Consider the following 62628-nt stretch of genomic DNA (forward strand, 5'->3'; position numbering starts at 1 on the left):
AATACCAAGAGTGTGCAAACTGCCATCAAAGCAAAGGGTGGCGACTATGAAGAATCTAAAATATATTTTGATTTGTTTAACCTTCCCGTTGTCTCGGCGGGTCAGAGTGACCCCGGGCAGCGTTACGAGTTGATTCCCCGTGTCTGTGTGACTCAGAGCCAGAGAGCCAGAGCGAGACAGAGAGCCAGATCGAGACAGAGGGGACGCGGCGGCAGCCGCCCGAGCCCAAAGGAAGACGTTGCTGTCAAAAAACGGCAAAATCAAATGGTCCTCCGTGGCCTATCGCGGCCCGGACCGGCCCCGCGCCATCCGCCGCCCCGGCCCCGTCGTGACGCCGGGCCCCACGGCCTACGCCGCATCGCAAGCGCTCGACATCGCGTCCACCTTCCGGCTGTTTGTCACACCGGCGATAGAAAGGATAATTGTGGACATGACAAATCTGCAGGGGGTGAGAAAATACGGCGACAGCTGGCGACCCATGGACTCCACCAACCTGCGCGCCTACGTAGGGCTGCTGATCCTAGCCGGCGTCTACAGGTCCCGAGGCGAGGCCGCGGCCAGCCTGTGGGACGCCGAGAGCGGCAGGACTGTGTTCCATGCCGCTCAAGGTGTTTCACAAGTATTCGAGGCTGCTGCGATTCGACGACCGCCAGTCGAGACCCGCGAGACTCGCCACCGACAGACTGGCGGCCATAAGAGAGGTATGGGACCTGTGGGAGGAGCGGCTGCCGGCCCTCTACAACCCGGGGCCCGACGTGACGGCGGACGAACAACTGGTCCCATTCAGAGGTACCGTCTATGTATCTGTGTATGTACGTGTAGCATAGAGAGGTAGCAGTAATAGCATGGCCAGTAGTAGCAATCGGCAGTAGTAGCAATCGGCAGTAGTAGCATCGGCAGTAGCGGCGACGGCGGCTGCGTGTAACATAAACCTAGTGCGCCCCGATGGTGAGCCAGTAACGATGATGCATCTCCTCTCCCCTCTCCCCACCGAAAGGACGCTGTCCTTTCCGACAGTACATTCCCAGCAAGCCGGCCAAATACGCCATCAAGTCGTGGGTGGCCTGCGACGCCAAGTCCAGCTACGCTTGGAAGATGCAAGTCTACACCGGCAAGGCGGCCGGCGGAGGCCCCGAGAAGAACCAGGGCGCGCGCATCGTCCTCGATCTAACCGAGGGACTGCCGGGCGGTCACAACGTCACGTGTGACAATTTATTCACCTCCTACGAACTCGGGCAGCGGCTCCTCGAGAGGAACCTCACCATGGTCGGCACGGTGCGAAAGAACAAGCCCGAGCTTCCTCCCGCGTTGCTCCAGTCAAAGGGCAGACAGGTCTCGTCCTCCAGGTTTGCCTTCACGCCCACCGCCACTCTAGTGTCCTACCTGGCAAAGAGAAATAAGAACATGCTACTTCTGAGCATGCTGCACACGGAGCCCGACGTTAGCGATCGCCGCGACCGGAAGCCGGCCCTCATCCTAGACTACAACTGCAACAAGGGCGGCGTGGACAACCTAGACAAGGTGGTCGGGACCTACAGCTACAGACGGATGACCGCCCACTGGCCCCTGGTCATCTTCCACAACATCCTCGACGTGTCCTCCTACAACGCCTTTGTCATATGGCGAGAGATCAAGCCCGACTGGATGCCTGGGAAGCGGAACAAGAGGAGGGTGTTCCTGGAGCAGCTCGGAAAGGCACTCTTTAGGCCTTGATCCAAAGAATGCAGCGTCTCCCCCGCAGCCAAGCCGCGTCCGCACTTGTCAAAGTCCTACAGAGTGCCACCGCCGAGGCTCGTCCGCAAGCCCGGGAGCAAGCCGCTGGCCCGGCCGACGCCCCAGCCGCCCCGCCGGGGGCGAGTAAGAGAAAGACGTGTCAGCTCTGCCCACCCAAGAAGGACGCCAAGACACACACCGCGTGCTGCAGGTGTAAGAAATACATCTGCAAAGGCTGTTCACACGCATAATGTCACACTTGTGCCCACTGGGCCTTTAGCCAAGACGGGACAGGGTGACCCGGGGGAACACTGTGTGGTAGGCATAATAGGAGGACAACGGGAGGTTTAACACTTTTTTTGGTTACTACATGATTCCATATATGTTATTTCATAGTTTTGATGTCCACCCTATTATTCTACAATGTGGAAAATAGTAAAAATAAAGAAAAACCCTTGAATGAGTAGGTGTGGACCTATTGCGTCAGACAACAACATTGACGAATACGCTGATTCGGTGAGCGAGTTCATTAGAACGTGCGTTGAAGATGTCGTTCCCATAGCAACGATTAAAACATTCCCAAACCAGAAACCGTGGATTGATGGCAGCATTCGCGTGAAACTGAAAGCCCAAACCACTGCTTTTAATCAGGGCAAGGTGACCGGAAACATGACCGAATACAAACAGTGTAACTATTCCCTCCGCAAGGCAATCAAACAAGCTAAGCGTCAGTATAGAGACAAAGTAGAATCTCAATTCAACGGCTCAGACACAAGAGGCATGTGGCAGGGTCTACAGTCAATCACGGATTACAAAAAGAAAACCAGCCCAGTCACGGACCAGGATGTCTTGCTCCCAGGCAGACTAAATAACTTTTTTGCCCGCTTTGAGGACAATACAGTGCCACTGACACGGCCCGCAACTAAAACATGCGGACTCTCCTTCACTGCAGCCGACGTGAGGAAAACATTTAAACGTGTCAACCCTCGCAAGGCTGCAGGCCCAGACGGCATCCCCAGCCGCGCCCTCAGAGCATGCGCAGACCAGCTGGCTGGTGTGTTTACAGACATATTCAATCAATCCCTATCCCAGTCTGTTGTTCCCACATGCTTCAAGAGGGCCACCATTGTTCCTGTTCCCAAGAAAGCTAAGGTAACTGAGCTAAACGACTACCGCCCCGTAGCACTCACTTCCGTCATCATGAAGTGCTTTGAGAGACTAGTCAAGGACCATTTCACCTCCACCCTACCTGACACCCTAGACCCCACTCCAATTTGCTTACCGCCCAAATAGGTCCACAGACGATGCAATCTCAACCACACTGCACACTGCCCTAACCCATCTGGACAAGAGGAATACCTATATGAGAATGCTGTTCATCGACTACAGCTCGGCATTTAACACCATAGTGCCCTCCAAGCTCGTCATCAAGCTCGAGACCCTGGGTCTCGACCCCGCCCTGTGCAACTGGGTACTGGACTTCCTGACGGGCCGCCCCCAGGTGGTGAGGGTAGGCAACAACATTTCCACCCCGCTGATCCTCAACACTGGGGCCCCACAAGGGTGCGTTCTGAGTCCTCTCCTGTACTCCCTGTTCACCCACGACTGCGTGGCCACGCACGCCTCCAACTCAATCATCAAGTTTGCGGACGACACAACAGTGGTAGGCTTGATTACCAACAACGACGAGATGGCCTACAGGGAGGAGGTGAGGGCCCTCGGAGTGTGGTGTCAGGAAAATAACCTCACACTCAACGTCAACAAAACTAAGGAGATGATTGTGGACTTCAGGAAACAGCAGAGGGAACACCCCCCTATCCACATTGATGGAACAGTAGTGGAGAGGGTAGTAAGTTTTAAGACACACTGAATTGGTCCACCCACACAGACAGCATCGTGAAGAAGGCGCAGCAGCGCCTCTTCAACCTCAGGAGGCTGAAGAAATTCGGCTTGTCACCAAAAGCACTCACAAACTTCTACAGATGCACAATCGAGAGCATCCTGTCGGGCTGTCGGCCTGGTACGGCAACTGCTCCGCCCACAACCGTAAGGCTCTCCAGAGGGTAGTGAGGTCTGCACAACGCATCACCGGGGGCAAACTACCTGCCCTCCAGGACACCTACACCACCCTATGTCACAGGAAGGCCATAAAGATCATCAAGGACAACAACCACCCGAGCCACTGCCTGTTCACCCCGCTATCATCCAGAAGGCGAGGTCAGTACAGGTGCATCAAAGCTGGGACTGAGAGACTGAAAAACAGCTTCTATCTCAAGGCCATCAGACTGTTAAACAGCCACCACTAACATTGAGTGGCTGCTGCCAACACACTGACTCAACTCCAGCCACTTTAATAATGGGAATTGATGGGAAATTATGTAAAATATATCACTAGCCGCTTTAAACAATGCTACCTAATATAATGTTTACATACCCTACATTATTCATCTCATATGTATACGTATGTACTGTACTCTATATCATCTACTGCATCTTTATGTAATACATGTATCACTAGCCACTTTAACTATGCCACTTTGTTTACATACTCATCTCATATGTATATACTGCACTCAATACCATCTACTGTATCTTGCCTATGCCGCTCTGTACCATCACTCACTCATATATCTTTATGTACATATTCTTTATCCCCTTACACTTGTGTGTATAAGGTAGTCGTTTTGGAATTGTTAGCTAGATTACTTGTTGGTTATTACTGCATTGTCGGAACTAGAAGCACAAGCATTTCGCTACACTCGCATTAACATCTGCTAACCATGTGTATGTGACAAATAACATTTGATTTGATTTGATTTGTGTACAAACTTTATCCTAAAAAAAAATATAGAAAACAAATCTGTGGGGGGGGGGGGGGTACTGATATGGGAGAGCTAGTTGGACTCATGCTTACGAATACTTTTTCCATTGAGTATTTGCATAGGTATTGAGGATATTTAGGTGTAATACTGTGATCCTACTGTGCTCCCAATATTGTGTTGCCTGTGATATGTAGGCCTACTGCTTATGATTAATGATGACATTGACCCTTGATTGGCCTGATTTATTCTACAATGATCTACTGGGCTTGTTGTCCATGGCCCTTGATTGAAGGTGATTTGATAAAGGGGGAGTGTTAATTACCTCTAATATGTAAAGTTATAAAATGTTATTACTAAGTATTTAACAACATCCAATGTCGCTCATTCTAACAAGATTATAGCAAAATTATTTAGGCTATTACCATCAGATAAAGTATTTATCAAAATTTGGAACATGTAATGTTCCGATTCAATCTGCTTTTGAATTATTTTCTAAATGTGATATTTTAGATAGTACCACCATTTATTTAGCTATGATAAATGTAGTAAATTCTAAAACCCACTATCCTGTTCTTAGGCACAACACTTTTATTATCGTCTATAACACGTTTATTATACCCTATAATTTACTGTCTTGATACAAATTAAATACTATGCTGCTTTTAGGGCATGCATGTTTTGATATTTCAATATCTCAACTCATGACCACATTGACGTCGTGTACAGCGCAACCATTTTGGTATTTATTCTAATAAACATGCTATATTGACCAATGGTAGCTCTACTGAGATCCTCATCGGCCAATCCGTAGACGACGCTTTGACTCGCCAAATAAGGAGAGACAACTCCATAAAAGGAAACATTGTATCTCTTTATAAGGAGGAAAGTAGTTCTTGGGTTGTAATATTAGTCCACTATCTGATACATTATTTCAAACGGCATCAGGTTTGTGTGCAAATGCACGGCTAAAATACTGCGTGATATTCGATTAAATATTTGCAGCGTTTGTGCATTGAAGGCGGATACCGATGACACTTAAAGCGTTTAAGGTGTGAACTACATGACATGGCGGAGTAATAACTAATGCGCTCTAAGCTTTTTCCTCTTAGAGAAATTGCTCGGAGTTTTGGAAATTGAGAAGGTTGAGCCAAGCTGGACCGGGCTGAAGAGTCCTAGGGGCAGCATCACTTTTTAAAGTTTACGCTGGTGGTTTCAAACAGACGCCAATTTCGCAATGTCCTCATTTTCTCTGCTTGTTTACCTTTTGGGTGGTTGGGTTGCATGAGCTGTGCCGTAATTTTACTAACACACGCGCTCCAGCAGTCGGCTGGCGATTTCAGAGACCGGGTCCTCTAAATAGAATGTTACCAAGCCAGGTTGGATCAGCACCATCTGGAAACGGATCAGCGTCTGTCAGTGGTAACACAGGTCACGGTTCTGTGGTTATTGGGAGTGGAATTCGCCCCGTGTTGGTCAGAGCAGTGCAGACGACAACTGGGGTCAGCGACAGCACCGGTGCGGTTGGGATGTTGGGGGGCAACGGTCCAGAAGTGGGTCCAAGAGGTGGGGCAAGACCAGTGAGCGGGACGGGACTGACGACTCTACAGACCGCCGGCCAGGGAGGCATCGGAAGTCTGAATACGGGAGTTGGGGTTCACGGAGGGAGCCGGTACGACCCAGACAAAAAGTGTGCGCCCATGGGGTGCAGTGGGTCAGACGCTGATTCGGACTCGGGGGATGATGACGACATGATGGGATCAATCAGAGACAACAGAAGAGGTGTAAAGCGGGAGAGACTGGAGATGGAGGCTGCGGTGACAGGGCAGGGGACTGGGGTACCACCGGGGGCTTATGGTTTAGTCCCCGGAGGTGTTGCTGGCGCAAAACCGGGGAAGAAGACACGTGGACGTGTAAAGATAAAAATGGAATTTATCGACAACAAGTTGAGACGATACACAACTTTTAGTAAGAGGAAGACAGGCATAATGAAGAAGGTGAGTAATCACAGTGAAATTTCCAGCTGTTGCATCTCATCACACGTGACAATTGATGTGAATTTTAAATGTTAAATTTGGATTTCAATGTTGTAAAAAAAGTTAATTGTTCTTCATCCTCCCCTGATTCAGAATATAAAATATTAATTGTCATGGCATGCTTGGTTCCATAGCTTTGACGAGAGAACCGATTTATCTAATATGAAACTAATTTTACCTTGTTGAACTGAACCATATCTACAGGCTCTCTAAAAAGTCTAGTAAACAATACTTTCCTGTGGATATTTTATCTCATTTCAAGCAGCTGAAGGACAAACCACACCTTCAACCGGTAGAGTAAGTTAAAATGCAATATTATTAAACATTCTGGCTTGTAAGGAACATTTTCACCACAGGAGGTTGGTGGAAGAGGTCAACCGACAAATCGGAATGGCCGATTTAATTAGGGCCGATGTTATGAAAACTTGAAAATCGGAAATCTGTATTTTTGGGCGCTGATTTAATTATTATTTATTTTTTTAATAAAAAAAAAACGTTATTTTTTAAATATTTTTTATATATACCTTTTTATTTAACTAGGCAAGTCAGTTAAGAACACATTCTTATTTTCCATGACGGCCTAGGAACGGGGGATCCAATCTTGCAACCTTACAGTTAACTAGTCCAACGCAATAACGACCTGCCTCTCTCTCGTTGCACTCCAAAAGGAGACTGACTGCCTGTTATGCGGCAGGGTAGCCTAGTGGTTAGAGCGTTGGACTAGTAACCGAAAGGTTGCAAGTTATATCCCCGAGCTGACAAGGTAAAAATCTGTCGTTCTGCCCCTGAACAGGCAGTTAACCCACTGTTCCTAGGCCGTCATTGAAAATAAGAATTTGTTCTTAACTGACTTGCCTAGTTAAATAAAGGTAAAATAAATATGCGAATGCAGTAAGCCAAGGTAAGTTGCTAGCTAGCATTAATCTTATCTTATAAAAAACAATCGATCATAATCACTAGTTAACTACACATGGTTGATGATATTACTAGATATTATCTAGCGTGTCCTGCATTGCATAGAATCTGACTGAGCATACAAGTATCTGACTGAGTGGTGGTAGGCAGAAGCAGGCGCGTAAACATTCATTCAAACAGCACTTTTGTGCATTTTGCCAGCAGCTCTTTGTTGTGCTTCAAGCATTGCGCTGTTTATGACTTCAAGCCTATCAACTCCCGAGATGAGGCTGGTGTGAAGTGAAGTGAAATGGCTAGTTAGCGCGCGCTAATAGTGTTTCAAACGTCACTCGCTCTGAGCCTTCTAGTAGTTGGTCCCCTTGCTCTGCATGGGTAACGCTGCTTCGATGGTGGCTGTTGTCGTTGTGTTGCTGGTTCGAGCCCAGGGAGGAGCGAGGAGAGGGACGGAAGCTATACTGTTACACTGGCAATACTAAAGTGCCTATAAGAACATCTAATAGTCAAAGGTTAATGAAATACAAATGGTACAGAGGGAAATAGTCCTATAATAACTACAACCTAAAACTTCTTACCTGGGAATATTGAAGACTCATTTTAAAAGGAACCATCAGCTTTCATATGTTCTCATGTTCTGAGCAAGGAACTGAAACGTTAGCTTTCTTACATGGCACATATTGCACTTTTACTTTCTTCTCCAACACTTTGTTTTTGCATTATTTAAACCAAATTGAACATGTTTCATTATTTACTTGAGGCTAAATTGATTTTATTGATGTATTATACAGTGCCTTGCGAAAGTATTCGGCCCCCTTGAACATTGCGACGTTTTGCCACATTTCAGGCTTCAAACATATAAAGATATAAAACTGTATTTTTTTGTGAAGAATCAACAACAAGTGGGACACAATCATGAAGTGGAACGACATTTATTGGATATTTCAAACTTTTTTAACAAATCAAAAACTGAAAAATTGGGCGTGCAAAATTATTCAGCCCCCTTAAGTTAATACTTTGTAGCGCCACCTTTTGCTGCGATTACAGCTGTAAGTCGCTTGGGGTATGTCTCTATCAGTTTTGCACATCGAGAGACTGACATTTTTTCCCATTCCTCCTTGCAAAACAGCTCGAACTCAGTGAGGTTGGATGGAGAGCATTTGTGAACAGCAGTTTTCAGTTCTTTCCACAGATTCTCGATTGGATTCAGGTCTGGACTTTGACTTGGCCATTCTAACACCTGGATATGTTTAATTTTGAACCATTCCATTGTAGATTTTGCTTTATGTTTTGGATCATTGTCTTGTTGGAAGACACATCTCCGTCCCAGTCTCAGGTCTTTTGCAGACTCCATCAGGTTTTCTTCCAGAATGGTCCTGTATTTGGCTCCATCCATCTTCCCATCAATTTTAACCATCTTCCCTGTCCCTGCTGAAGAAAAGCAGGCCCAAATCATGATGCTGCCACCACCATGTTTGACAGTGGGGATGGTGTGTTCAGCTGTGTTGCTTTTACGCCAAACATAACGTTTTGCATTGTTGCCAAAAAGTTCAATTTTGGTTTCATCTGACCAGAGCACCTTCTTCCACATGTTTGGTGTGTCTCCCAGGTGGCTTGTGGCAAACTTTAAACAACACTTTTTATGGATAACTTTAAGAAATGGCTTTCTTCTTGCCACTCTTCCATAAAGGCCAGATTTGTGCAATATACGACTGATTGTTGTCCTATGGACAGAGTCTCCCACCTCAGCTGTAGATCTCTGCAGTTCATCCAGAGTGATCATGGGCCTCTTGGCTGCATCTCTGATCAGTCTTCTCCTTGTATGAGCTGAAAGTTTAGAGGGACGGCCAGGTCTTGGTAGATTTGCAGTGGTCTGATACTCCTTCCATTTCAATATTATCGCTTGCACAGTGCTCCTTGGGATGTTTAAAGCTTGGGAAATCTTTTTGTATCCAAATCCGGCTTTAAACTTCTTCACAACAGTATCTCGGACCTGCCTGGTGTGTTCCTTGTTCTTCATGATGCTCTCTGCGCTTTTAACGGACCTCTGAGACTATCACAGTGCAGGTGCATTTATACGGAGACTTGATTACACACAGGTGGATTGTATTTATCATCATTAGTCATTTAGGTCAACATTGGATCATTCAGAGATCCTCACTGAACTTCTGGAGAGAGTTTGCTGCACTGAAAGTAAAGGGGCTGAATAATTTTGCACTCCCAATTTTTAAGTTTTTGATTTGATAAAAAAGTTTGAAATATCCAATAAATGTCGTTCCACTTCATGATTGTGTCCCACTTGTTGTTGATTCTTCACAAAAAAATACAGTTTTATATCTTTATATGTTTGAAGCCTGAAATGTGGCAAAAGGTCGCAAAGTTCAAGGGGGCCGAATACTTTCGCAAGGCACTGTATTAAGTTAAAATAAGTGTTCATTCAGTATTGTTGAAATGGTCATTATTACAAATACATTTAAAAAAATCGTCTGATTAATCGGTATCGGCTTTTTGGGTCATCCAATAATCGGTATCGGTGTTGAAAAATCATAATCGGTCGACCTCTAGTTGGTGGCACCTTAATTGGGGAGGATAGCTTGTGGTAATGGCTGGAGTGGAATGGTATCAAATACATGGTTTCCATTCTATTTGCTCCGTTACAGACATTATTATGTGCCGTCCTCCCCTCAGCAGCCTCTACTGATTTTAAACGATTTTGCAGACATTAGTTTTAAGCTGTGTGTATACTAGGCTTGGGCGGTATCCAGATTGTCATGTCAACCATGTGCCATCCTGGGATATTCTGTAATACCGGCACTGAACACAAGGGGCACAATAAGTACATATAAAATCCCATAGCACTCTCTGACAAACTGTTTGCAGGGCAGACATCCCAGCTCATAAAGTGACTTATAAATGCTACTGACAGTTTGCTGCACACACACAACAAATATTAGACCGCAAGTCTCTTGATCCAGTTGGGGGGATTCTCTGCTGTTACCAAGAAGAGCTTGATTGCAAGAAGCTAACCACTTAGCTAGCTAGATAACTAATTACTAAGTTAGCAAACCAAATGCACAACTGTAGAGCATTTAGCAGGGTTATCAAGTTATAGCAGCAATCTACCTCACCAAGCAAAGTGAGAAGAATAAGAGCACCACATTGAAGCTGCCCAGCAACACCCGTTGAGGTGGTGTTGTCAATATGTTTGACAGTCTCCTGGAGGGGAAGGAGTCTCCAATAAATGGCGAATCAGTCTGCCGATTATGGAGGGCCCCATCAAGTGGATCCTCCTGGATGATGTATTTTGGGCGAGAGTGGTAAGCAGCCTGAAAATCCTGAAACCTATAGCAGTAGCCATTGCGCGGATTGAGGTAGACAATGCCACCCCGTCTGATGTCCAGACTCTGCTTGCAGATGTAAGAGAAGAAATCTGTACTTCCCTGCCCCTTTCACTGTTGCTCCAAGAAGAGGAATCTGCAGCTCTGAAATGCATCAAGAAGCGTGAAGACTTCTGTCTGAAGCCCATACATGCCGCAGCGTACATGTTGGACCCCAAGTATGCTGGCAAGAGAATCCTGTCTGGTGCAGAGATCAACAAGGCCTATGGTGTCATCAATACTGTGTCTTGCCACCTTGGCCTGGATGCGGTCAAGGTTCTTGACAGTCTGGAGTACACTTCCAAGCAAAGGCTTTGGGATGGAGATGCAATATGGCAGTCATGCCAACATATCTCATCAGCCACCTGGTGGAAGGGACTTTGTGGATCGGAGGCTCTTTCCCCTGTTGCCTCCATCATCCTCCAAATCCCACCAACATCAGCCGCCTCAGAGCGCAACTGGTCCTTGTTTGGGAACACACACACCAAAGCACGCAACAGGCTGACCAATACAAGGGTTGAAAAATTGGTGGCTATCCGGGCAAATTCGAGCCATCCACAACAAGGTTGGAAAGTGACAGTGAAGGTGAGGCCTCAGTCTGATGTTCAAGAGGTGAACAATTAAGGAGGTCCAGGGAGAAGACATGTAAGCCTGAGAGGAAGACAAGCAAAGCTTTAGATTCTAGACTATCATTTTACAGATGTATGTTGAAAATGTTATTGTGAGATGCGATGGATCATTCAATATTCCCTTTTGTTGTTCAGTGAAATCATCCCATGTGATGAGTCAACTAATTTAATTAAAGTTAAATTCGCAATTAAATTGTTTTATTTCTATTGGAAGGATTAAATAATTTGCAATTATGTCCACTAAGGTAAAAGGTTTATGTTTCTGTCTTCATATGATATTGTAAATATATCCAATGCAAAAAACATTTACATTTGAAATGGTATTAATATTAATTTGCATTCTGTTTCTGTTAATTCCCACGGAAAGTTTCCACCTCTGACTATTCCCCAAAATGTGCAACCCTAGTCAAGAGGTATGAATACTTTCAGGAAGCCCCTGTATATTACGCTTCTTTCCCTGATGGGGCTGTATGTGCACAGAAGCGAAAGTTTTGATCACATCGAATTGGGGGAGTGGTTAACCCTTTTACCTCAGATTTGTGATGTTAGTATAAGAGTTTTAGTCAACATAGTGACACAATCAATTGCTTAATGTATTTGGTTTTGTAGTGTTGAGTTGATCAAACGTGCTGGAACTTAGAACGCAGCTATAAAAAACTAAATCTCAAATGGTACTGGATAATTCTGGGGGAGGTCTCTCTATAAAAGTCGTTGGCCACACATCAATACGGAGTTGACCGTCAAACTATCACTTAAATAGCAGCCAACTGTTGTCACTGTTAATATCCTGTGGCGGTTCGGGATTCATTGAAGTTGACTAACAGCACATTTTTCTTCCCTTTTCCATGATGGCAGCCTCCCGAAATCAACGTCCGCCATTCCAAAATATAGATGGAAGCCTTCTACAAATGTTCAGCTAACCAACCATGTATAGGTTATTCCAAGTTTCAGTGTGGCCTTTGAATAATTTTAGTTTAAACAGCGCTTCACCCCAAATGTTTGCCCACTGTACTATTGATTTCTGCGTAATATCGATGGAAGTGATTTAACAAAAGTGTTGTTACACTTACCACATTGGTGACCCACTTGATTCAAAATGCAACACTTCTAAATGTAGCTTGCTGTCTTATACGAATTGTCCCCTAACTAGTGATGTACAAAAATACTTTGAAGTACTTTAAATTATGTCTGCGTGTTGTAGTGTTCCCTTGGCTATCCGTAAATAAATAAAAAATAATAAGATTGTGCTGTCTGATTTAGCATATTATAAGCAATTTGAAATGATTTATGCTTTTTGATACTTAAGTATATTTTTGCAATTACATATACTTTTGATACTTAAGTAGTATTTTTCTGGGTGACTTTCACTTTTGCTTGAGTCATTTTCTATGAAGGTATCTTTGGGTAATTGGGCACTTTTTCCACCACTGCCAGATTCCGTGTTGTTTTTGAGCTGTGTTAGTTTTAACCCCCCCAAGCAATATGATTACTATTATTGCACGTGTAGGTTGTTGTCAACAGGAAGCAGCGACCGCATCAATGTATATTCTTAAGTTAAAAATGAACTTTCAACATTTAATTTACAATGATATTGTACTTAATCAGGTAAAAACTGCTGAATGAGCTCAAAAACATGTTGTGATTTTATTTTGATTTACCTGAAATCACCCAAACTGGTTTTCCCTGCCTAATATGACATCTAGCTGGCAAATATTTCGCTCTGAATTCCATACTGTAACTAGATCAGTGTGTGGTGCACAACAGTGAGTGAGTTACTCACAAGGCTCCGGTCTCTCATCGTTGTGTGCTTGTAAACAAACGTGACTAGGGACTATCTCTAAGCCTCATAATGTGACTGTTGAAATAAACAACGTGATCTGCTTTATATCCTAACGTATTGCAGAAGTTGACTGCAGGTATTTAATTTAAAAGTAGCTACAAATATTCAAATGTATTTAAAAAAACTTCAAAACCACCCCTTGGCTATTTCCAAGTATTCCGGTATACCATCCAAGCCTAGTGTGTGTGTGTGTGTGTGTGTGTGTGTTACAGCCTGATTAATCAGACTAGATGTTGCATTGCTTGATATGTATGGGGCATCATCAAGTCCTGTGAGTCTGTAAAACTCCTGAGTGGCGCAGCAGTCTAAGGCGCTGCATCTTAGTGCAAGAGGCGTCACTGCAGTCCCTGGTTTGAATCCAGACTGCATCACATCCGGCTGTGATTGGGAGTCCCATAGGGTGGCACACAATTGGCCCAGCATCGTCCGGTTTTGGGCGGGGTAGGCCGTCATTGTAAATAATAATTTGTTCTTACATGACTCACGTAGTTCAAGGTAAAAAAAAAAAAACTAGATTTAGCTGCGTGCCATTTAAAAAATGTAATAAAATATTCAAGAGCGGATGGTTAGGGGACTGGAACATAAATACAAATAATTTGTAGGCTGCAAATTGACCCCAAGAAGCCCAAACGGATATAATTGAATCATTTCAAACTTTGCTTCTATGTGTATACGTTCACATCTCTCTATTATGCATGAAAATACTTTGGAATAGATTTCAAAAATTATAATCACTTGGCGCTTGTTTTTAGTCTTATGTCCAACAATTAAAAATATATATTTTGGGGGGGTGCCGACGCTGCCAGTTGGGGAGCCCTGACCTATAGGCTACACTGACCAAGAATGTCATCATGAGGTAGATTTCAACTTCCCTGTACAATATCCTTCCCTTGTGTCACTTTGACTTATACATTATTTAACCCATGGAAGACCCAATTCAACCCAAAATCCAACAGAATTTGCCATAATCTGATGTATTAAGACTCGCAGACATAATGTGTAAAGAACCAAGTGGGACATGCCATCTCTGTCCTGGCACTGAGTGACTGGAAGTCACAACATTCATGTCTGGATTTGTCTTTTAAATAGACTAGAGCAACTGACATTCCTATTTCTAACCACAACGTCACCTCCACTATACATCTGTGTCCGGTAGGCATAGTTGCAGTAACACATTTTCAAAGAGCAGTTTGTGCTCAGTATGTTTGAATGTTTCTCATTCAACCTTTTAAAGTAGCTATTTCTATTTATTATGGATCCCCATTAGCTTAAAAGGGTGTGAACCAAAGCAGCAGTTACACTTCCTGGGGTCCACCAAAATTAAGGCAGTGCTGCCCTGTTCTGAGCCAATTGCAATTTTCCTAAGTCTTTTTTGTGGCACATGACCACACAACTGAACAGTAGTCAAGGTGCGACAAAACTGGGTCCAGGAAGACCTGCCTTGTTGATAGTGTTAAGGCAGAGCATGGCTTTATTATAGACATACTTCTCTCCATCTTAGCTGCATTAATACGTTTACAGTTTACAATTTCCACATTTATTTATTTAAAGTTTTAGTTGAGGTTTAGGGTTTAGTGAGTGTTTTTGTTCCAATTACAATGCTTTTGGTTTTAGAAATATTTAGGGCTAACTTATTCCTTGCTACCCACTCTGAAACTAACTGCAACTATTTGTTGAGTGTTGCTGTCATTTCATTCGCTGTAGTAGCTGGCGTGTATAGTGTTGAGTCATCCGCATACATAGACACTCTGGCTTTACTCAGTCAGTGGCATGTTAGTAAAAATGTAAAAATGCAAGGGGCCTAAACGGCTACCCTGGGGAATTCCTGATTCTAACTGGATTATATTTGAGAGGCTTCCATTAAAGAACACCGTCTGTGTTCTGTTAGACAAGTAACTCTTTATCCACATTATAGCAGGGGGTATAAAGCCATAACACATGTTTTTCCAGCAGCAGACTATGCTTGATAATGTCAAAAGCTGAATTGAAGTCGAACAAGACAGCCCACACAATCATTTATCATACATTTCTCTCAGCCAATCAGTCATTTGTGTAAGTGCTGTGCTTGTTGAGTGTCCTTCCCTATAAGAATACTGAAATTCTGTTTGTCAATGTGTTTACTGTGAAGTAGCATTGTATCTGGTCAAACAGGTTTTTTTCCCCCCAGAAGTTTACTAAGGGTTGGTAACATTTGTTGATTCCTAGGCACACTGGAAGGAGAGCGAGTGCACAAATTGTTGCAGAAAGTTATGGTTAACAGGCTAGTCTATTTGTTTCATTACATTTTTTAAAGTTTTTGGTGTATTTACCGATGACCTGTCTTTTTTTACTCTACCTGTAAATCGTTATCTCAGCAACATAATCCGTGTTGCAATGTCTCTTCTCATGGAGGCTTCCCTGTTCAGATGTAAAATTTAGCATTTTGTGCGCTGCAGGAGCTGTATTTACTACGCGCTCTTCCAGGACAATGTGCACCAACTGGAGTTCCAATGCAACAATTGTTTACCCACAGAGGACTATAGAGAAGAAGTTGCTACTATTAACAAATAGATTTAAGAGCTTGCAAAATCGACTGGGGAAAGCACCCTCGCCTACTTTCTCCTCTATTCCACAGTCTGGACGATGTGCTGAGAGTATCACCGCCATGTCAACACTCATTGACTACATGGCCAATGCCTTCCAGGGACCCCTCGCCGAAGAAATCTCCCACTTCCCTGGAAAATGAAGCAGGACTGTCGCTTCGGATGGATTTAGTGGGTGATACTGCCAAATGGAGGGAAGCAGCCTGTGGCGATTGTGCCTTCTTTGGTGTTGGGAGCCTGACCCAAATCCAGTTGTCAAACAGCTTCGTCCTCTTGGCTTTGGAGGTTCCAGCGCCATCGGCCCCTATCCTGACTCCTTCCCAGGGAGATTCTGACCCGGATTCTACCTTGGAGTCAGATCACTGGACCTTGAGGGTGTCTGATGCACTGGTTCCTCTGTCAGCCACAATGGGTTTTGCGGCCGGCACGAAGTGAAAAAACTGCCGGATCCCCTCTGCCATCTCTTCCTACCTTTTTATGCCAGAATATGGAGGCTGTCGCTGTCGTAATCCATGTGCGATCTAATGACATTAGGATGGCTAGCTCGGAATGTCTGAATCTGGATTTTATAGAACTGATTGGAACTCTGAAAGACTCAAATAAATAAATTAAAATCAAATTATTTCAGGCCCAGTGCCATCACTGAGCATGGCAGCGAAAGATTCAGTAGGTTGCTGGCACTACATGACTGGCTATGAGTCTACTGCAATTCTGTTGGAGTTACTTTTGTGGATAACTTTGACACCTTTTGGAAATGGAAGATGTTTTATAGAGAGGATGGGGTCCATCCAAATCATCTTGGTGCCTGGACCCTGTCCTTGCCTATTAAGGTTGCGCTGAGACGTTGACTTATCAACACCCCAAGTCCCACTTTGGTAATCCCAACCATAAATTCTTAGTATTATCATCATATTGAAGGTCTGCAACAATTCAAGCCAACCATGGTATTTTCTATTAGGGGGGGTTATCTGTTGAACATGGCATGTTTGTATTAGAATCTCCATTTGATCTGAAATCCTGCAATTAGGGCTGTGGCGGTCACAATTTTGTCTGGTGATTGTTAAGCAAATAACTGTCGGTCTCACGGTAATTGACCATTTTTAATTAATAGAAACACATTTAGTATCTCCTGGCTTCCACTCACAGCCTACAAGCCACTGATGCAGACTTTTTGGAATGTCTACATTTTTAAACGTCTAAATCCATGGAATGTAGTCTACACCTTCACAATAAATCCCTGATTTATTTTAGGCGGGTCTAAAGAAACACCATGATATGGAGAAAATGTAGTCTATTTCAGAAGAACAGAATAGCGTACCCTTAGTTGTCCTGATCTGGCTATGCCATATGGCTGTGTGCTACACAAGTTCATTTAGTAGACAAGATTTGCTTAGAATTCCGTGGCATTGTTTTATAGTATGAAGAATTAAATTGAACAAAGCTGAATAAAATCAAAAGGATATTTTCTCCAAACGATTTGAGTGGGTAACAAAGAAATAGGTACTCCTATATGCTAAATTTAGAGTTCTTACTGTAACTTTAGTTGTTCTACAAACGTTGGGCTGTATGTTTTGATTTTTAATCTATTGTAAGGTTGCATGATGCAACAAATGAGTTTTTTTAAAGTTGCTTGAAAGGCATGAGCTCTGCTTTGTTTTAATGCGCAGGCTGTACACACTTCGTCAGTCTCTCATTCACAATTTGAGAAGCACTTGATAATGCCTCGAATATCCTGGGGGCATCCCCTTTGTGTGGCCATAATGCACCCTAGCTCATCTCACTCACACGGCTCTCCATCAAGTGATCGGGTCTTTCTCACAGGCTACAAGTGAAGACCGACACATCGGGGACGCAACTACGCACATCCTTATCCAATTCAAAGGTGCATATTGAAGATATTGGAAGAACTGTCCACATTTTACGTTTTGTCAGCCAACAAGATGAGTAGGCCTAACGAACAACAAAAGCACTAGCCTATGTCAATCTACTATCCACCATAGTACAAAAGTTGTGCTGTTCTGTGTGAGAAATAAATATTCCCAAACAGTCTGGGACAGTTGTGGGATGCGATAGATCCCAAATGAGTACAAGCACTAACATCAAAACACTTTTTTACGCAATGAGGCTGATGCAGCCGATCAGAACGTTTAGCTTAAGCTGTTTTTAAACTATTAGGCTATTTCTTCACATTTATAAGCGCAGCAATGCGCACACGGCAGCAGGCTATAAGCACGAATGTTCCATTAGCAGAAAACAACATTCTCAAAAGCGACCATAAATGTGATTTTATGCATGCAAATTATATTCCCCAAACTTGAAACTCATGTGCTGCTTATGTATCCCAGTTAGGCTCTACACCCCTTGTAAAGTGGATTAATGTGCTTCATTTTAATAAGTGACGGTAATACGGTCACCACAGCAGCCCTAGCTGCAGCCTTTGACTGATTCATGTAAATGCGAGAAGTTTTGATTTCAATTTTTTTTTATTTTATTGTTAGTCTGACATCTCAAACCAACACAGACATTCTGGTTATAACTGAAACTTAGCTAAAGCAGTATGCTGGACTCTTGCGTATCTGACTGGCTGGTTTTAATGTTTTTAGATCTGATAGAGTTGGCAGAGGAAGGGGTGTCGCAAATTACACAAAGAGCCATTTGAAATGTTTCTGTATCCACCTCTGTCTCAAAGCAATTTGAATGTCTAGACCTAAATGTGGGACTTGGTAAAAATGCCTATCTAATGCTAATGGAAAATGTATTGCCCTCCCTTGGTCTCCATATGTTATTTTAGCAAATTCTGACCTGCTGTCTAACTGTACTTAATCTGCATTACTGCGTGATCTTAATCTACACCGAATGAAAATATAAGCACAACATGTAAAGTGTTGGTCCTCATGTTTCATGAGCTGAAATAACATTTCCTAGAAATTTCCAAAAGTTTTATTTCTTTAATTTTGTGCACATTTGAAAATGCATCCACCTGACAGGTGTGGCATATGAAGAAGCTGATTCTGATTAAACAGAATGATCATTACACAGGTGAACCTTGTGCTGCGGACAATAAAAGGCCACTCTAAACACGATGCCACATATATCTCAAGTTTTGAGGCAGCATGCTGACTGCAGGAATGTCCACCAGAGCTGTTGCCAGAAAATTGGATGTTCATTCTTTTACCATAAGCCACCTCCAATGTCCTTTTAGAGAATTTGTCAGTCCGGCTAACCATGCCAGCCCAAGACCTCCACATCTGTCTTCTTCACCTGTGGGATAGTCTGATACCAGCCACCCGGACAGCTGTTGAAACTGGGTTTGCACAACCAAAGAATTTCTGCACAAACTGTCAGACACCGTCTCAGGGAAGCTCCTCTGCGTGCTCGTCGTCCTCACCAGGGTCTTGATCTGACTTCAGTTTAGCATCGTAACTGACGTCAGTGGGCAAATGCTCCCCTTCGATGGCCACTGGCATGTTGGAGAAGGGTGCGCTTCACAGATTAATCCTGGATTCAACTGTACCGGGCAGATGGCAGACCGTGTGTATGGCATCATGTTTTCTGATGTTAACGTTGTGTTAATGAACACAATTGCATTTTGTCGGTGGCAATTTGAATGCACAGAGATACCATGGCGAGATCCTGAGGCCCATTGTCGTGCTTCATGTTTCAGCATAACAACGCCATGTCGCAAGGATCTGTACATAATTCCTGGTAGCTGAAATTGTCCCAGTTCTTCCATGGCCTGCATACTCACCAGACATGTCACCCATTTTAGCATGTTTGGGATGCTCTGGAACGATTTGTACGACAGCGTGTCCAGTTCCCGCCAATATCCAGCAACAATGAAGAGGATTGGGACAACATTCCACAGGCCACAATCAACAGTCTGATTAACTATATGAAGGAGATGTTGCGCTGCATGAGGCAAATGGTGGTCACAAGATACTGACTGGATTTCTGATCCACGCCCCTACTTTAAAAAAAAATTGATTTGTGACCAACTGATGCATATCGGTATTCCCAGTCATGTGAAATCCATAGATGAGGGCCTAAATTAATTTATTTCAGCTGACTAATTTCCTTATAAATCAGTCAAACCTTTTGCATTTATGTTTTTGTTCAGTGTTTATGAACAGAATGGCGTGAAATGGAATTGTTAAATTATATGTGATGTCTAAATCTGGTTTTTCTACGGCCTCTGCATGATGAATCAATGCTCACATGCTGACCAAACCGGACGTGCGCAAGTTGATTTTGTTCAGGACACGCAGGTTGAAATATCAAAACAAAATCTGAACTAATTATAATAATTTGTGGACAGGTCGAGAGCATTAAACATTTATGGCAATTTAGCTAGCTAGCTTGCTGTGGCTAGGTAATTTGTCCTGTTTAGCTAGCTTGCTGTCGCTAGGTAATTTGTCCTGTTTAGCAAGCTTGCTGTGGCTAGATAATTTGTCCTATTTAGCTAGCTTGCTGTGGCTAGGTAATTTGTCCTGGGATATAAACATTGGGTTGTTATTTTACCTGACATGCACAAGGTCCTCTACTCTGACAATTAATCCACAGATAAAACGAATACGTTCCTTGTCATCTCTCCTCCTTCCCTACAGGCTTCTTTATCTTCTTTGGACTTTATATGGCGGTTGGCAACCAACTTCACGGTGCATTACTAAAACTGACGTCCACACTCCAGTCGGTTGATCTTTCAATCACCCACGTGGCTATATGCTTCTAAAAAACAATGAGGAGATTTGAAAAGCAGGACTTGCAGGGTCACAAATAGAACCAAGGTTTATTTTAGCACTTGGCCACGCAGACGCTCACGAGCAGTGTGGGTGCAGTGTTTGAATAACACGTATGCTGACCACACGTGAGTGGTGTGGTCAGGGTGGGAACAGACCTATCTCAGTATGGAGCACACTTCACAATGCATGTAGACCTATCATCTCATGGTAAAAAAATCTTGTCACGGGCAGGCCTAAATTTGCTGCAGCTTAGCCTATGCTACAGTTAAATAAAGACAGAATGTGCGTCTAATTGACCCATCTTCATCTGGCTTTCGGGGGTCACCTTGTTAATTTAAAAAAAATATATATACGTTGTTAATTGCAGCTCAAGTTTTAACAGCCTATCACTATCGAATGTCGTTGCTTTAAATCAGTGTACGCACGAGTGCTCTCGCAGTCTTTCTCTCCAACTCCATTCAAATCGCATCTAAAATAGTGCATCCTTTTGTAGATATGTTGCCTTATTTAGATATCCTAGACTACCTCTTTCCGGTAACATAGTCAATGCAGTATTAGTCTTTTATATTTAGCTAATTAATGATGGGTTATACATAATATGCTTTTAAGTTATAGCTTCTGTCTCTTGCGCAATACGCAAGCACCTTGGAGAAGCTCTTGGAGTCCCATGCAAGAAAAGCTAGACTAGAATAGCTTGCTGAACATTTATTTTTGTTTTAGCATTTCTTATACCAATATTTGAGGAGTGAGGCAAGTTCTTTTTTTTCTTTTTTTTTGCTGAATGTTAAATACAGCAGCCAATAGAACTCACCGGTAGTTTGAAAGAAGAGCGAACGCGTGATGGCGGTAGGCTATAGCAGTTAACCCATAACCTTTCAATCTCCGTGAAAAGAAGTGAAAGCCTTCTGCATCTAATTCTAGTCCTATATTATTGATGTCATTAGATGTCATTAGAATGATTAAGATGAGGACAATGAAACTTATTTAATTTAACTGTTGAAAGGAATGAAGCAACTATCGAGAGCAAAAGGGGAGGTAGGCTAACATTAGGGGAAATATTATGAAGGCTATATATGCGACAGCCTACTAATTATACAAATAGGCCCTATTATATATCAAATTCGCTTGCCTATATTTGTAACTTTGTAGGCAGAGAACATGTTCTCTTCTGCTTTATCATGGTTTGAACAATGTGTGTAATTCCAGTCCATATAATACAGTACAGTAAGACGGTACACACTCAAAACGATTAGCCTACTGGACCTAGTTTAATTTATTTACCAAAGATCATAAATACTGTAGCTAGCTACATCTATGGGCTTTTATAATTTTCTGTCGTGCGTAATGTGCAATAGCCTATATCATATGTGACTGACTGCCTCGATTCAGTCTTGTGCAGCAAACATTGAAATTCTATTTTTTACATTGGCTAAAAGTAGAGACTCCGAGCTAGGAAATTGTATGTCATACACTGCAGCGGAAGAACACTGGGACAGTAATTCTGCTTTGAAAGTTGATAAACTTGTAACCCCACTTTTGAGAAAATGGCCCTTGAATGTTTTGGAACTCTTCTTTGTCTATACCCATTCAGCATCGTTCACACTCTTTAAAGCCTTAGACCCACCCATCTCTTTTAGGATTCAGGTGAGACCTGAATTAGTATAGTAAACAAACAAACAAAGATTGCAAGACTAAGAGTGGTGAAAGTAGTAGCCTACAATAAGGAAAATCTCCAGGTAAAAATACACTATTTAGTCCTTGACATATATCCTAATCAGACTTTGGTGCAGGTCACATCACCGTCTCTGGGAAACACTCCCGGAATGTCCATCCCATCCATTGTCTCAGCCAATCATGGCTAGTTGGAAGGTTCCTTACTTTTTCCGTGGCTAAACCAACTAGGCTCGTAATTTTAACAATTATATTTCTATTTACAGGATGGAATACAAGTTTGCTATAAAGGCACATGAACGTTCACATGTTCCAGAGGGCATTTCTGCCCAAAAATCCATTTTGATTTTAATAATGGTTTACGTTCACCTTTCCTGTGATGTGTGACAGTAGGTCATTTAAACAAATCACATATACGGTACCAGTCAATAGTTTGGACACACCTACTAATTCCAGGGTTTTTCTTTTCTTTTTACTGTTTTCTACATTGTAGAATAATAGTGAAGACAACTATGAAATAACACATAAAGGAATCATTTAGTAACCAAAAAAGTGTTAAACAAATATATTTGAGATTCTTCAAAGTAGCCACCCTTTGCCTTGATGACAGCTTTGCACACTCTTGTTATTCTCTCAACCAGTTACATGAGGTAGTCACCTGGAATGCATTTCAATTAACAGGTGTACCTTGTGAAAAGTTAATTTGTGGAATTTCTTTCCTGAATGTGTTTGAGACAATCAGTTATGTTGTGACAAGGTAGGGTGGCAAGAACAGTTCAAATAAGCAAAGAGAAACGACAGTCCATCATTTCTTTAAGACATGAAGGTCAGTCAATCTTGAACATTTCTTCAAGTGCAGTCGTAAAAACCATCAAGCGCTATGATGAAACTGTCTCTCATGAGGACATCCACAGGAAAGGAAGACTCAGAGTTACTTCTGCTGCAGAGGATAAGTTCATTCGTGTTAACTGCACCTTTGGGCCAAGAAACACGGGCAATGGACATTAGACCGGTGGAAATATGTCCTTTTAGTCCAAATTTGAGCTTTTTGGTTTCAACAGCTGTGTTTTTGTGAGACGCGGAATAGGTGAATGGATGAGCTCCGTATTTGTGTGGTTCCCTCCGTGAAGCATGGAGGAGGTGTGATGGTGTTGGGGTGCTTTGCTGGTGATACTCTCTGTGATTTATTTAGATTTCAAGGCACACTTAAACAGCATGGCTACCACAGCATTCTGCAGCCATATGCCATCCCATCTGGTTTGCACTTTGTGGGACTATAATTTGTTTTTCAACTGGACAACGACCCAAAACACACCTCCAGGCTGTGTAAGGGCTATTTGACCAAGAAGGAGAGTGATGGAGTGCTGCATCAGATGACCTGGCCTCCACAATCACCCGACCTCAACTCAATTGAGATTGTTTGGGATGAGTTCGACCACCGAGTGATGGAAAAGCAGCCAACAAGTGCTCAGCATATGGGATAACTCCTTCAAGACTGTTGAAAATGATTCCTCATGAAGCTGGTTGAGAGAATGCCAAGAGTGTGTAAAGCTGTCAAGGCAAAGGCTGGCTACTTTGAAGACTCTCAAATATAAAATGTATTTTGATTTGTTTAACGCTTGTTTGATTACATATGTGTTATTTCATAGTTTTGATGTATTCACTATTATTCTACAATGTAGAAAATAATCAAAATAAAGAAAAACCCTTGGTGTGTTCAAACTTTTGACTGGTACTGTATGTATTGCATAATGGCACAATGTTGGGGTTTGTGTTCATTTAAATGTCATTATTATAATAAATAATTAGAATGCCACTCTTTGCATTGTTTGATCTTTGTAAAAAGGTTGAATTCTGACTGATGAGCAAGTCCCTACCTTACTTGTGCTTGTTTCCTTTTGGCATCCTCCACTGTTGTCGTGGAAACTGAGGTTTCTGTATATTGTACAGTAGGCAGCAGCATGACTGATTGTTCTGTGCACTCTGGTTTTGACAAAGTATGACAGCATTCATCAGTTTGGTTTCAGATCTCTGAGGGTGCAGGCCAGGGCAGTGTAAAATGGTTGAAATTAATGGATTTCTAGATCTGAAATCTGCCTCTGGTTCAGAAAAGGATCTGCAGGCTCATTCAAAGGTATGTCAAGCCTGCACACCCTCTAGCAAGTCTATTTCTGCAAAACCAGGATTTTACTACTGCTCAAAATTATCATGCCCCTGAGCTTTAATGTATAGATAGATCTGAATGACTGTTCATCACCACAGTGCTAATTTGTGTGACTGCTTCAATGGAGCCACATGCCCCAAAGCTTTACATGCAAATCAAATTTGATTAGTCACATGCGCCGAATACAACCGGTGTAGACCTTACAGTGAAATGCTTACTTATGAGCCCCAAACAACAATGCAGTTAAAAAAAAGAATAAGAAATAAAAGTAACAAGTAATTAAAGAGCAGCAGTAAAATAGCGAGACTATATACAGGGGGGCACCGGTTAGTTGAGGTAATATGCACATGTAGGTAGAGTTATAAAAGTGGCTATGCATAGATGATAACAACAGAGTAGCAGCAGTGTAAAAGGGGTGGGGGGTGAAATGCAAATAGTCTGTGTAGCCCTTCATTAGATGTTCAGGAGTCTTATGGCTTGGGGGTAGAAGATGTTTCGAAGCCTCTTGGACCTAGACATGGCGCTCCGGCACCGCTTGCCGTGCGGTAGTAGAGAGAACAGGCTATGACTAGGGTGACTGGAGACCATTTTTAGGTCCTTCCTCTGACACCGCCAGGTATAGAGGTCCTGGATGGCAGGGAGCTTTGCCCCAGTGATGTAGTGGGCCGTACGCACTACCCTCTGTAGTGCCTTGCGGTCGGAGGCCGAGCAGTTGCCTCACGTTGAGGGAGAGGTTGTTGTCCTGGCACCACACGGCCAGGTCTCTGAGGCTGTCTTGTCGGTGATCAGGCCTACCACTGTTGTCATTGGCAAACGTAATGATGGTGTTGGAGTCATGCCTGGCTGTGCAGTCATGAGTGAACAGGGAGTACAGCAGGGTACTGAGCATGCACCCCTGAGGTGCCCCTGTGTTGAGTATCAGCGTGGCAGATGTGTTGTCAGGAAGTCCAAGATCCAGTTGCAGAGGGAGGTGTTTGCTCCCAGGGTCCTTAGCGTATTGATCAACTCTGAGGGCACTATGGTGTTGAACACTGAACTGTAGTCAGTGAACACCATTCTCACGTAAGTGTTGCCTTTGTCCAGGTGTGGAGTACAATAGTGATTGCATCATCTGTGGATCTGTTAGGGCGGTATGCAAATTGGAGTGGGTCTAGGGTTTCTAGGATAATTGTGTTGTGAGCCATGACCAGCCTTTCCAAGCACTTCATGGCTACAGACATGAGTGCTACGGATCGGTAGTCATTTAGGCAGGTTACCTTCGTGTTCTTGGGCACAGGGACTATGGTGGTCTGCTTAAAACATGTTGGTATTACAGACTTGGACAGGAAGAGGTTGAAAATATCAGTGAAGACACTTTCCAGTTGGTCAGCGCATGCTCACAGTACACATCCAGGTAATCCGTCTGGCCCTGCGGCTTTGTGAATGCTGACCTGTTTTAAGGTAGTAGTCTTCCGGATCAGCTGGTGCTCTTATGCATGTTTCAGTGTCATTTGCCTCGACGCGAGCATAGAAGTAGTTTAGCTCGTCTGGTAGGTTTGTGCCACTGGGCAGCTCTCGGCTGTGCTTCCCTTTTGTAGTCTGTACTGGTTTGCAAGCCCCGTCACATCCGACGAGCGTCAGAGCCTGTGTAGTATGATTCGATCTTAGTCCTGTATTGACACTGTCTGTTTGATGGTTCGTCTGAGGGCATAGTGGGATTTCTTATAAGCTTCCGGGTTAAAGTCCTGCTCCTTGAAAGAGGCAACTCTGTAACCCCATCCAGAAGCCATGGATATGTACATATGGTCACTGTGGGGACGACGTCGTCAATGCACTTATTGATGAAGCCAATGACGGATGTGGTGTACTCCTCAATGCAATAGGAGGAATCCCGGAATATATTCCAGTCTGTGCTAGCAAAACAGTCCTGTAGCTTAGCATCTGCTTCATCTGACCACTTTTTTTTATTATGTAAGGCCAGAAATAGAGCATACAGTGCCTTCAGAAAGCATTCACAACCCTTGACTTTCTCCACAATTTGTTGTTACAGCCTGAATAAAAAAAGGAAATTCTGTGCCACTGGTCAACAGATAATACCCCATAATGTCAAAGAGGAATTATGTTTTTAGAAATGTTTACAAATTAATAAAAAATGAAGACCTGAAATGTCTTGAGTCTAGTATTCAACCCCTTTATGGCAAGCCTAAATGTTTTTTTAAATATTTTTTTTAGTTCCGCTAGCTGAACCCCTTGACAACATTCCGCTGAAAAGGCAGCGTGCGAAATTCAAAAATATTTTTGGGACATATATAACTTTCACACATTTAACAAGTCCAATACAGCAAATGAAAGAAACTTCTTGTTGATCTACCCATCGTGTCCGATTTCAAAAATGCTTTACAGCAAAAGCACAACATATTATTATGTTAGATCACCGCCAACAACCACACAGACATTTTTCAAGCCAAAGATAGGAGTCACAAAAAGCAGAAATATAGATGAAATGAATCACTAACCTTTGATCTTCATCAGATGCCACTCATAGGACATCATGGTACACAACACATGTATGTTTTTTGTTCGATAATGTGCATATGTATATCCAAAATCTCAGTTTACATTGGCTCGTTACGTGCAGTAATGTTTTGATTCCAAAACATCTAGTGATTTTGCAGAAATACTCATAATAAACATTGATAAAGGATACAAGTGTTATTCACAGAATTAAAGATAGACTTCTCCTTAACCTCTCTGGGCCAAAAGCCAGGGAAAATGCAGAGTGCCAAATTCAAATAAATTACTATAAAAATAAAACTTTCATTAAATCACACATGCAAGATAGCAAATTAAAGCTACACTTGTTGTGAATCCAGCCAACATGTCAGATTTCAAAAAGGCTTTTCGGCGAAAGCAAACAATGCTATTATCTGCAGGCGCGACACAAAACGCAGAAACAAAAATATAATTCATGCCTTACCTTTGACGAGCTTCTTTTGGTGGCACTTTGACAAAGTCAATAATACTGGCAGCACAATATTGCTTAGAATCAAGGGCAATGGTGACATCATTGAGGACCTTTAAGGTTGCAGTGACACATCCATAACCTGAGAGGAAACCAGATTGCATACCCCAGAGAATACTATAGACATTAAGAAAGCCAGTCAGTTGATTATTGACAAGTTTTTCTAACACTTTTTATAAACAGGGCGACATAGAAATAGGCTTATAACATGAGCTCAGCCATGTGCTTCTTGTCAGTAACAACCACATCATCAACATTAAGGGACATGGGTAGCTGTGAAGAGGAGGGTTTATTCTCCAGGTCTTTAACCGTTTTCCAGAACTTCTTGGGGTTAGACGCACAGAGGGAGAACTGCTCCTTAAAGTAACTAACTTTGGCCTTCAGGATAGCCTGAGTGCACTTATTTCTCATTTGCCTGAAGGATAGACAGTCAGCCTGAGTATGCGTGTGCCGAGCCTTTCACCAAATGCAATTCTTGAGGTGGAGTAACTATGCAACATCACGGTCGAATCAGGGGCTGAACCTATTTTTTTACATTTTCTTTATGGGGGCGTTAACAATACCACTGAAAATATCAAAAAAGAATAGCCAAGTGTCTTCGACAGAGGGTATCAAGCTGATTCATACCATTTTACAGAGGCCAGTTCATGAACGAAGGCTTGCTCATTAAAGTTTTTTTAGCAAACGTCCTATCACAAATCAGGACCGTTTTTTTTCACTGAACAGCCATTACGAATACAGGCTGTCAAACAGTGATCACTAAGGCCATTACAGAAAACACCAGACTGATACCTATCAGGATTATTTGTGAGGATAACATCGAGGAGAGTAGCCTTGCCTGGGTGTTTGAAGTCACACTTTGTGGGATTGGTAATAATCTGATAAAGATTCAGGGAATCCCATTGCTTTAGGACTTGGTCAGGTGGTTTAAGTGTGTCACAGTTTAGGTCACGAAGCAGGACAAAGTCAGGCTGGTGCTGATGGTGGACGATAGCACCCAGCAACAGTCAACAAAGAGATATTTGAAAGTTGAATTGTTAAAACCAGCAAATACATTTTTAGGGGGACAGAGTTGGTGGTATTCAAAGCACCCTTTCTTAACCACGTCTCCGTAATGACCAACACATCTGGATTGGAGCTGTGAATCCACACTTTCAATTGATCCATTTTAGGTAATAAGCTTCTAGTGCTAACGTGCAGAAAACCCAGGCTTTTACGAGAGCAGAAATCAGTGAAGCAGATGTCAAAGCACAAGTCAGAATTGGGGCTAGCAACAGTAGATGGGCCAGGGTGTACATGTACATTTCCAGATATCATCAATAGTAATAGAATCAAGGCACGGCATAGGACAGGAGTAAACAGTTGCCAGTCAGCGTTAGTCCTGTGGGAGAAAACAGCTTGTTGATATTAGAGGTCGAAGGAGAATGGCAACGGGCGGGCCACAAACGGACAAATAATGGCTCAGTACAACAGTGGTGTGCTGAATTGCATCTCGGAACGCACAACTAGTCGACCTTTGTCACAGATGGGCTATTGCAGCAGACGACCACACCGGGTTCCACTCCTGTCAGCTAAAAACAAAAAAGTGGCGCCAGTGGGCACACAATCAACAACACTCGTCAATTGAGAAGTGGAAAAACATATCAAGTGGGTAAAACGGTATGTAAACATTTATTAAAGTGACCAGTGTACATAGGGCAGCAGTCTTTAAGGTGCAGGGTAGAGTACAGGGTGGTAGATGGCTAGTAACAGTGACTAAGGTTCAGGCCAGGGTACTAGATGTCGTTATGGGTCTGGGTGGAACTGTTATACCCAAGACTCGACCTGGGCTCGATTGGGTTTGGCTCTGAAATTCTAACTTTGGTCTCGGGTCTATGTAACTACAGCTGATAGACCCGACCACGGCTCAACGGTTCTGCTAATAAGGTGAATTTATTGACGTATAGAAGGCCTAGCCAACATCTATAAAGAATTATTCATTAACCAGAAAAGCAACTTAGTTGATAAACATATTTTTTGTCACCCGTGCCCATTCTGGTCTAGACCCGGACCTGTTAGACCTGACCAGTACCTTATGTCGAGTGTTCCTCGGGTCCATTCAGGTCTGATTATTCTCTGGTCCGTCCAGGTCCCCATTTTTGTTATATTATTTTTAAAAATTGGGGGTCCATTCGGGTCAGTTCTGATTTGTCCTCGGGTCTAACTTTTTGGACCCATGAAGACCCCTGCAAGGTACTGGGTGTAGGCCGGCTAGTGGTGACTATTTAACAGTCTTATGGCTTGGAGATTGAAAAACAGCTTATGTCTCAGTTCCAGCTTTGATGCACCTGTACTGTCTCCTTCTAGATGGTAGTGGGGTGATCAGGCCATTGCTCAGGTGGCTGAGGTCCTTGACAATCTTCTTGGCCTTCCTGTGACACTGTGTGCTGCAGATGTCCTGGAGGGCAGGTAGTGTGCCCCCGGAGATGTGTTGGGCTGACCGCACCAGCTTCTAGAGAGCCCTGCGGCTCTCAATGATGCATCTGTAGAAGTCTGTGAGTGTCTTGGGGGCCAAGCAGAATTTCTTCAGCCTCCTGCCTCCTTATTCAACATGCTGTCTATGTGAGTGGACCATTTCAGGTCCTCAGTGATGTGCACGCCAAGAAACTTAAGCTTTTCACCCTCTCCACTGCTGCCCCGTCGATGTGGATGGGGGAGAGCTCTCTCTGCTGTCTCCTGAAGTCCATGATCAGCTCCTTCATTTTATTTGACATTGAGGGAGAGGTTATTTTCCTGGCACCACTCTGCCAAGGACCTCCCGTCCTTCCTGTAGGCTGTCTCGTTAGCCAATTTGATGATTGAGTTGGAGAGGTGCTTGGCCACGCAGTCATGGGTATCAGAAGTAAAATTACAGGCAAACTGGCATGCTACTGTGCCTTTCTAGATCTTAAACTGTCGAGTAGATCCACGACTGATCCAAATGGAATGAAACACTCAAATCACTGGGCTTTTGCACCGTTATTCAAATGACATTTTCACTGCAGGTTAGAGTAGAATTTTGTACTCCCTTATAAACAATAATGCAATTATTCATTGCATTGTGGTGTGGTAGACTAGTCTAGGCAGGATAATTGTATTGTCCCTCAAGATCAATAGGGAAGCTTGTTTGTAAACAAAGTAAAAAATAAACAAACACTATACAAAACATTGTTAAAACTATAATTTTGATATCATGTATGGTCAGTCTGTGCATCCAAATCTGTTTCTGAATTTAATTGGTTACATTTCGCCAGCTCCATCCTGCTTTTTACTGAAACAACAGGGGCGAGGAGGCTGCTTTATTGTTTCAACTGTTGATTGCCTCTAAGGAATACATTTGATGTTTTATCACTTAATTTCATGTTATTTTTCTGAAAATAACACTTACTAAGCTATTTTAAACATGACTATGGATTCATTACATCTACATTGGCAGCCATTCTGAATTCCGCTTCCTGCCTAAAGTTTACAATGAACACCGCTTCTAGGATGTTTTCATATCACAATCGCCATTGCACTACACGCTGCCCTATCCCACCTTGACAAGAGTAATACATATGTGAGAATGTTGTTAATCGACTACAACTCAGCCTTCAACACCATAGTGCCCTCCAAGCTCATCACTAAGCTCAGAGCCCTGGGTCTGAACCTCGACCCCAGGTGGTGAAGGTTGGCAACAAAACTGCTCCACCACGCTTATCCTCAAAACGGAGGCCGCTAAGGGGTATGTGCTTAGTCCCCTTCTGTACTCACTGTTCACCAATGCTGCGTGGCCGCACAAGATTCCAACACCATCATTAAGTTTGCTGACAACACAACAGTGGTAGGCCCGATTACCAACAACAACGAGACAGCCTACAGGGAGTAGGTGTAACCTCAATGTCAATAAAACGAAGGAACTGAGGAGGCTGCAGTGAGCATGCCCAATGGGGCCGCAGTGGAGAGAGTCAAAAGCTTCAAGTTTCTCACTGAGGACCTGAAATGCTCCCTCCACATCGGCACCGTGGTGAAGTCGCAACAGCGCCTCTTCAATCTCAAGAGGATGAAGAAATTCGGCTGGGCTCCTAGGACCCTCCAAAACGTCTACAGATGCACCAACGAGAGCATTCTGTCGGGCTGCAGGGCTCTCCAGAGGGTGGTTAGGTCAGCCCAACACATCACCGGGGGCACACTGCCTACCCTAAGGACATCTACAGCACCCGGTGATACAGGAAAGCCAAAAAGATAATCAAGGACCTCAGCCACCCGAGTCCCGGCTTGTCACACCCTGCTACCAGACTGAGACCGTACAGGTGCATCAAAGCTGGGCCCATCAGACTGTTGAACAGTCATCACTAGCCGGCCTCCACCCGGTTCCCTGCCCTGCACGTTAGACACTGTCACTAGCTGGCTACTGCCCGGTACTCTACCATGTATTTTTGTCTACTGCCCTATGTGTATATATATATAGTCATTGAACACTGATCACTTATTAATTATTGTTGTTCTGAAATCATTTCTGTAGTTGGAAACAGATAAGAGTAGCATTTGTGAAATATTGTTTTGTTGATTTATTTACTCAAATCATTACAGTTTATATGTACATACTGCATTCTCAACATAGCTCACCCTATATAACCACTGCCATAGATACCTTTTCTTACTTGTATATTGTCCATACTGTCTATACACACCACATATTAGTATTCTAGACTCTGACATTGCTTGTTCTGATATTGCTCATTCTGATACTTGTTAATTTCTTGTTTTTGACTCTTTTTTTGGGGGGGGATTATTTGTGTATTAGTATTTGTACTGCTTTTTTTGTATTGTACTGTTAGACACTTACTGCACTGCTGGACCTAGGAACACTAGCATTTCGCTGCACCTGCTTTAACATCTGCTAGTCTGTGTATGTGACAAACCTCGATTTGATATGTCACTAAATGTCATGATTTTATCTGTTGCATCATACTTGCATACATTTTCTTCGGGTCAAATACCAGCTATTATGGCAACCATTTAGTATTTTTGCAATAACACGTTTCCTGGTGAAGTTTGAAATGGGCACCCCTTCTGGGATGTTTTCATATCGCCTGAAGAATGTTTGTACCAAATTTCATGCTTTAATCCACCACATGCTCAGGCCCTGGACTATAAAGCAAACAAGCTAGAATGACAGAGGGTACAAATAGGAATGAACAAACTCCCATTTTCAACACTATGTAGTTATCAAGCCGTGCACTTGGGTATTGGCCAAGCCACCCTGACACACACACACACACACACACACATATAGCCCTGGTATGGCTGAGACAAGCTGATCACACAGTTCTTGGTACAGCAAGACATCCTCTCATTGAATTATGGATAAAATCAATTGGAAGTGTTACTGAGCGCTGCATACTCTATGCACTCCATTTCTAAGAATATTTCCGCAGGGCCCACTGAAGCTGAATAATTAAATGGTGAAGTGAGTCCAGCCAACCACAGGTCTCATCTTCGCTGCTTTTCAGAGCATGCATATATTTCCAGAAGCTGGCTGTCTTTGATTCGTTCATTAGACACATCAGCTCTAGAAGTGAAGCCTGCACCGTTGGCCTAGCAAGTATGACAGACCCACAGAAAGAGTGTTGGAAGTTGCTCATACACTCATTGACCCTCTATTTATTTTCCCCTTTTTCCCTCCAATTTTGATCTTGTCTCATCCCTGCAACTCCCCAATGGGATCCGGAGGCGAAGGTCGAGTCATGCATCCTCTGAAACATGACCCACCAAACCAAACTTCTTAACACCCGCCTGCTTAACCCGGAAGCCAGCCACACCAATGTGTCTGAGGAAAAACTGTTCACATGGTGACCAAAGTCAGCCTGCAGGCGCCCGGCCCGCCAGAAGGAGTCGCTAGAGCGCGATGAGCCAAGTTAAGACCCCCCAACCAAACCCTCCCCTAACCCGGATTATGCTGGGCCAATTGTGCCCTATGGGAGTCCCGAACACGTCCAGTTGTGATACAGCCCAGAATAGAACCCGGGTCTGTAGTGACGCGATGCAGTGCCTTAGACCGCTGCGCCACTCGGGAGGCCCTTCTACCTTTATTTCATGTGGAGTTGCATTTCACTCTTGCCAAATGATTATCTAATCATCTGAGTAGCTTCAGCATTGTCCAATTGCTGCATTAAATGAATGCAGTACATCATATCTGAAAATGAGATGACAGGCTAACAATGAACAAAGTAACATGTTGCCACACTTCCAAACCTTGTGATGTCTGAAAGTCCCTTGAAAGCTAGGAACCGGTAAGTTCCTTGAGAGAATGTAACTTAAAGTAACTGTATTGATACTTTTGATGCGAGTACTGTTTGACAGAAATTTCTCATGTAGTAACAGCACTGTAGTTTAACAGTATAGATCCTATGATTTAGCATAGGCTATTTGATAAAGGTAAAGAAGCGATTGTTGGTTGTGTGAATGACAGCCATCCTCTAGTCCTCCTTCCTACTCTGCATTTCTGCCAGAATGATACCCTGTGGCTAGCAATGAAATCATTCATCAGCCAACAGAAATTGTATTCATTAAGGTGATGGTAATGGTAGTCTGCCTACTCTACATCTCTCTCCTTTTCTCCCTTTCTCTCTGAAAAACGTGCCACCAGAAGCATCCTACACTTTACTGACCACTCAAGTAAATCAAAAGGCTCTCTTAGGGAGTGCACAAGGTTCACTCCAAGTGCAACAATAAGTCTGTGTGAGAATAGCTCATGGTGTGGGTTGCATATCTGATGCAAGACCTGTGCTGTATTCGTGGAACACTACACAACTGGCTTTGTGGTTAGTGTCCACCCTGAGTTTGGATGGTTGGGAGTTCGATCGACCGAGTCATACCAAAGACCAAAAATGGGGCCTGATGCGTCCCTGATTGGCACTCCATATTAAGGAGACAGATTGGGGGAAAGGGCCTGTGATAGACTAGTGTCCTGTCCAGGGAGTGTACTTGCACATCAAGATGCCTCACGCCACAGAAACAGGAGATAGGCCCCTGCTCCTATGAGCTGTTCCGGCTCGCTCGTGCAAGGTTAGTTACTTATACCACTGGTGTGTGTGTGTGTGTGTGTGTGTGTGTGTGTGTGTGTGTGAGAGATGTCTGGTGTAATGTATGACAAGGCGGGACAGCTCATGTTCTAATGTTTCACAGCTTGTGAGAGGAGTCATTGCTCATGTGCTCTATTTAAGATCTACAGTGCCTTTGAAAAAATATTCAGACCCCTTGGCTTTTTCCACATTTTGTTACGTTACAGCCTAAACATTTTCCTCATCAATCTATACACAATACCCCATAATTACAAAGCAAAAACAGGTTTGCTAAATTATTAAAAATAAAAAACTGAAATATCAGGTTTACATAAGTATTCAGACCCTTTACTCAGTACTTCTTTGAAGCAGCTTTTGGCAGCGATTGCAGCATAGTCTTCTTGGGACGCAACAAGCTTGGCACACCTGTATTTGGGGAGTTTCTCCCATTCTTTTCTTTCAAGCTCTGTCAGGTTGGAGTGCCCTGAGTGTTCAGGACCTCATCAACAATCTCTCTGTACTTTGCTCCATTCATCTTTGCCTCAATCCTGATTAGTCTCCCAGTCCCTGCCGCTGAAAAACATCCCCACAGCTTGATGCTGCCACCACCATGCTTCACCGTAGGGATGGTGCCAGGTTTCCTCCAGAGGTGACACTTGGTATTCAGGCCAAAGAGTTCAATCTTGGTTTCATCAGACCAGAGAATCTTGTTTCTCATGGTCTGAGTCCTTTTAGGTGCCCTTTGGCAAACTCCAAGTGGGTTGTCATGCGCCTTTTACTGAGGATTGGCTTCCGTCTGGCCACTCTACCATAAAGGCTGGATTGGTAGACTGCTGCAGAGATGGTTGTCCTTCTGGAAGATTCTCCCATCTCCACAGAGGAACTTTGGAGCTCTGTCAGAGTGACCATCGGGTTATTGGTCATCTCCCTTCTCCTAATTGCTCAGTTTGGCCGTGAGGCCAGCTCTAGGAAGAGTCTTGCTCGTTCCAAACTATTTCCATTTAAGAATTATGGAGGCCACTGTGTTCTTGGGGACCTTCTTCAATGCTGCAGATATTTTTTGGTACCCTTCCCCAGATCTGTGCCTCGACACAATCCTGTCTCTGAGCTAGTTTTTTTTCCAAATCATGTCCAATCAATTGAATTTACCACAATCAAGCCATATAAACATCTCAAGGATGATCAATGGAAACAGGATGCACCTGAGCTCAATTTAGAGTCTCATAGCAAAGGGTCTGAATACTTAAGTAAATAAGGTATTTCTGTTTTTCGCTTTGTCATTATGGGTTATTGTGTATAGATTGCTGAAATGTATTTAAAAAAAAATCTGTTTTAGAATAAGGCTGTAACGTAGCAAAGTGGAAAATGTCAAGTGGTGTGAATACTTTCCGAAGGCACTGTACATGGTTATTACCACTCCCCCTTTCCTTTCTCTCCCTTACAACCAAGACACCCATCATAAGGAATGCAATTATTCTCACAATATCACACTGTATTCTTGGACCTTTTATCTCATGATATTTTAGCTACATTTGTGCTATATGTCCAGAATTCACCAGAGAGGTATTTTTAGACTTGCAGTGTGTTTCTTGGCTAGTTGGCTGCAATTTCAACCAGTTATCTGTGGGTAACACCACCAATAACTATGTTTTTTCCTATTACAATTAAGTCTTGTCTGTGTTGGTAAGGAAAGTTTTTTAAATAATTTGTTTCGGTTATTAAGAACGTGGTGGGATGTCAGCTTACTTTCTTTATTTTGGCACATGATGCAGACTGATGTTGATGCTCATGCTAAAACTGAAGCTGATATGGATGTTGAAACTGATATTGGATGTTGATGCTGATTCTCTCCCTCCCTGCCATGACAGGCTTATGAGCTCTCCACGTTGACAGGAACCCAGGTCCTGCTACTGGTGGCCAGCGAGACAGGCCACGTCTACACGTTCGCCACGCGGAAGCTCCAGCCCATGATCACCAGCGAGACAGGCAAGGCCCTCATCCAGACGTGCCTCAATTCTCCGGACTCCCCGCCCCGCAACGACCCCTCCACTGACCAGCGTATGAGCGCCACAGGCTTCGAGGAGACGGACCTTACCTACCAGGTGTCTGAGTCGGAGAGCCTTGGGGAGACCAAGGTGAGTTCTGCTGCTGCTCTTCACCATAAGGACCAGGGTCATATTCATTAGGCCCCGAACATACAAAAAAAATGGACTGAAACAAGGAGGGAGTACATGAACTTGACAAAAAAAAATGCTCATTTTCATTTTCCGTTGCAAAACTTTTTGCTACAGAGTGCCCTAATGAAAATGACCCAGAACAAACTGGCTTTGGAACAGAAACAGAACACATCTGCATGTTCTGCTTATCACTTTACCTGTACTGTACATGCTGTCCGGTTCCCAAGTCTTTACAAAGAATGGCATTGCTATTTTTTTGTTTGTTAACTATTGTCTGTATTTCAATGCTAAAGGAATACAGTAATTGCAGTCAACATAGCCACTTACTTAAAAAAGATATTGCACCAGAGAGTTACTATAATAAATTCTCAGTCAAATCCCCCCAGAATTTTATTGCCAAGCACAGCAGAGGAGAACTAGACTAGTTCATCAGATTCACATTCAGTTATGGAAACTCTTACTGGTATGTATAGAATGAGCTTACTGGTATGTATAGAATGAGCTGTGGTTTGTCACCTGTTTTAAACCTTTGTGTCAAACTCAAGGCAACCTCTTTTGACTTGTTGCTCGCGGTTTTGTTTGATTATCTACTAAATATTTATTTATTGGCTCAAACAGCCTGGTTACGTCTCTTGTGGCAGGAAGCAGGGGTGTAAAGACAGACCAAAGTAGTGGAACACGAAACCACTCAACAGAATGGATTAGAAGTCATCTTCATCTACCTCGCTGAACTTGGCACAGAAAAGCTTACAGCCGGTTGTATATGTATGTATGGATGTTTTTTTTTTACAGTATGATTATTCATGTCGTCCTATAATGTCTATAATACAATACATCTTTTTTTACCTTTTAGCATAATAGTTTTAGTTTTTTTGCATGCAGATTCAGCATGAGCACTTCACTGTAGTTACTCACTGTATTAGTGGAAGAAGGGTTTTTCATGAGAAACTCAATATTGCTATTCTAATTGTGCAGTGATATACCTGATACTGTTCTAAAAAGGTAGTAGGCTTTGTGATGTGCAGTGGAAAGAGATTACAATGTTTTAAAGCCATTTGGACGTTCTTTATAGTCAGATGTGCTTCATTACCCAATGGAACACTGTGGTGCTGTTGCTTACATAGTCACGTGCTAGCCACCGGGATTTCCTCCGCTGTTGACTTGATTTAAGTACACTCCTTTGAAGAGGACCTCCTTTGAAGAGAACCATACACTATGTGCTCATTTCATGTTTTCACAAGCCAGTTACTTGCTGTCTACCTTGAGGATGGTGATCAACCTTTGGGTTGTTAAGTCACTAATGCCCGCTTCACTCATTGGTAAAAAAAAATAAAAAATGGATTCTGCCTCCAAGGCCATATATGGTATGGTTTCCCTGCCTGTTCTCTTGGCTGAGGCTCCTCACATTCCTTATAAGCTGCAGCTGTCTTTGGAGTCCTACAACAGTGATATGGTGGTGGGTTGTATGTACATTTGAGTGGGGGGATGGGGGGTGTAGATAGGGATATATTATTTAAGAAGACCGATGGAATGGAAACATTTGGCTGTTATCAGTGATATGTCCCCTTGGATGTCATTTGTCATTGAGACTGTGGATGGTTGGTGATGGGGCCTCAGTTCAGTTATCGTGTGGAAGATCAATGTGTGTGTGAGAGAGACTCTTGAGTATGGTTTCATTGTAAAGGCAATCCAAGTTTAATACATGTGGGGGATCAACACTTGTATTGTTAGACGCTGGCAGATGGTTACTGTAGGCATGATGAACTCTGGATCCCTTTGCTTTAGTTTTCAAGGCTGCTGCTTTGTGCTTCCCTGAAGTCTCTAGATACCATTGGTCTTGAGAACACGATGTCATACATACTGTAGAAACTAGTCTAAACATTTCACCTTTTGGTCTGGTTGGTGGAGGGAGAGGGGGAGATGAAGGGAGGGACGGGTGAAAAGGTGAAACAGAAAAGTTAGGTCAGCAGCACCCACGTGACAAGATGCAGTCGAGCCATGCTGCGAACATCATGTGACATTTGGAAACCTGTCGTAGCCTAATGTGTGTACTACTGTACATCATATGATTACTTTCAATAGGTTTTCTCTACATCTGTCACTTCTATCTCCTTTAGTTTTCTGTGTATTTCCCTGTTCCCTGTTAGTGGGGTTACTCAAGACACTGATCTAAGGCATGTGCTTTTTTTCTCCATAACAGCTATGGTTATAATTTGGGGAGGATAAACTGATCCTAGATCTGTGTGTAAGGGTAGCATCCTAGTGACACCATGTCCCCTCTCTTGCACTCCCTCCCTCCCGCTCTCTCTGCCTGGCTGCTAGTATTGTCGTAGTTGTAATTGGGGTGGTTGTTAGTGCAGCGGTTGTTAGTGCAGATCGTGTTTCCTCACCACCACTGTTGTAACATTGTTGCATTCTTCTCACCAGAGCTCACACACAAAGACACCACTAGGCCAGAGAATGCAAACTAAGATTTAAAATGTTTGTTTTTCTAGATATTGGTGATCAATTAGTTCAGTTGTACAATAATTGCCACTCAGGGATGAATAATATTGAATTATAATGTTCTCATTATTCAAATCATTCAAAGCTTAATTTTCTCTATTTAGTCCTCATTCCCCATAGTAATGAATCAGGTCTGTTATATTATTCCAGTTGATGGAAAACTGCTGTAGGTAAATTAAGTTTTTCTACTTCTGCTCTCCCACCACTGTACCACTGTGTCTCTCTGGACACAAGGTGAGCTTTGGCTGTGGAGGGCTGCAGCAGGGCAGGGGGCATTCTGTGACAATTGAGTGTCATTGAGATAATGGAAAGTTAATTTACTGAGATATGTAGCCTTATCACAAGGTTACTCCTAAATAGGGAGTCTGTGACACATTTAGTGGAAGTGGGTGGATGGGGGGAAGGTGAGCGCAATGTGTCGCTGTGCAAGAGAGGGAGGGCTGTGACATTATGTTACCCCCCCTTTTATTTTACAGCGAGCAAGTGGACAGGCCAGCTGCCATTGGCTGCACCTCCTCCACTTGGGCTGCCTTGCCTTTTTTAGAAGTCCCCCAAAAGGAGCCGTGAATTCCATGTTGCTGGCAGGGTGCCAGTGCGTGAGTTTCTGAGCCAGCAAATGGGAGATTATTAGGGGGACAGACAGCTACCAGTGAAGTTGTAGCTAGCTACGATGGACACTCAAAGCAGAAAAGGATCTGAAGTAGTGGTGGGCTGCCAGTTGTCACCTTCATTTGAGATTTGTTTAACCTCCCATGAATACTGAATCATCTCACAAGCCTCCAATGGGGGGGGGGCAATTCTCATTTCCCCTCACTTTATCTATCATCACAACATTACTTATAGTTGAAAAGAATTGTCACCTCAGTTAAATAGAAGAACGAGCACAAGGACAGGCCATTGTGTGTATGTGTGTGCGCTGTGCGTGCGTGTGTTACGTAGAAATTTGACCATATCTGTGTGTGTAAAAATGATTGGTAATATCTCTCCTGGCTTAAGTAGTATAATATTGTTCCTCAGATGTAAGAGGGTATTTAAGTACATGCATTCTCACTGGAGGGGGCAGATCGATACATTAGCCCATCCATAACTCCTGTCCCAACTAGTTGCTAGCACAGACGTTTTTATTTAATTTTTTACCCCGAACAATCTATTTGGACGTACTTTGTTAAATCCTGTTGCTGCTCCATTATATTAAGTGGTGTGTTTCTCTGCGTCAGTGTTTTTCTCTGCGTCCGTCTTGGTTTCCTTAGAGATGGTTGCAGTGCTGGAGATGAAAAAAAAAAGGAGTAGGGGGTGTGGGGGCTGAGGTTCCATTAGTGACTAAGCTTCTCTCACCAAGGTCCCATGTAAAAATGACAAAAGAATATAGTGCACCCTTCATAAATAAATGCGAGTGCACTGTGGTAGGCTACATTTAATACACTGCTAGCCTGGCTTGCAGCCTCAGAGCTCGTTGCTTTGGGGAGAGACTAATACAAGGCTGTGGTTGAAATCTGGTTCAAATTAGTATATTTCACCACTTTTTTAGTGTTTTCAACCAAAACTATAACTGATGTTCAACATCAGTATGTTGAAAAGAAACTTGGTTTAACATATTTTGTTCCAGGTCGGTCTGAACCAAAAGCCAATGCAGATGTTATGGTTCAATCAACCTGTGGTGAGGAATTCAGAGGAGAGAGTACAGGCAGAGTGAGATGGTCAAACAAACATGTTTGAGGAACAATGATAAGTTGGCCATAGAGATAGCGTGGCTGAACTGAAAGAGTATTAGTGCAACTGGTGGCAATATTTGACTTTCTTCGATTCAGTCCAATGCCCCCATTTCTGTAGGAGTTTCCTGCTCAGACAAAGGCCTATGGAAAATGTGATCACGTAATGTTGATAATGATGTGTCTTACAGCATGGTCAGCTGCCCTATAGTAAATTGAGTATTTTCAAATCAACTACTTCTATTTTAAGTATTTCAAAGTATTTTCAAATAGCCTTCTTGTTTCCAAATAAGTTTAAAATACCCCTAGGACCAAACAGCAATGTTGTAGTACTCGAGTCCGGGCTTGAGACAACATGTTGAGTGTCTCGGTCTTGTCTCTGGGTCAAATATATACACTCCTTTCTTGAAACATTAATACGTGCAGTCTTTATATCTATTATAGACATGTTTGTGCAATAGCGATCCTATTGGTCCTAGGCCTTCAGTGTGTGACAGGTTTGTGATGCTGAAAGTACAGCAACGGTAATACCAATACACTCCTGTAGGAGAGTGCACTTTTTGTAAAACACAAAGGGCCAGTGGCGTAGTGGAGGCTATACGCAGGTGCCGTATACCCCCCCAAAAATCAATGGCCGTTGCGTATATGCACTTCTTAATCCCTACTGATGCTTATCAAAGTAGTGTGGTGGAGGTATACGTTTTATCAATTATGTAGCACAATAGAGAAATCATGCACAAAGTAGCCTACACAGTTGCAAAACAACACATAGCCTAGTTTCAGCTGAACATCATCTGCAGGCATCAAGAGCGCACAGCTCTCAACTGGTTTTGGCATGGGACAGCTCACAGACCAATGTTTTTTTTGTAAAAACTGTCCCACCAATTACAAGTCAAAATGTGATTGGTTGAGTCCACTGTCACTCCAACTGTTGCCCTAATACAGTTGAATGGCACACACCTTCTATCTAGCTTCTGATGGCCAAGCCAATTGTTGACTTATGCTAGTTAGATTTATCTTCCCAGAGACCACTAAAGAAAAATCCCGATTGGATCTTTTTTCTCTTCAGTGTTAACCCTTTCCTTTCCAACAAAAACTGAAGAGGGGTAGTAATAATTTGTTGAGTGGCTCTATTTTCCCTCAGCATGCATTTTTCCAACATTCTGAATGTCTAAAGAATCCATATGTTTTTCTGAAATATGAACACAGAAATACTGGACATTTTTAACTCTTATTATGGTGGCGAGGGGTCTCGGACCCCTTGTTCCCCTCCTGGTCTCGACTCTGTCTCACCCCTCTCCGGTCTTGGTCTTGAATCGGTCTTGCTTTAGGTGGTATTGAACACGACACTGCCAAACAGACCTGGGTTCAAATGCATGACGTTTTTAAATATTTGTATCTGTGCATTTCACTATTTTCAAATGCATGCCAATACTTTCCTAATGTATTTCCAAATAGTTTCCAATATTCGTCTACTTGTACTTTCAAATATTTTTTTTCAAAATACTTACATCGAAATTTATGTGAAAGTAATTGAAATACTTAGTGGTATTTGAATCCCAGGTCTGTACTGAAGCAATGTCTGCCCGGAGATTGCAAGGTTGGTGGACTTTAAAATTGGGACCCAATGTCTCTCTGTTTGGCATTGGGGGTAAGGCCCTGAGACAGACTAGCGTCCTGTCCAGGGGATGTACTTCATCAAGCTACCTCACACTTCAGAAACAGGAGATTCACTCCTGCCCTATGGTTCAGACAAGGCTTACTTACTGCTACTACTGAAGAAGGATGCTTTTGAGTGTCACAAGAATGCAGTCTTCTCATACCACTCATGTCAGACCAAAGGGCTGCGACATGACATCTATTCAGGCTGTGGCCTGTGGCTCTTCACGCCGGCTGGCCTCCTGCCCTGTCGACCCAGCTGGTGTGGAAAGGGTTAACTCCCCTCCCGAGGTGCTTGGGTTACCCCCCCTCCCCTCCCACCAGCTGTCTACTGCCCCCTCAGCTGTTCATACACTCACCCTTGTCCTCTCTCTGTCCCCTGTCCCAACCCTGGCCCTCATGGCCCTCCCTCCTGAATACCTCAGACACTCCTCACACCCTCACTCCCACCCTGTGGTCTTGCCGGCTAACAACTGGTCCTCACCCTGTCACTCTCTCCTTTTAGCCCCTGGCAAAAGCACTATAGTAGTTATTCAGTGCATTTTGGGCTATTCCTCTCGGGTCGATATATCTCTGTTGATTTGATGTGATTGAACCCAAACACCAGAGGCACAGAGTTCTTTTGTCTAGATCTACTGCTATCCTATCCCACACATACAGACATGCATGCACATAAATAATGGCCATATGATAGACACACAACTGTGATTACATGATATGATGGGACATATTGGTAAGACTAAATTATGTATAAATTAACCAATTTTTGCACTCTAACTTAACTAGAGAGGGAAAGGACCTTGGCCTAGTAGAGCTCTCTTTCTCTGTGTGGATTAGACTTGAGGTTTGGAGAGTATGGACACTGCTCTGCTTTGCATTTGTGCCATGCTTATGCTGTTCCCTTCTGTCTGTTTGGCAGTCAGGAATACTCATTTGTCTAGTCTCTGATAAGGAGCATGTTTACAAATTATTAATGTCTAGTAGTGGACACTACTCATATACTATGCGTTTTAGTATGTAGATTATATTCTCAATGGAAATATTTGAGAGAAGATGTAATTTATTGAACCTCTACCTCTATTTTGTGATAGCCCCAAAATGCCTTCCTTATTTTCCTGTCTGCGACATGGGACTGTGGGTTTATGTTGGTGGGGTTGCAAGTGTGTGTGTGTGAGTGAGAGGAGGGCCCTATCAGTAAAGCTTCTGTAGTCCATGGTGCATCCAGTACCTCTCACCCACTCAATCAGTCACATATAAAAACCAACAGGGGTGTTACTCTGGTTTGCTGCTGCTGCAGTAGCCTGCACTGATCACGAATCAAATGTTATTCGTCACATGCTTTGTAAACAATAGATGTGGACTAACAGTGAGAAGCGTACTTACTTATGGGCCCTTCCCAACAATGCAGAGAGAAATAAAAAAGAGAAATAATATAAAAGTAAAACGCATAATAATAAAAAAAAGTAATAATAGATACACAATGAGTAATGATTACTTGTACCCATTGGAAATATACAAGTTCCGAATCCATTTGCAGGGGTACACGATAATTGAGATAGTTATGTACATATATCTAGGAATCAAGTGACAGATAGTAAGCAGCAGCGTATGTGATAAGTTAGTGCAAAAAGGTTCAATGCAGATAACCAAATAGATACCCGGACTAACTATTTAGCAGTCTTATGGCTTGAGGGTAGAAGCTGTTCTAGGTTCTTCTGGTTCCAGACTTGTAGTACCGGTTCGCGTGCGGTAGCAGAGAGAACTGTCTATGACTTTACAGTGTGATGCTTACTTACAGTTGAAGTCGGAAGTTTACAAACACTTAGGTTGGAGTCATTTAAACTCATTTTTCAAACACAAACACAAATGCAAATTAATTACTTAAAAATCATACAATGTGATTTTCTGGACTTTTGTTTTAGATTCCGTCTCTCACAGTTGAAGTGTACCTATGATAAAAATTACAGACCTCTACATGCTTTGTAAGTAGGAAAACCTGCAAAATCAACAGTGTATCAAATACTTGTTCTCCCCACTATATATATATATATACATACATATATATATGTATGTATGTATGTATGTATGTATGTATGTATGTATGTATGTATGTATAGTTGAAGTCGGAAGATAACATACACTTAGGTTGGAGTCATTAAAACTCGTTTTTCAACCACTCCACAAATGTCTTGTTACAAACTATAGTTTTGGCAAGTCAGTTAGGACATCTACTTTGTGCATGACACAAGTAATTTTTCCAACAATTGTTAAGTGCCTTTAAACAGCTTGGAAAATTCCAGAAAATGATGTCATGGCTTTAGAAGCTTCTGATAGGCTAATTGACGTAATTTTTGTCAATTGGAGGTGTACCTGTGGATGTATTTCAAGGCCTACCTTCAAACTCAGTTCCTCTTTGCTTGACCTCATGGGAAAATCAAAAGAAATCAGCCAAGACCTCAGGAAAAAAAAGTCTGGTTCATGCTTGGGAGCCATTTCCAAACGCATGAAAGTACCACATGTACTATTGTTTGTACAGATTAACAAGTTTAAACACCATGGGACCACACAGCCGTCATACCGCTCAGGAAGGAGACGCGTTCTGTCTCCTAGAGATGAATGTACTTTGGTGCGAAAAGTGCAAATCAATCCCAGAACAACAGCAAAGGACCTTGTGAAGATGCTGAAGGAAACAGGTACAAAAATATCTATATCCACAGTAAAACGAGTCCTATATTGACATAACCTGAGAGGCCGCTCAGCGAGGAAGAAGCCACTGCTCCAGAACCGTCATAAAAAAGCCAGACTACGAATTGCAACTGCACATGGGAACAAAGATCGTACTTTTTGGAGAAATGTCCTCTGGTCTGATGAAACAAAAGTAGAACTGTTTGGCCATAATGACCATCGTTATGTTTGGAGGAAAAAGGGGGAGGCTTGCAAGCCGAAGAACACCATCCCAACCGTGAAACACAGGGGTGGCAGCATCATGTTGTGGGGGTGATTTGCAGCAGGAGGGACTGGTGCACTTCACAAAATAGAATTATGAAAAATTATGTGGATATATTGAAGCAACATCTCAAGACATCAGTCAGGAAGCTAAAGCTTGGTCGCAAATGGGTCTTCCAAATGGACAATGACCCCAAGCATACTTCCAAAGTTGTGGCAAAATGGCTTAAGAGCAACAAAAAAAGTTGAGATATTGGAGTAGTCATCACAAAGCCCTGACCTCAATCCTATAGAAAAGGAATGTGCCAAAATTCACCCAACTTATTGTGGGACGCTCATGGAAGGCTACCTGAGACGTTTGACACAAGTTAAACAATTTAAAGGCAATGCTACCAAATACTAATTGAGTGTATGTAAACGTCTGACCCACTAGGAATGTGATGAAAGAAATAAAAGCTGAAATAAATCATTCTCTCTACAATTGTTCTGACATTTCACATTCTTAAAATAAAGTGGTGATCCTAACTGACCTAAAACAGGGAATTTATACTAGGATTAAATGTTAGGAATTGTGAGAACCGGAATTTACATACACCTTAGCCAACTAAATGTTAAACTTCCGACTTCAACTGTACATGCCCTTTCCCAACAATGCAGAGTTAAAAAGTAAGAAGAATTAGCAACTAAAAAAAGGAAATATCAACACAAAAAAATAACAAGGCTATACAGTATACAAGGAGTACCGGTACCCAGTCAATGTGCAGGGGTACGAGGTAATTGAGGTAATACTTATTTTCCACCATAATTTGCAAATAAATTCATTAAAAATCCTACAATGTGATTTTCTGGATTTTTTTTCTCATTTTGTCTGTCATAGTTGAAGTGTACCTATGATGAAAATTACAGGCCTCTCTCATCTTTTTAAGTGGGAGAACTTGCACAATTGGTGGCTGACTAAATACTTTTTTGCCCCACTGTATATTCCAAATAATATCCATAATGTCCACAGAAACATGTCAAACGTTTTTTATAATCAATCCTCATGTTGTTTTTAAAATATATATTCGATAATATATCAACCGGGTGTGTAGGTTTTTCAATAACACCGGGAGAAACAATGGCCGCTTTACTCTAGCGCAGAGAGCCCCCAGCTGCCTTACGCAATGTGATCTTTCACGCTCATTTTTTTGAATAAAAGCCTGAAACTATGTCTAAAGACTGTTGACACCTTAGGGAAGCCATAGAAAAAGGAATCTGGTTGATATCACTTTAAATGGAGGATAGGCATGCATAGGAACAGAGAGGTTTCAAATAAGAGGCACTTCCTGATTGGATTTTCCTCAGGTTTTCGCCTGCAATATCTGTTCTGTTATACTCACAGACAATATTTTTACAGTTTTGGAAACTTTAGAGTGTTTTCTATCCTAATCTGACAATTCTATGCATATTCATATTGAGAAATGGGCAGTTTCAAATGGATATGTTTTTTTAGCCAAAAACGAAAATACTGCCCCCTACATGCAAAAGGTTAACAAGAGGTTTATCTACCCATTGTGTCCAATTTCAGAAAGGCTTTTACAGCGAAAGCACAACATATGATTATGTTAGGTCAGAGCCAAGTCACAAAAACACATTTTTCCAGCCAAAGATAGGAGTCACAAAAAGCAGAAATGTAGATTAAATGAATCACTTAGCTTTGATGATCTTCATCAGATGACACTCATAGGATATCATGTTACACAATAAATGTATGTTTTGTTCGATAATGTACATATTTATATCCAAAAATCTCATTTTACATTGGCTCGTTATGTGCAGTAATGTTTTGATTCCAAAACATACGGTGATTTTGCAGATAGCCACATCAAATCCCAGAAATACTCATAATAAACATTGACAAAAGTGTTATTCACAGAATTACAGATAGACTTCTCGTTAATGCAACCGCTGTGTCAGATTTTTAACTTTACGGAAAAAGCATAATCTGAGTACGGAGCTCAGAGCCCAATCCAGCCAAATAAATATCCACCATGTTGGAGTCAACATAAGTTAGAAATAACATTATAAATATTAACTTACCTTTGATGATCTTCATCAGAATGCACTCCCAGGAATCCCAGTTCACCAATACATGACTCATTTGTTCCATAAAGTCCATAATTTATGTCCAAATAGCCACTTGTTGTTAGTGTGTTCAGCCCAGTAATCCATCATCATGAGGCGTGAGCACTACGTCCAGACAAAAACTCGAACATTTCCGTTACAGGTCATAGAAACATGTCAAACGATGTATGGAATCAATCTTTAGGATGTTTTTAACATAAAACTTCAATAATGTTCCAACGGGAGAATTCCATTGTCTGTAGAAAAGCACTGGAACGAGAGCTAAGTCTGTCGGGAGCGTGCTTCACGAGCCTGAGACACTCTGCCAGACCACTAACTCATTCAGTTCCCATTCCCCCCTCCTTTATTGCAGAAGCCTGAAACCAGTTTCTAAAGACTGTTGACATCTAGTGGAAGCCTTAGGAAGTGCAACTTGACCCCATAGACACTGTGTATTCGGTAGGCCAAGCTTTGAAAAACTAAAAACCTCAGATTTCCCACTTCATGGTTGGATGTTTCTCAGGTTTTCGCCTGCCATCTTAGTTCTGTCATACTCACAGACATCATTCAAATAGTTTTAGAAACTTCAGAGTGTTTTCTATCCAATACAAATAATAATATGCATATATTAGCATCTGGGACAGAGTAGGTTCACTCTGAGCACGCCATACATCCAAAAGTGAAAATGCTGCCCCCTATCCCAAACAGGTTACTTTCCAGCTGAAATAATACATTTTATTAAAAAAATATTAAATACAGTTCCTAAAGCAAAAATATGCCAAATAATTTATCTGATGCAATTGCTTTAGAAAGGGGCACACGTCGGGGATGTCTCCTCTACCCCTCCTGTTTGCACTGGCAATTGAACCACTTGCAGAAATAATTAGACAGGACCTAAACGTAACCGGTATTGGTAAACATGAATATAAACTAAACCTAATTGAGGTGATCTCCTGATGTACCTGACCAATATTGAAAACGCAATGCCCCCCTTGATAAGAATATTTTCAGAATACTCTAAAATCTCAGGATATCAAATTAATGTGGAAAAAACGTAAATAATATCATCAGGGAAAATAATAACTCATGATCTACAGTGGACCACAAATAAGTATAAAATACTTAGGATGCTTAATAATTGACAACAAATATATAAAGAACTTTATTTCATTAATTAACAATATGAAAGTAGATCTAATTAAATGGAATAATCTTTCCATAAATCTCTTCAGAATGGCATGGCTCCTAAAGTTTTTATATTTATTCTCGGTAATACCGGGAAATAATGATAGCTCACAATACCATTACATTTGGAAGAAACTGAACACAGAGGCACTGAACAATGTTCATTAGCACCTCCTTCGCGGGGCTGTAATTTAAACGTTGTCATTGCGAACTATTTCAGTCAGAAATGCATCGATAATGGCAGTAAGCTAATGATAAAAACAATAGCAGATCTCGCTCCGGAAGTCATCAACCCGATCGGAAGTAAATTAGAACGTTGGAGGCGGTATAATGCATAGAGCCTAAGATGAAACGTTGACACTGTCTCCAACACATTTTGACCATGATGACAGTGTCCCACAGGAGATGTTTAACAAGGTCCCTAGTAGCTATCTATAACCTTTCCCTGCTCTCATGCTGTGCGGCTTTTCACTCTTCCTCATGGACCTGTGACAGGCAGCCCTCACGGTGATCTCCCCTGTCAACGTATCTTTGTTAGATACTGTGTAGAAGACATGAATAACAATTATTTTTAGCTAGCAAATATAGCTAGCAAGCATAACTTAACCAAGCTAACGAAAATACGCACATTCTCAGGTAGATTCTGTCAACGTTACATCATTTTATGAAGTAACTAGCTAGCTACAGTTAATTGTTAAATTAGCTAATGATTGTAGCTAGATAACGTTATATCTGTCACTGACTTGGTACTCACCTTCATAGTTGTCTATGTAGCTTCCTATATACAGTGCCTTGCGAAAGTATTCGGCCCCCTTGAACTTTGCGACCTTTTGCCACATTTCAGGCTTCAAACATAAAGATATAAAACTGTATTTTTTTGTGAAGAATCAACAACAAGTGGGACACAATCATAAAGTGGAACGACATTTATTGGATATTTCAAACTTTTTTAACAAATCAAAAACTGAAAAATTGGGCGTGCAAAATTATTCAGTCCCCTTAAGTTAATACTTTGTAGCGCCACCTTTTGCTGCGATTACAGCTGTAAGTCGCTTGGGGTATGTCTCTATCAGTTTTGCACATTGAGAGACTGACATTTTTTCCCATTCCTCCTTGCAAAACAGCTCGAGCTCAGTGAGGTTGGATGGAGAGCATTTGTGAACAGCAGTTTTCAGTTCTTTCTACAGATTCTCGATTGGATTCAGGTCTGGACTTTGACTTGGCCATTCTAACACCTGGATATGTTTATTTTTGAACCATTCCATTGTAGATTTTGCTTTATGTTTTGGATCATTGTCTTGTTGGAAGACAAATCTCTGTCCCAGTCTCAGGTCTTTTGCAGACTCCATCAGGTTTTCTTCCAGAATGGTCCTGTATTTGGCTCCATCCATCTTCCCATCAATTTTAACCATCTTCCCTGTTCCTGCTGAAGAAAAGCAGGCCCAAACCATGATGCCGCCACCACCATGTTTGACAGTGGGGATAGTGTGTTCAGGGTGATGAGCTGTGTTGCTTTTACGCCAAACATAACGTTTTGCATTGTTGCCAAAAAGTTCAGTTTTGGTTTCATCTGACCAGAGCACCTTCTTCCACATGTTTGGTGTGTCTCCCAGGTGGCCTGTGGCAAACTTTAAACGACACTTTTTATGGATATCTTTAAGAAATGTCTTTCTTCTTGCCACTCTTCCATAAAGGCCAGATTTGTGCAATATACGACTGATTGTTGTCCTATGGACAGAGTCTCCCACCTCAGCTGTAGATCTCTGCAGTTCATCCAGAGTGATCATGGGCCTCTTGGCTGCATCTCTGATCAGTCTTCTCCTTGTATGAGCTGAAAGTTTAGAGGGACGGCCAGGTCTTGGTAGATTTGCAGGGGTCTGATACTCCTTCCATTTCAATATTATCGCTTGCACAGTGCTCCTTGGGATGTTTAAAGCTTGGGAAATCTTTTTGTATCCAAATCCGGCTTTAAACTTCTTCACAACAGTATCTCGGACTTGCCTGGTGTGTTCCTTGTTCTTCATGATGCTCTCTGCGCTTTTAACGGACCTCTGAGACTATCACAGTGCAGGTGCATTTATACGGAGACTTGATTACACACAGGTGGATTGTATTTATCATCATTAGTCATTTAGGTCAACATTGGATCATTCTGAGATCCTCACTGAACTTCTGGAGAGAGTTTGCTGCACTGAAAGTAAAGGGGCTGAATAATTTTGCACGCCCAATTTTTCAGTTTTTGATTTGTTAAACAAGTTTGAAATATCCAATAAATGTTGTTCCATTTCATGATTGTGTCCCACTTGTTGTTGATTCTTCACAAAAAAATACAGTTTTATATCTTTATGTTTGAAGCCTGAAATGTGGCAAAAGTTCGCAAAGTTCAAGGGGGCCGAATACTTTCGCAAGGCACTGTACATCTTGAATCCCTTTTCATTCTTGCTAGCTGGAGTTTCGGAGGCTGATTTAACAATTTGATGTACATCATTAATATTAATTTGAGGCAAGTCCCGAAGACACCAATTAAAAAATACTGTGACATAGTGGTAGTAATGGTATATTGTCGATAACAACTAGGATGACCTAAAAACACAATACTATGGAACAATCACTGGATAGCTTTTCAGAAATCACAGATAAATTGGTCCACATGGGAAACTGAAGAAACTGTATTTATTCCATGATAGAATTAAAAAGCCATTTTGGACTAACCAATGTAGATATTTTTAAATACAGTAGATGCAACTTAAGTTTCATATCAAGACATTTTTATTTGAAATCTTTTGGACATCAGAGCAAATTTGAGGGAATCCTATTTGAGTTAGAAAAGGATATTCATATGATAAGTAAGATATACAAAACCTTGCAGAGAGTCTATCCAACAGACAATATTGTAGAACAAAAATGATAAACTATTGGAAGCAAGACTTAAAAATAACTAATTGATGGGATATTGGAACATAACCAACAAAATTACAGTTCATGAAAATGTACGCTTAATCCAGTATAAATGAATGTATCAAATATATTACACGAGACTGTCACACCCTGACCATAGTTTGCTTTGTATGTTTCTATGTTTTGTTTGGTCAGGGTGTGATCTGAGTGGGCATTCTATGTTACATGTCTAGTTTGTCTATTTCTATGTTTGGCCTGATATGGTTCTCAATCAGAGGCAGGTGTTAGTCATTTTCTCTGATAGGGAACCATATTTAGGTAGCCTGTTTGGTGTTGGGTTTTGTGGGTGATTGTTCCTGTCTCTGTGTTTGCACCAGAAAGGGCTGTTTTGGTTTTTCCACATTTTTTGTTTTGTTAGTTTATTCATGTATAGTGTCTATATTAAAGAACCATGAATAACCACCACGCTGCGTTTTGGTCCTTCTCTCCATCACCTCAAGAAAACCGTTACAGAGACAAAATTCACATTCTACAGCACAACGGCAGAGTCATTTCTGAAGTGTAAAACTAATAACCACTCAATAATCCATGCCTTCTGGGAATGCTATAAAGTCCAAAAGTTATGGGTGGAGTTCGAAAGTTGGTTGTTAGAAGTATTACAACGTAAATGAAATTTGTATCCATCTGTCTGCATATTTCAAGACATGGTATATCAGGGTGCAGGGAAATACTGATGGGTTGGATGATACTTTTCTCATCAATCTTGAAATAATGCATACATAAAAACTGGAAATTAACCAATACTCAATTTTTAACACAATGGAATGGTCAAATGCTTTATCAAAATGTTGAAAGTGTGTAAGCGACAGAGAGGAAAAAAATAGTGCTGTTTTAGGCCATGTGGCTGAGAGTGATGTGGGCGCTGGGTCTTGGCAGGGGTGATGTTGTGGATTAAATCAAATCAAACTATTTGTTACATGCGCCGAAGTGTAGACCTTACAGTGAAATGCTTACTTAAAAGCCCAACAGTGCAGTTCAAGAAGAGTTAAGAAAATATTTACCAAATAAACGAAAGTAAAATATAATAAAAAGTAACACAATAAAATAACAGTAACAAAGCTATAAACGGGGTACCGGTACCGAGTCAGTGTGCGGAGGTACAGGTTAGTCAAGGTAATTTGTACATTTAGGTAGGGGTGAAGTGACTATGCATAGATAATAAACAGCGAGTAGCAGCAATGTACAAAACAAGTGGAGGGGGAGGGTGGGTGTCAATGTAAATAGTTTGGTGGCCATTTTATTAATTGTTAAGCAGTCTTATGGCTTGGGGGTAGAAGCTGTTAAGGAGGTCTGTAATTTTTATCATAGGTACACTTCAACTGTGAGAGACGGAATCTAAAACAAAAGTCCAGAAAATCACATTTTATGATTTTTTAAGTAATTAATTTGCATTTTATTGCAGTTTATATGCATCCTACTTAAGACGCTCCCCTTTTTCTCCAATCCTTACATTTTATGGTTCTACAGAAGCTAATAAAGAGGGTAACAGAATTCCAAACATTCATTACTCTCGTAGGAGAATCTGTCCTCACCTCCTGACCTCAACCCCTCTTTCATCTAATATACAGATGTACATCTGTCTTCCCTGTTTCAACACATCGCTCTCCTCTCCTCCATCAAACACATTCCAAAGCCTTCTTCTTTCTTCTGAGAACCATTAACTTCTAACATAACCCAGTATCTTTAATTTCCTATCATTCATTTAATATCTCAATGTTCAAAGTTTAGCCAATTCCAACCATATACATACAATATATTAAAGGGTGGAAATGGCTACCTGCTGAGAGTAAATCAATAGTAATTGCTTGGCTATGAACTTCCTCTCTACCCCACTAGCTCTAGTGAATAGTGCTGTCATGGGCTTGGTTTGTTCATTAAAATATGTCTGTCAGTAATTGAGTTAGTCAGTAAGTCCCGTGGATAAGAGCCAAAAAATTTAAAAAAATTGCACTTCCTGATGGAAACATGAAACTGCTATTTTGACAGCCCCACTCATAATTCATATTTTCCCTTCTTTCCCAGGACCAGCTAAAGCCTGCGTTCACGGTGACCAGCCTCCCGGGCACCACCAGTACCCACACGCCCACGGCCCCCACCACCTCTACCAGCATGCAGGTAAGCAGCGGGCCCTCCTTCCCAATTACCAACTACCTGGCGCCCGTCTCGGCCAGCAGCAACGTCAATGCCAACGGCACCATTCTCAAGACCACCGGTGCCTCCGGAGGGCAGGTCATGCAGCTGCCCAGCGGCTTCACCTTCATGTCAGGTAACTATAGCTATGCTATGCTATGCTATGCTATGCTATACTTTATTAAGAAATACTATGCTATGCTGTACTATACCATACCAGTCAGCATCCAGGGTCATGTTTTGAAATTTTTTGCAACAGAAAATGAAAATGAGCGCCTGTATTCTTCTGCTTGGTGGCTAAAGGAGAAAACTCACCAGACCAAATATTAGTCTGTACAGTAGGGGGCCATTAGTTTGCCGTTCGTTCGCTTGCTGACTGTGCGCGGTGTGTTATAGGCACCATCCGCCAGTGGACGACTGACGGATTTCCTTTTTGCCCACTTCTACATGTAGAATTAGTTGGCACTAGGTTAGCAAATTATGTCTGGCACTCTGTTCAGAGGTACTAAGTACTCTCGGACAGTAGAAGCTCGACAATCCTACTGGTCTGTCTGTGTCTTAATGAACACAACCCATCTCTAAGGAGAAACGCATACCATTTACTGCAGTTTGTTTGTTTACTGGGATACATAGACATCCTTCTCTACAATGGAGTTGGTGTTCACCGGGATCAACTCGGTGACACATGCTTGTGTGTCACTCAAGAGGGTTAGTTCTTCACAGACCTGGGTTCAAATACTTTTTAAAGTATCTAAATTACTTTCACATATCTTTCAAAGTAAGTATTTGGATATTTTTTCTTAAAAAATACAAGTAGTTGAATATTTGGAAATGTATTTGGAAATACACTTGGTAAATTGCAATGTATTTGAAAATACTCAAGTACATTTTTTAATACAAACATTAAAGTACTTCCATGCATTTGAACCCAGGTCTTTTTGGTCCTAGGGGTATTTCAATTGTATTTGGAAACAAGTATTTGAAAATAGTTTCAAATAATATTTATAGGAAATATTTCTAAATACTTCAAATAGAAGTATGTAATTCTGCTAAATTATAAAAAATAAAAAAATCAAATACACAGAAAATGAATATGTAGAATAGAAAAATACTTAAATAAGCGTGTATTTGAATCCAGGTCTGGTTGTCGACATTTTTTTTTTTTGCTTTTTCATTATGGGGTATTGTGTGTAGATTAATGAGGGGGAAAAAATAATTGAATCCATTTTAGAATAAGGCTGTAACGTAACAAAATGTGGAAAAAGTCAAGGGGTCTGAACACTTTCCGAATGCACTGTATAGCAAATCCTGTTAAACAAGGGGCACATTTTATACACCATCTCTCTAGATGGATACTGTAGCTTTTCTGGCACGATGTGATGCGATGTGATGTAATGAGGGGCCACGCCTGGTTCCTCAACACTCTGTCTGAGCCGGGGCTCCATGAAGTAGGACTAAATAATAATCTCAGCACTAGCTGCCCAATATTCATTGAATATTCATTACTAATTATAGGCAGAGCTCGGCAGCCCTCTCCACGATGGCCATTGTGTTGGACCTTCCAATTATCCCTCTATTACAATGGAAATCAAAGGCAGGAGCTGCTGAGCCCATAGATGTAGACGTTTCCTTCCTGGATACTGGTGTTTTGTTATACATGTAAAACATAGCCAAACTGAGAGGACTTCCTGGAGATGTGAAATGCTCCATAAGGTAAACAGTTGATGTGGAGACGCAAGTCACGCTACTGCAACGAACCACCTTGAGGTCATAATTGCTACCAAAGGTGCTTCAACAAAGTCCTAAGTACTTATATAAATAAGGTATTTCATTTTTTTTTTTTTCATAAAAAAAATAAAACAACATAATAACTTTGTCATTATAGGGTATTGTGTATTGATTGATGAGGAAAATTGTTTATTTAATCAATTTTAGAATAAGGCTGTAATGTAACAAAATGTGGAAAAAGTGAAGGGGTCTGAATGCTTTCCAAATGCACTGTATATCGCATACCAGACGGTGTCAGAGGAAGGCCCTAAATATTGTCAAAGACTCCAGCCACCCTAGTCATAGACTGTTCTCTTTGCTACCACACGGCAAGCGGTACTGGGGCGCCAAGTCTAGGCCCACAAGGCTTCTAAACAGCTTCTACCCCCAAGCCATAAGACTCCTGAACATCTAGTCAAATTGCTACCCAGACTATTCACATTGCCCCCCCCCCCCCTCCCCTCTCCACACCACTGCCACTCTCTGTTTTTTCATCTATGCACAATCACTTTAATTAATTAACTCTACCTACATGTACATACTACCTCAACTAACCGGTGCCCCCGCACATTGACTCTGTACCGGCACCCCCTGTAGATATTGTTATTTTTTTATTTCTCTTATTATTATCCGTATTTTTTGAAACTACACTGTCGGTTAGGGGCTCGTAAGAAAGCATTTCACTGTAAGGTCTACTACACCTGTTGTATACGGCGCATGTGACTAATACATTTTGATTTGTATATATTCTGGTTCAGATTTGTGAAAACTGTAATATAAGGGGGCCTTTATAAAGGAATCTTTGATTCTGTATATTTGCATTGCCATGAATTCATTGTATTACTCTCACTGGAATATTGATATTAAAATAGGTAAAATCAGTACAGGAGGTCCAGGTCTCTTACAACTATGCAGTACTGGGCAATAACCACCTTTAAAGCTTAGAAAGTCTTATGTCATGTAATGGTACAGTCACTGATGGTAAGGTATTACCCTTGTTGTTGCTGGGTGAAGTCTGTATGTAGTGACAGTGTGGCTGAAGCTGTAGCTAGTTGAGGTAGCAGATCATTCTTCCCATCTGTCTTTACTCTCCCATTATGACAGCAGGCTGAAGGGCAGCTTGGGAGCCTCTCTATCCCTTTCCTCCACTCTCTCTGCACCACCTGTCTGGTACATGACCGGTGCCAGGTGGAACAACAAACAACTTAAAAAAACAAAAAAAACTCTGAAATCTCAAACCCTAATAGGGCAACTAAAGAAACTGTCAATGGACCATATGACCAAGTGTGTCTATGCAACACCCTCCCCCTGTTTAACTCTTCCTTTTCTCCTCTCCAACCTGCAGCAGGCACTTCGCTCCCCCCCGGCACGCCCACCATTCCTCTTAGCCAGCTGCACCAGCACTCCTTGGCCATCCAGGGGCAGACGCTCACCTCATCGCAACTGACACAGCAGGGCCAGCAGGCCGTCTTCCGCTTCCCCACTGCAGTCTCCCTAGGTCAGTCCGTCTGTCGAGAGAAAGAAAGAGAATAGTCTGTCTGTTGATAGACTAGTCTCCACAGGCAGACACAGACTAGTCTGTCTGTCGAGAGAGAAGTCTTGCACACTGCTAGAGCCTGGCGCAGTCCAGTCAGTGTGGTGCTGGGTATAAGATGTGCGCTACAGAAACACAGAGCCCTTTTTCTCCCCTTCCTATATCAATGGGTAAGCGAGCATCCCCTGCCCCAGTTGTGATTTTTGAGATTCGTGGGATGATAAGGCCGATGTCTTGAGGTCTTTATAAAATAAATGTGATTGTAATAGGGGGGAATTGGTTATAGGCCTTACTACATATTTCCATAAATGGCTAGTATTTATCTTTCATTTGTGTGGATGTAGTTACTCATGTTCTGATTTGTGCTCCGGGAAAAAATAGGGAGACTAGTCTGTCTGTCTGCAGAGGGGATGTACAATGGATAACAGGCATGAGGCAGGCATGAACTTTAGTTGATTATACGTAGGTGTATGAAACCATGTCCAAAACTGTATGGGTCGAAATTGTAGTATTATTATAATTTATGTGTTCTGACATTAAGATAGAATAGTGTACAGGTGAGTGAGCAGGTGTTTGGTGTTGTCTGTTCTCCTCCAGGGGGAGGGATGACCCAGCAGCTGCAGGCCATCCAGGTGCACCCCACCACACATGCCAACGACAGCAGCTCGGAGATATCCCAGACCTCCTCTGTCTCCACTGGTAACTATCCTTTGATTAACACAGGGCTGTACAACTCTGGTTATGTGTGAGAAGCTGAAGCCATAGTCTAACTTAACTCTAACGTATCTCTCTGAGTGAGCTGAGTGGGTGAAGGTTGTAGTCTACAATACTGTTAGGAGGGGTCAACTAAGGTTGAACAGAATGGACCATCTGGTGGTGCCATCTGGTGGGCAATGTCTCTTATAAACTAATCTTTCTTTGTCTCACACACTTTCTTTTCTACTCCCCCCAGCGACCATCGTCACATCGTCAGTGCCCACATCTATGGCGGGTCACATGATGTACACCAGCCCCCATACAGTGATGTATGCGTCCACGCCCACGCTGGCCGATGGTGGCCTGGCTGTGCTCAATACCTTTTCCCAGGGCCCCTCGGCCATGCAGGTGTCCCATGGACAATGCCAGGACACAGGTGAGACCACGCTAGACTACAGTAGGCTACGCTGGGACACAGGTGAGACTACATCAGTCATGGGCTAATGGGGAACCAGGGAGGGGGAGGTTGATTGACGTATGAATTAGACCTGGGTTCAATAAGTCTTTTTTTTTTTCTTGACAATATTTTTAGTTGGGCAGATTGAGCTTGGAACTTTCAAAATGCTCCCATTCCAGGCAGGCTCAATCAAGTGCTCAAAGGATGAAAACGCATCCTATTTGAACCCAGGTCTGGTATGAATATAGCTATATAGTCAGGACGTTGATTATGACAGGCTAGTGAGTTTGATCATGACCCAAAGTGGGGTGGTATACCTTACACACCATGCACATAGTGTCTGTATATATTCAGTGATAAAATGTTAGTTTAGATGAGAGTGCTGTGTTCTTCATGTTGTTTGTGTCCGTCTCTCTCTGGCTAGGTGCTGTCCCTCAGGTATTCCTTACGGCACCCTCGGGCACCATGCAGATCCCAGTCTCGGCAGTGCAGCTACACCCAGTACGGCAAGACCTACATTTTACAAGTGAAACTTTCATATTCTATCTGCAACCAGCATGCCACTGACCTGCACTAATGCATCCGGACAGAGAACTGTCTTCTCACTGTGGAGGGGTAGGGTTTGTCCTGCCTCCTGTACTGTTACTGAATGTGGATGATATAGTCCTATGACATTTGGACAACACGTGTGACACAAGCAAAACCATATGTTATTTGGAAGACTGGTTTTGTTACTATAATTGAGAAAGTCATGCAAGATTGAAATTTCAGATTGACTAAAGTTTAGGAACAGAATATAAGCCATTGTGTTTCAAGAGCCCTAGTTAGAGTACATAGTTACACTGTAACAACACAAATGACCAAACTTGTGCAAAGTGATGCTTTTAGAAAAGGCTTTCTTATCTAGAAGAGATGATTTAAGTTAGTAAATTTAATGTCAATAATTTGGTGCTTAGGCAGCAGGGTTGGAGTCTATTCCATTTCAATTCCAGTCAATTCAGGATATTCTCTTAACAAATATAAATTAAGTGAATTAAGGTCAAATTCGTATTTACAGTGAAGGCCTGGCAAGAGGCAAAAGGGACTGAAAAACAACAACAATGTTAGACAAAACGGACAACACAGACCGAAGAAACAGGCAACAGTACAAATACAGCAGGAAAAAAACAGTGGATGTGTGTATGTGTGCAGGCGTGTGTGCGGGTGGTATCAATGCTTTTCAATGAGGAAAAATTGTCATTTGAATTTGGTTTGATTCATGAATTTACAGGAATGGAATTGAAATTAAATTGACCCTAACCTTGTTGACCCTAACCTTGTATTGTGTGACAGAAGGCTACTCAACAATCACAAATTAAAGCATGAAAAGTGGAACTGAGGTCTTCAGTGGCGCATGCTGACGTTGATGTGTTGTGTTGCAGATGGTGATTAGTCAGAAGTCGAGCTACAGCAGCAGTAACCTGACAGAGCTGCAGATGGTCAACCTGGACACCACACAGAGCGCTAAGAACGACTGACAGAGAAACACATGAAAACCGGCCAAATAGACAAAGACTCTCTATTTATTGACGCCTTAGCACTTCATTTTTCACCTCTGTTGCTTTACAGTAGAATACTGTAAGTAAACAGTCCATTCGGAAAGTATTCAGACCCCTTGACTTGTTCCACATTTTGTTACATTACAGCCTTATTCTATAATTGATTCAATTGTTGTTGTTTTTTCTTTTCCATCTACACACAATAGCCCACAATGACAAAGCAAAAACAGGATTTTAGAAATGTTTACACATTTATTACAAATTAAAAACTGAAATATCCAAAGTTTGGGGTCACTTAGTAATTTCCTTGTTTTCCATGAAAACATACATGAAATGAGTTGTAAAATGAATAGGAAATATAGTCAAGATGTTGACACGGTTATAAATAATAATTTTAATTGTGTCCTTCAAACTTTGCTTTCATCAAAGAATCCTCCCTTTGCAGCAATTACAGTCTTGCAGACCTTTGGCATTCTAATTGTCAATTTGTTGAGGTAATCTGAGGATATTTCACCTCATGCTTCCCGATGCACCTCCCACAAGTTGTATTGGTTTGATAGGCACTTCTTACGTACCATAAGGTCAAGCCGCTCCCTACCTCTTGAAACTAGGGGGCACTATTTTTATTTTTGGAAAGATAATGTTCCCAAAGTAAACCGCCTATTTCTCAGGACCAGATGCTAGAATATGCATATAATTGACAGCTTAGGATAGAAAACACTCTAAAGTTTCCAAAAACTGTCAAAATATTGTCTGTGAGTATAACAGAACTGATATTGCAGGCGAAAGCCTAAGAAAAATCCAATCAGGAAGTGACTCATGTTTTGAAACCGTTGTGTTCCTACAGTGCCTTGCGAAAGTATTCGGCCCCCTTGAACTCTGTGACCTTTTGCCACATTTCAGGCTTCAAACATAAAGATATAAAACTGTATTTTTTTGTGAAGAATCAACAACAAGTGGGACACAATCATGAAGTGGAACGACATTTATTGGATATTTGAAACTTTTTTAACAAATCAAAAACTGAAAAATTGGGCGTGCAAAATTATTCAGCCCCTTTAAGTTAATACTTTGTAGCGCCACCTTTTGCTGCGATTACAGCTGTAAGTCGCTTGGGGTATGTCTCTATCAGTTTTGCACATCGAGAGACTGACATTTTTTCCCATTCCTCCTTGCAAAACAGCTCGAGCTCAGTGAGGTTGGATGGAGAGCATTTGTGAACAGCAGTTTTCAGTTCTTTCCACAGATTCTCGATTGGATTCAGGTCTGGACTTTGACTTGGCCATTGTAACACCTGGATATGTTTATTTTTTAACCATTCCATTGTAGATTTTGCTTTATGTTTTGGATCATTGTCTTGTTGGAAGACAAATCTCCGTCCCAGTCTCAGGTCTTTTGCAGACTCCATCAGGTTTTCTTCCAGAATGGTCCTGTATTTGGCTCCATCCATCTTCCCATCAATTTTAACCATCTTCCCTGTCCCTGCTGAAGAAAAGCAGGCTCAAACCATGATGCTGCCACCACGATGTTTGACAGTGGGGATGGTGTGTTCAGCTGTGTTGCTTTTACGCCAAACATAACGTTTTGCATTGTTGCCAAAAAGTTCAATTTTGGTTTCATCTGACCAGAGCACCTTCTTCCACATGTTTGGTGTGTCTCCCAGGTGGCTTGTGGCAAACTTTAAACTGCACTTTTTATGGATATTTTTAAGAAATGGCTTTCTTCTTGCCACTCTTCCATAAAGGCCAGATTTGTGCAATATACGACTGATTGTTGTCCTATGGACAGAGTCTCCCACGTCAGCTGTAGATCTCTGCAGTTCATCCAGAGTGATCATGGGCCTCTTGGCTGCATCTCTGATCAGTCTTCTCCTTGTATGAGCTGAAAGTTTAGAGGGACGGCCAGGTCTTTGTAGATTTGCAGTGGTCTGATACTCCTTCCATTTCAATATTATCGCTTGCACAGTGCTCCTTGGGATGTTTAAAGCTTGGGAAATATTTTTGTATCCAAATCCGGCTTTAAACTTCTTCACAACAGTATCTCGGACCTGCCTGGTGTGTTCCTTGTTCTTCATGATGCTCTCTGCGCTTTTAACGGACCTCTGAGACTATCACAGTGCAGGTGCATTTATACGGAGACTTGATTACAAACAGGTGGATTGTATTTATCATCATTAGTCATTTAGGTCAACATTGGATCATTCAGAGATCCTCACTGAACTTCTGGAGAGAGTTTGCTGCACTGAAAGTAAAGGGGCTGAATAATTTTGCACGCCCAATTTTTCAGTTTTTGATTTGTTAAAAAAGTTTGAAATATCCAAGAAACGTCGTTCCACTTCATGATTGTGTCCCACTTGTTGTTGATTCTTCACAAAAAAATACAGTTTTATATCTTTATGTTTGAAGCCTGAAATGTGGCAAAAGGTCGCAAAGTTCAAGGGGGCCGAATACTTTCGCAAGGCACTGTATGTTCCCCTTTTGGCCACTGAAAGGGATATCAACCAGTTTCCTTTTTCTACGTATTCCCTAAGGTGTCTACACCATTGTGACATAGTTTCACGCCTTTATGTTGAAGAATGAGTGTAAACGACTACATTGCGTAAGTGGCCAGCTGAGGGCTCTCAGAGTGATTCTTGCGTGAAAGACAGAGGTAGTCATTTTTCCTCTCGCTCCTACTGAAAAGCCAATTGTCCCGGTTGATATATTATCGAATAGATATTT

General features: G+C 42.2%; 1 protein-coding gene and 1 pseudogene across 4 annotated transcripts; both read left to right on the top strand.

Moving 5' to 3' along the window:
- Nucleotides 1–2012, top strand: part of LOC139381961 (piggyBac transposable element-derived protein 4-like) — a 5896-nt pseudogene extending 3884 nt beyond the window's left edge.
- A 3658-nt stretch (nt 2013–5670) lies between these two features.
- LOC139381359 (serum response factor-like) lies at nt 5671–60191 on the top strand. 4 transcript variants are annotated; one of them, XM_071124829.1, is made up of 8 exons: nt 5671–6529; nt 36413–36679; nt 53809–54052; nt 57029–57181; nt 57815–57916; nt 58170–58349; nt 58795–58896; nt 59792–60072. In XM_071124829.1, exons 1-8 carry the CDS (start codon nt 5897–5899, stop codon nt 59800–59802), a joined length of 1692 nt encoding a protein of 563 aa, XP_070980930.1. In that variant the 5' UTR covers nt 5671–5896; the 3' UTR covers nt 59803–60072. The 4 variants fall into 4 exon arrangements, with proteins under 4 accessions (XP_070980930.1, XP_070980928.1, XP_070980929.1 ...); XM_071124827.1 differs by having other exon boundaries at nt 5677–6529; nt 58795–58871; nt 59792–60191; XM_071124828.1 differs by having other exon boundaries at nt 5677–6529; nt 36413–36646; nt 58795–58871; nt 59792–60191.
- The last annotated feature ends 2437 nt before the right edge of the window (nt 60192–62628 follow it).

The sequence above is a fragment of the Oncorhynchus clarkii genome, chromosome 23, assembly GCF_045791955.1.
Source record: "Oncorhynchus clarkii lewisi isolate Uvic-CL-2024 chromosome 23, UVic_Ocla_1.0, whole genome shotgun sequence".
NCBI classification, from domain to species: domain Eukaryota; kingdom Metazoa; phylum Chordata; class Actinopteri; order Salmoniformes; family Salmonidae; genus Oncorhynchus; species Oncorhynchus clarkii.

What these genes read in the sequence shown, in the direction of transcription:
- LOC139381359 (XM_071124827.1), top strand. Translation starts at nt 5,897, where the DNA reads ATGTTACCAAGCCAGGTTGGATCAGCACCATCTGGAAACGGATCAGCG. An exon ending in CGGCTTCACCTTCATGTCAG is followed by an intron (nt 54,053 to 57,028) that starts GTAACTATAGCT and finishes TCCAACCTGCAG; the next exon opens with CAGGCACTTCGCTCCCCCCC. An exon ending in GACCTCCTCTGTCTCCACTG is followed by an intron (nt 57,917 to 58,169) that starts GTAACTATCCTT and finishes TACTCCCCCCAG; the next exon opens with CGACCATCGTCACATCGTCA.